This window comes from Camellia sinensis, chromosome 5 (genome assembly GCF_055761805.1).
Source record: "Camellia sinensis isolate YWXY chromosome 5, ASM5576180v1, whole genome shotgun sequence".
Classification (NCBI taxonomy): Eukaryota; Viridiplantae; Streptophyta; class Magnoliopsida; order Ericales; family Theaceae; genus Camellia; species Camellia sinensis.
The window spans coordinates 41,729,876-41,801,964 of NC_138965.1; the positions used below are offsets into that span (position 1 = coordinate 41,729,876).

General features: G+C 36.2%; 2 protein-coding genes and 1 long non-coding RNA gene across 17 annotated transcripts; all 3 read left to right on the plus strand.

The window, feature by feature from the left end:
* The first annotated feature begins 5,206 nt into the window (after nt 1–5,206).
* On the plus strand, nt 5,207–6,600 carry LOC114257984 (uncharacterized). Its single transcript, XM_028197817.2, has 3 exons — nt 5,207–5,242; nt 5,337–5,645; nt 6,373–6,600. Exons 1-3 carry the CDS (start codon nt 5,207–5,209, stop codon nt 6,598–6,600), a joined length of 573 nt encoding a protein of 190 aa, XP_028053618.2.
* Nucleotides 6,601–6,932: 332 nt separating this feature from the next.
* On the plus strand, nt 6,933–8,830 carry LOC114257983 (uncharacterized). The gene is made up of 3 exons (XR_014329422.1): nt 6,933–7,025; nt 7,693–8,051; nt 8,134–8,830. It is a non-coding gene; the product is annotated as an uncharacterized LOC114257983 (long non-coding RNA).
* Nucleotides 8,831–20,521: 11,691 nt separating this feature from the next.
* On the plus strand, nt 20,522–41,629 carry LOC114257958 (ATP-dependent Clp protease). 15 transcript variants are annotated; one of them, XR_014329431.1, is made up of 16 exons: nt 20,522–21,324; nt 21,864–21,925; nt 24,734–24,831; nt 25,001–25,080; nt 31,359–31,409; nt 32,817–32,891; nt 32,979–33,056; nt 33,293–33,349; nt 37,933–38,003; nt 38,111–38,210; nt 38,671–38,775; nt 39,478–39,540; nt 39,657–39,779; nt 40,113–40,271; nt 40,822–40,940; nt 41,037–41,629. XR_014329431.1 is itself a non-coding variant. In XM_028197785.2 (15 exons), the coding sequence occupies exons 1-15, from the start codon at nt 20,611–20,613 to the stop codon at nt 41,422–41,424; spliced, it is 1,908 nt and encodes a 635-aa protein (XP_028053586.2). In that variant the 5' UTR covers nt 20,522–20,610; the 3' UTR covers nt 41,425–41,629. The 15 variants fall into 15 exon arrangements, 2 of the variants coding, with proteins under 2 accessions (XP_028053586.2, XP_082724831.1); XR_014329430.1 differs by having other exon boundaries at nt 41,353–41,629; XR_014329432.1 differs by lacking the exon at nt 40,822–40,940 and adding an exon at nt 40,403–40,487 and having other exon boundaries at nt 41,353–41,534.
* The last annotated feature ends 30,460 nt before the right edge of the window (nt 41,630–72,089 follow it).

Here is a 72,089-nt window from a genome sequence, read left to right on the forward strand (position 1 = left end):
GGTTGTGTTATTGACTTTAAGGAGTCATAGGAGAGGCACTTGCCCTTAATGGAGTTTGCCTATAATAATAGCTTCCAGTTGAATATTAGCATGGCACCGTTTAAGGCTTTGTATGGCTGACCGTGTAGATGTCCTGTGTGCTAGGCCGAGAAGGGTAATGCACCTTTGATAGGTCCGGAGTTGGTTCGAAAAGTGACTGAGAAAGTTGCACTTATTCGTAAAAGGTTGGCTACTACTCAGAGCTGCCAGAAGAGTTATGCCGACTGTAGGAGGCGGCCGTTGTCTTTTGAGATAAGAGATCATGTCTTCTTAAAGATATCACCTAAATGATATTTGATGAGGTTTGGAAAGAGTGAGAAGTTATCTCCTAGATTTTTCGGGACTTTTGAGATTCTAGAGCGGATTGGAGAGGTAGCTTATAGTTTGGCCTTACCGCCACAACTTTCCAGGGTATATGACGTGTTTCATATTTGTATACTTCGGAAGTATAAGTCGGATCCATCGCACGTGTTGGATTGGACTGACTTAGAGGTAGATGAGGATGCCTTATATGAGGAGAGACCGGTAAGAGTCTTAGATACTCGAGACCAAGTCTTGCGAAAAAGGACAATTCCTTCGGTTAAAGTATTGTGGCGACATCACGGAGTTGAAAAAGTAACTTGGGAAAAGGAGTTGGAAGTCCGTGAGAAGTATCCGGACCTATTTGTTAATGTTTGAGCATGTATTGAAACTTTTGTTATGTTGATTTACTATAAACATTGTATATGTTTTGGGAATGTGAATCGTATATTCAGTATTGAGAACTTGTTTATCATGTTGATGAAAATAAATGACCGGCAAATGGGTTATGGTAATGAAATTGGTTAATTTTCATTGTTGTAATTGGTTTAAACATGGTTTTAAAGTTTGATTTATAATTTCGGGGATGAGATTTCTTAAGGGGGGAGGATATAGCGATTCTGGTTTTGACCAGACCAGTTGATGTTTTGAATTCGGGTTCCATTGCCTTATATAGTTGTTCACGTTTTGTTTCCCCTTATTTTTCATTGAATTTGGTTATTGGTATATCTTAATTGCGTTTGGGACAAGTTGGTAGCTTGTGTTTCAAAACGGTTGTTGCCCAGATTTTAGCCCCTACGCTCTAGTAGGGCTTTTTGCGCCTGAGCGTCCCTTATGAGCTCTCAGTATTTTTATAAGCCTACAAAAATACTGGGAGTGTGCATTTTTCGCTCAAGTGGTTTGGGCTCGAGCATCACTTCTTATGCTCGAGCATTGGTGTCCTATCTATAAAACTTCTGAGAGTTTGTATTCTACGCTCGAGCAGAAACTTCATGCGCTCGAGTGGTAATTTTTTTTTGTGTCTAGACGCTCGAGCGTCATTTCTTGCGCTTGAGCTGTCTGTGCGTATATCAGTTCATAAAAGTCACTTTTTACATCACTTTTCATCTCTCTCTCTCTAAACATTTCAAAACCCTAGATCTAAACTCTCTCTCTCTCTCTAAAGCTTACATTTTTTCTACAAATATACCCAGATCTATTGATTTATCCACCTTGCTCCCTTTGTTAAAAAATTATAGCTCACCTAGAGCTTCGTTTTCATCTAAATAGAGTTGGATTTTGGCTTCATCCAAGTTTTATCCGTGTTTATCTCGCCTTCTAGCTTTGAAGTAGGGGTGCTCTACCATCTTTTATGATTTTTAACTTAGATATTTGTTTTTATAAAACAATCTTGTGGTTTTGGAGGATTTTGAACAAACCTAGGATTTTGGTTTAAAATCAAAAGAGGGGTCTTCAAATGGATGTATTGAAAATGGTTGTGGGAGTGGAAATGAGGTTGAGTTGTGATAAAATTATTGATTTTGATACTTGGAATGAATTTTGGAAGAAAAAAAAGGTTTTGTCCTAAATGTCTCAAATGTTTATTTTGTATAAATAAATGAAATTGATATTGGAAATGTGAAATTAGATGGGTATTAATACGAATGGTGGAGTTGAATATGTATTATCACTTACATCTTGAAATTTGGAAAGTTTATCTATAATGAATATTTTATATTTGTTTAGAAATATATGTTTTAGGCTATCGGTGGAGGATAGCTATGATGGTTGTAGAAATTGCATGAGGATTAAGTGAATTGAAACTAATTTATCATTCATTTGCATTGAGTATTATCACATCTTGGTACATTGTACATGTATATGATTTTGAGAAAAATTGGTGAACATAGGAAAGAGATGTGTATCACTAAATCAAGTTGGCCTATGTGTCCTGAGTAAAAGTCTCAAAAAACGCGCGTATACATGGGTGCCAGTTCCTGCGAACGAAATATCCGTAAAATGGCAAGTGTAGTGCTCGTATAGACTACGTTTGCATGAGTGTCGTTTGATGGTTTCTCGTGAACGATATATCCGTGAAAGGTTGTATTGGTTTGAGATTTCCCCATGTTTTCTAATTTAAAGGAAATGAATGATGAATTGTGATATAAACTAGACTTTGCATGATTTTGGAAAGAGAAATGAGACGTTTTGGTCATGAGCATTACATATCCATTTCACCCTTATATCTTTGTTAAGATTCGTATATTGTGTTGGATTATTTCTACTAGGTTTTGGCTCACCCTATATGGAAAAAACCATTTTTAGGTGTTGGTTAGATGCTTCCGCCAAGGCAGTAGCTTGGGAAAATTTAAGCAAATGCTTCATTTTGTTTACTAGTCGTAATTATTTTGTACAAGCTTAGGGCTTTACTTGTAGTGGATTTAAATCCATTTTGATGTAACCAAATACAGTCTTGAAAAATTATAGCCTTTAGGGCATTTCAATTATTTGTTTAAGTTTTATTTCATATCTTTGTTGTTGACGCATGCTATAAATTCAGGGTTAGGACTTATGAATGTATAATTGCATGTGTCACCCTTTTGTACAACTGAGTCTTATGTAATTGAAGGATATTATGCTCTAATTTGTATTGATATTTACTTATCGTCATGGATGATTTATTGTATTTAGTTCGGGGCATTACAATGTAAGTTTTATGTGTAAATATTCAGCTTGTCTGGATTGTTGCATTTAATTGAGGTCACAAACTATTCTAACTTTTATAGAATTTTTGTAAGAAATTTCTTGTGTTTTAATTTATTATTTATTTGCATTAAATTGATTTTTCAAAAATATTTTTCTACAAATAATGAATGGTTATGTCCAATCTTGTATGCATATCTGTCCACAATTGTTAATTGCTCGTCTCTTAAAGTAGCTAGAAATAATGAAAGTTGTATATTATTTGTACAATGGTGGTGTTTGTTCAAGCTTTTTTTACCCAACTTCTAGCTTTTAGCTTAAAAAAAGCAGATTCAAATTGTTTGGCAGACTTCAATCAGCTTCAGCTTTAACTTCTACAACTTATACGGAAGGTAAAAAAAGCAGAATTTCAAAAGCTGGTTGAAGCTGCTTCAGATTCTCACGGGTATTATACGGAGGGTAAAGATACTTAAATGCCCTTAGTGTTTTGAAATATTTACTCTTATACTACCTACATATATTCTTTTTTTTGTCCTAATATTTCTCTTTGGCAAGAGATACAACAGCAACGTAACAGCATACTTGTGACTCTGGTTCGCTTCCAACGTTGGTTCACTTCCGAAGACGTGAAGCTCTGGTTTGTTTCCTGCTTTGGTTCGCTTCCGGCGACATGCTGCTCTGGTTCGTTTCTGGCTCTAGGTCTCTTTCTCTCTTGCTCTCTTTCTGGTCGTTTGCTGCTTTGGTTTGTTTCCTTCATCTTTGACTTTTCCTTTTCCCTCTTGCTCGGCATGCATGTATATATATATATGTATTGTTTTGGTTATTTGTGATTTTGTCTATTTCAAATTTGTTCAAATTGGGGAAAATAAGAATAGTTAGGGTTTAGGAAAAATTTGGAGAAATTTTATTCATGCTTTGATGTTAAAAACTTATGTAGGAGTTGACTGCCATTGCATTGATTTTTGGTTTATTAATGCTCTGTTTGTGTTTTTTTAGAGTTTCATTTTCTCTCTTCTTGATTTTTTTTTTGTTTGTGTTTTTGTTGTTAAAAATCATATTCAGAGCTCTATAAGCTGCTAATGCTGGTTATTACTTTGACATTTAGTATCATTGAATTTTTTAGAATATGTTTAGAAATGCCTTGTGCATGACCTTGCCCGGTTTTACCTTGATAAGTAAAGCAAATTGTATTAAATAGGCATCAAAAGTGTATGCCTGCCATATATCAAAAATTAACCCATACTTAACCTATGCAAAAACAAAAAAAGAAAAAAAAAAAAAGAAAGGGAAATAAGGCACACATTTATTTTCTATTGTTGATAATAGAGCACTAAATAACCATAGGTTTTACAAAATAAGAAGTTGTTGTGTACACAAATATCTATTATAAGTAACTATTCACAATATTTTCAAACGCGTGTAAAGATGTTCTTACATTCAGTGCTTGCATTGCTGACTGTTGATCCATAAATACAACAAAAACAAATGGCTGTGAACACCCAAGAGCGTGTTAGATATAAGCAACTCATGAGAAAGAAATGAGATATACAAATTCTGATAGATATAGGAATTAGTTTTACTCACAAACATGTAGAAAACATGTACCAATTCTAATACAAATTATTGTCTCACACACACCAATTTGTACATTGCTGGACATAGCTCATTTGTTGTATTATGTCGAACTAGTATCTCCTTCATGCTTTGAATGAGTGGTTAACACACCAATCTGTTTTTTTTTTTTTTTTTTGATATGGTTTTTAATAATACGAGTAAGGGTTTGTTCAAACCATTGTTACAATTCAAGTGTTTTTATTATTATGGTTTGTTTAATAGAAAATTCCCAACCACCATCACAATTTCCAACAACTATAAAGAGCAAGGGAAAAGCTTCCCAAAACTCCCAACCCTCACAAGGTTTAAAGGGACATTGGGATACAAAATCCACTGAAATTTTTGTCAAACTTTGTATGGAGCAAGTAAAAGCAGATCACAGACCTAGTACGCACATAGATAAGGTTGGTTGGGAAGCAATTATTAACAAGTTCATAATTGCAACTGGAAAGTCATATGTTCGCATTCAGCTTAAAAATCGTTGGGATACCTTAAAAAAAGAGTGGGATCTTTGGAAAAATCTATTAAGAGGTAAGACTGGGCTGGGTTAGATCTCTTGACTAGAGCTATCATGATATCTGATGGTTGGTGGAATTTAAAGCTACAGGTTAGTGAATTATGTTAATTTTTTTTTCTTGCACACTTATACTTGAGCTTTATGATTTATATATTTGTAAGTATTTGTCCATATTTTGTTATAGAAGTATCCTGATGCGGCCAAATTTTGTGAAAAGCCATTGACATTGCTCGATGACATGGACATACTATTCTCTGATGTTTCTGCAACTAGTGAGTGGGCATACACCCCAAGCTCTGGAGTGTTTCTTGACACTGAGAGATCTCACACCCTACTTGGTGATGATACTGATACAGAAATCCATTCGTCTGAATTAAGCAACCAATGTTGTCACCAAAAAGAGGGTCCATCAAAGAAGCAAAAGGGGAACAAAAAACAATCGGCTACCTGTGAGTTGAGTAAGACACTTAATCGCATTGTCGATGCTAGAGATGTAAGAAAAATCGAAAAAATCGACCAAACTGATTGAATCGGACCAAACCGGCTATATTTGGTCTATTTTTTAACAAGAATCGGTCTGTGCAATTTTTTAATTTGATTTTTTTTGGTTTTTGGTTCGGTATCGGTTTAAGCACCTTGTGCACCGATCTAAACCTAAACCGAAACCGACCGCTTTAACATAAATTGTATTTATAATATATATATATGTATAATCTAATAATATAATGATATTAATAAGTATAATAAATTATTAACATTAATTAATTAACCTTATCATCTTTATAACCTAAGTTTGTAAACTCTTATTATATATAATCTTAACTCTAACTCTTTATTTTTGAAACCTTAGTATTTTTAAACTTATTTTTATTTTTATTTTTGTTAATTTAGGAATTGAAAAGTAGGTATTAAATGGATGGATTGGATATGTTTGAAACGGTAGACAAATAACTAATTTAATATTTTTATATATATTAATGATTATATTTAAAAGTAGTTCAAGTTTGAAAAATCCTAAACGATTAAACCGCACCAAACCGAACCGTTTCAATCTGTTCGATTCAGTGCGGTTTGATGGGAGAAGCAGTTTATATTAGTGTTCAAAATAATAAAACCGACATTATCTATTCAGTGTAATTTTTTACCTAAATACCGATCATACCGAACCGATTACATCCCTAGTCGATGTTGTGGAGGTATCATCTTCAACTGGTGCACAGAATGCTGATATACAAAATTCGCACACAATAACTAAGTGTTTGGCTAAGATTAGCATAATCTCTGGCGTTAGTGAATACGATGACCTTTTAGTTTGGGCTGCAAGGTTGTTCATGAAACCCTCACTTCGTGAGTCTTTCATGGCTTTGCCTAATGATGTGTTGCGTTTAAAGTTTATTAACCTTGAAATTGCTTTGGAAAAGGCTCGCATTCTTGGTTTTCGTGATTAGTTCATTGTGTGAATAATTTTTTTTTTAATTTTTGAAAAAAAAAGAAGACATTATTAGGACTATTTTCAATTAATTTGGCTTGATGTTGTATTTATGTTTGCCTCAGTGAATTATGTTTAATTTGTGCTCTCACAGATGGAATAGAAAGTATTATTGCAAGTTGTGCCATCGCGGATGGAATAAGAAGTATTATTGCAAGTTGTATTTGTCCACTTGTGTGCCATGTGATTTTGCAAGTTGTGATTTTGTCCATTTGCCTGCAAGTTGTACTTTGTCCATTTGCCTGCAAGATTGGAAAGAAGTTTTAAAAAAATATTATTTTAAATGATGGACATTGCAATGACATTGTCTATATATACTCTCATGGTGAACTTGTTTGCCATTCCGAATTGTTAAACAACCAAAAGGCATTCCAATCTTTGCAGGTATTCTGCTAATATTTGTCTAATTTTATTTTGTGTCTATATCCTTTAATTTTATGTGTTAAATTAATTTCTTATTGTTAAATTAATTTATTTTATCTATATCCTCTAATTTTATATTTATTTTATATGTTCAATTAATTTCTTATTGAATAAATGTGGTACATGACCCCAATTTCTATATAATATAAAAAAATGGACAATTTCAATGATGATGGTGATTATGATAACGATAACAATGTCGTTGAATCTTCACAACAACTAAATCACCCGCATGGGAATCCCTACCTAATGGCAACAGTAGTTGTAGGAACAATTTATGCAGAAAATTACCTAAATAAACAACCATGTAGGACATCTGCCCTCACAGGACATCAATGGATGTTAGAATTGCAACATGGTAATGCTACAAGAATATATGAAAATTTTAGAATGGACAGAGATGTTTTTTTTATCAATTGTGCAATTTATTAGAAACTAACTATGAACTACTAAGTGGGAAAAAAGTTGGGGTTCAACAACAAGTTACTAGTTTTTTTTATATATTGTTGGTCAACATGCAAACAATATAAATGCTTAAGAAAGATTTCAATTATCGGGTGAAACTATTTCAAAATACTTACATTCTGTTTTAAACGCGTGTGTGAAAATGTCTGTGGATTGGGTGAAGCCTTGGCAGAGAAATGAGGTCCATCAGTATATAAAGAATAGACGAAAATATTACCCTTATTTTAAGGTAACTAGAAATACTCTCTCTCTCTCTCTCTCCCTCTCTTAAAAAAAATATTTTATGATATTTTTTGTATGTAGAATTGCATTAAGGCAATTGATGGAATCATGTGGAAGTAGAATACTTACCCTATTTCATAGGTAGAAAGGGATACGCTACACAAAACATATTGGCAGTATGTGACTTTGATATGTGTTTCACTTTTTACTTACCTGGTTGGGAGGGAAGTGTACATGACACGTGAATTTTTTGAAATACAGTTAGGAAACCAAGCAATAATTTTCCATATCCAGAAAGAGGTATGTATGCAACACAAATTAAGATTTATTCATTTATTCTATATTAGTTATATTTGTAATGAGTTCATGTTTTACTTTGTAGATGAGTATTATTTGGTTGATTCTGGCTATCCAAACACAAAGGGTTATCTTGCGCCGTACAAAGAGGAGAGATATCATTTAGCTCAATTTGACCATCAGCATCCTCAAATTGCACATGAAAAATTCAAAAAAACACATTCATCACTCAGGAGCGTAATAGAAAGATCATTTGGTGTTTGGAAAGCAATATGGCCTTTTATGAAAGATATTCCATGCAATTACAATTTTGTTTGTCAACGGCAACTTGTTTGTGCTACTATGGCGATCCACAATTTCATTAGACGCACTAATTTAAGGGATATTGCATTTGACTCTTATAATAAACATATTGAGTATGTCCTTGTTGACGAGGAAGCAGTGGTAGGGGAAGACCGACATGGGCATCCGATTCGTAATGATGATTATGAGATGGATTCAAGAAGATATGAGATTTTAATGTCAATTTCTCAAGGAAATAATTATTAAACTATAATAAATTAATTTTTGTGTAATATTTATTTCATTACTCTTATTATCTAAAAATAATAGGGTTATGTTAATTTGGTGTTGGAATGATCTCTTAATATGTAATTAATAGCAAAAAGTCTAGATAAATTTAATTTACGACTAACAAGGGTAAAAAAGACATATACACAGCAAAAAGCTACTTCACAGCTTATTTAACAAACATTACTCAGCAACTTAAATCCATAATTCAACAGTTACACCAAACAGATTAACAGCTTCTAATTAAAGTCATAGTCTATAATCTGTTTTAATAGCTATACCAAACAGCCACAATGTGATTGGATTTATGGATTTGAAATGAAAAATTTTCCACTAATGATCAATGGAGAATAATTCGAATTTGGAACATTTGTCAAAGATCAATGAATTAATTATTGTCATTAAAATTTGAGGGAACATAGTGAAAGTTCAAGGGTGACAAAAAGTAAAATTACATACCCGATTTACAGTCCTTCCTAATTCTGTATATACATGTTCATCACCATATCAAGAACAATAATCTTCTTCATAAGCTTCTGCAGTAGAAATCTCATAATCCAATTCGTTTATCAGCTGATCGCTTACATGTTTAGCCCACATATATCATTTCAAGAATCACACTCGAATCTATAGAAACCAAGACAACAGAGCTCATTTGGGATTCCTCTTGTGATGTTGGATCTTCAATATATATAACGTCTACTCACCTACAAAAAAATGAAGCAGAAAATATTGATGTAACAAAATTAAATTATGAAGAAAAACAATTGTTAAAGTAACAACACAATAGCCGTTAGCTAACATCTATTTTTACTGTCGATAAAACGAAATGAAGCGAAAGAAACAAAAATTTACCAAAGGAATATGATGCCCAAACAAACAAATGGCCTTAACAACTAACATCTTAAAATCAAACAAAAACATAAAACATAGATAGAGAAAATGTAGAAAACTTTATTAAGAGTTACAAGGTGAATTGATTATATGTGCTATAGAAGAAGTAAGAAGTGTTAGGGATGGCAAGACTTCTGATTTCAACCCATCCAGTCAAAGCAAGACCTTAAGGCTTGACCTCACATGGTTGTAAATGAACCAAGTATATCTGAATTTCAAGCTTTGGTAACGTATCAATCAAGCGAGTGAGCAAGCTTTACTTAAGCCAATCTTAATCCAAGCTCCAATATATTGATTTTACATGTTGTTTTCAGATACTCAATAGTAAATTTTTTATTTTATTTTTGATCGGTGAAAGTCAATTGTTAATAGCTAGATTAGCGCTTGGTGAGAGTTGAACTCCCAACATCTCCCTTGCGAAGTGTTTCCTCCATGATACTAGACCATGTGTGGATGCTCATTAGCTTACTATATTGAAAACAATATAATTAATGGTTTTTATGCACATAAATAAATGAGGGAAAAAATAAGTGTTTGGTTATAAGTCACCACATAAACATGAAATCTAATTATTGAATTTATAGATTTATTATCATGTAATCTATTATATAAATTGTAATTGTTGGATCAACTATGTAATGTATTCCATCCTTGTTAAACAAAGAGAACATGTGTATGAAGTCTGTTTGTGTGAGCTTAGAGGAACTCTTCTCTTCAAAAGCTCTGTGACAACCCTCACCTCTGATTACTGCTAAACTGTGACTGAACATGATATGTAACTGGTTAGATTGAAATTCTGAACTGATTGTGTGTGTATGTTGTTTTAGTGTGTTTCTATCTGTTTGCAATTGATTTATTTGTTCATGTTTTAAGTTTCGAACTGTAAATTGAAGGCCTTATCGGCGGCCGAATTAGAAATTGATTGGTATTTCATGCTAATTAGAATTTATGTGATTTTATGGTAGGTTAATTTAAATTTGATTTGGAACGATTAAGTTAGATTAAATAATGTTAAATTACAATAGTTCAAGTTTATTACCAAAATGCCATTAGTGGGCCACTTTCATAAATCATCTTGAGACTTGATTATATGTTAATTTGCATCATCTTCATTTCCTCTAGAGACCAAAAACGTGAGAGAGAGCTAGAGAGTTGGAAGAAATTGAGTTCACCAAGAATTGCTTGGAGAATTAGAAGAATTGAAAAGTAGATTGCATAATTGAGCTTCTAGACTTGAAATTGAGGACCTAAGGTAGGATATTTATCCTTTAGTTTATGAATTCAAGTTGGTTCTTGCATGGTTCATGAGTCATTAGTGATTTAAGTCAAGAATTGGTTTAAAGAGTTGATTTGAGTAGCTAAATCATGCATGCATGTACACATTGTTGAGTTTTGAGGTTGATTTCATGGAAATCCTCACATACATGTCTATATTCTAGCTATGTTCCATGCATTCATCATGTTTTTGAATGAATTGACTCATTTGATCAAGTATTTGAAGCTTTGATTTCAATTGAACACTTGTATGTTACATATACATTATGTTCATGAAGTTTTGTTTGGATTTGTGTTTAATTGAACTACCCTTGGGCTTTGATTTTGCAAATTGATCTTTGAAACATGTCATATTATAAGTTTTAAAGTGTTTTCCAAAAAATTGGCCCAAAAGAATCAAATTTGATGCTTTAAATGTTGAATTTGAGCTCGGAGGTTCAATTTGAAAATTCCAGACTTTAGACCCACGCTCGAGTGTAAGACTTCACGCTCGAGCGTACACTCTGAGTACATGCATCCCACTCAAGCGGGGAAAGTAATGCTCGAGCGTGAAATACGTGTATCCAGTACTTTTCATATGTTTACAGTCCGCTCCAGCAAGGAAATGAACGTTCGAGCGAGGACCCCTGTTTTCTGAAAATTTTGAAAAGTGCTTTAAAGTACATCCTTGCATCCTCTTTCCATCCTAGGCATTCCTAGGCCATGTTTAAGGCATCTTAATGAGGATATTGATGTAGAACCACACCGAGTCAAGATAGGGACTAAGTCATTGATTCCCAAGTGTGTAACTTAGTGTATGTTCATTTTGTAACTGTGTAGGGTTGGCATCCGAGGACGCTCATTAGCCGCTTATAGCCCAGTGCTTAGTAAGTAACAATGTTGTAAAGATATGTTCAATTATGAATATTTTCTGAATGATCAACTATTCTGTTTACTGAAACATTACTGTTTAATGAACGAATGTTTGTCCTATTTGTAAACTGTATTCGTGGCATCCTTAGTAACTTACTGTTATTGCTACTGTCACAGAGATCTCTATCGGTTCCCTTGTTTGGAACCACTAATGTTTACTGTTATGATGGCCATCAACTGACTGCTCGGTCTGCTAAGACCTACTGTACTGTTTGCTATTGGATGTACCACACATACCTGCTATGGTTTCTAAATGACTGATATCACTGCTTAATGACTGAAAGGACATTCATTCTTAACCCCTTTACGCATTTGTTATTCACTGAGCTTTAACTCACTGTTTATATATATATATATATATATATGTAGGTGTTCAGGCACCGGATTGATGCTAGGAGCGTCGGGTTAACTCCCTCTTTGTCAAGCCAACCATTGTGCCTCACCTCGAGGTTCCAAGTCTAACCGAGCTAAGGCTGCTTTAGGGTGTCTCAGTTCCATCCTTCCGTCTCTGTTTTGTAATACTGTTTATGACTTGTACCATACTCTGAACGTTTGTACATATGGTGTATATATGTTTTGCTTATGAATGTGAATATGTTCGGAAAAGTCTTTTTGCATACAGACTGTCATAGCTCATTGGATATCTTTTATTACTGTTTTGGCTTCCGCCAGGCCCTGTATTCTGTATTACTATCTTTACTATCAAGCAGGCCTTCGATAATCACGGATTACTGGCCGGTTACGGTGCTAAACCCATAGGGACAGGTTTGGGTCGTGACAAACTCCTTGCTTTAATACATCCATGATCTTATCCTTAAATTCAGAGCCTTTCGTGTCCCCATCCTCAACTTCCATCTCCTCATCATCTCTTTCATCATCGATCTCTACACTTAGGTCCTTACCAGTGTTCCCTAAAATGGATACATCCATTGCTATCATTGTATCTTCTGATGCTCCATTCTGTGACATTAATAATGTCACTTGCTATCATCCATTGCTATCATTGCTATCATTCGTTATCATTGCTATCATTTGCTATCATCACATCCATTGCTATCATTCGTTAGGGTATTAACATTTTCTGGTAACATAGGTCCCCTATCACTCATGATTTTCGTCGTCATTTCAATCATCGTTAATCATTACACATATATCTCTTTCTTCCAATGCTATTGCTGATCCCCGTCATCATCGACTTTGACATTAATAATGTCACTTTACATTATAGAATACCAATAGAAATTTACTTTATCTAGACCCATCAAAAACATTGTGAGAAGAAAATGTAACTAAGCATATGAAGAATTATAGGTAAATCTAAAAGGGAGTTGTTTATGGTATGCATTTTTAAAAAATGTGAATATCGTATGCTCATTTCATGATCTCAGATTTGAAACCTCTTAGGTGGAAACAACGATTTCATAAGATCAGTCTATATGAGACTTTTACCCTAGCGTTAAATGGCACCCCACCCCTCGGGCGGCTAGTAGACAGTGAAATTAGTCCCCAAAATTAATTAATCCAATGAGCCGAATACCGAGTTATCCAAACAAATATATATTCTATTATATCATAATATACATAACGTAATTATGACATTTTGTTACAAACATCACCCCAAGTCATAACTCTACTCACTAAAATTATTCGTAATATTTTTAAACTTGTAACATTATTTTAATTTAAAGGTACACATCTTATATTCGTATGTCACAAACTAAGCTAACACATATCACAAACACTCAACTTTCATCAAAATAAATAAAATAAAATTATCATGAAATGTATCAAACATGAAGACATATAAGAAAATTGTGTCAAAGAACAAATTCATCATTAATTCTTTTCATTTAGATTCAGTGATGTCAATTATTTATGTCGATAATCTCCATCATCATTTTCATTTTCATTATCATTATCATTATCGATTGTTATTGTTAGTCGATCGCCTTCATCATATGCAATGTTTCATATTTTGGTAACAAAGTGAAATATTAAACTAATATGTATTAACATATGAGATGGTAATCATAATGTCGCGACCCAAACCCGTCTAGGTTTAGCGTCGTAACCGGCCAGTAATCCTTGAATTACCAAAGACCTCTTAACAGAAAGACATATAATAGGGGGCTGCAGAAGCAAATATAAAAAATATACGTTGTCCATAGAGCTGTGTTAACGTATATGAGACAGAACACTTCAAACAACTTATATATATATATGTGTGACGTCATAATTACATTAGTCTTAGGTTACCCAATTACACAGACAATGCCAAAAGGGAACTTAGCCCGATATATAAATAAACAAAACAAAGCAAAAACATCTATAGCTAGGTTACAAACTAAACATTTCAAAGGGAATCTCCCCATGAGGCACAGTGGCTGGCTGACCCAAAACTCCAAGCAACAGCTTAGGCCTGGCCACGTGTCTGCTCACTTACATACACAATATAAATGTGAACGGAAGCCTAGTGAATAATAACAGAGTAAAATGTTTAAATGAATGATGTCCATTGGTACAAAAATCAGAGTTCATATTAGAAACAGATTATGTTCATGTTCTTGTTTAATCTATAAACAAAAATCAGAGTTCATGCTTTGTTCTACATGGTACATCCATTAGCGTTAACTTGCTTGTTAGTTCCATAGGGAACCTTCGGTACCAAGAACTTATAACATACTTGGGCCACGGTATTGTTACCCCCGAGCAAGGGCCATGAGACCACGGTATTATTACCCCCGGGCAAGGGCCTTGCGCTAAGGATGCCACGAATATTTGTCAGAAATTGAACAATCATTCATTAGGCAAAATATAACATTTCATAAAACATAACATTTCTTGTCATATCATATCGTATAAGAAATTACTTAGACGTAAACATAGCTTTATAAAGTTATTACTCACAGATGGGTCCACTTGCAGAACAGACAAATCAAATAACTTATGGCGCGTGACCTACACACACATAGCAGAAATATATAACGAAACACACACTCAGTTGGTACTTAACTTTTTTCATTTTATTTTTCGTGTGTTTCTAAGTCTTAACCTCTTATTGAGTTTTAATCATGGCCTATGAATGCCTAGGATGCAATGTAGATGCTAAAATGCACTTTGGAACCCTTAACAAAACTTGCTGAAAACAGGGGTCCCGCTTGAACTCAACTTCCTTCACTCGAGCGGACATGCAAACATGTGAGGGGACGTTTGAGCGCAACTTCCCTTGCTTGAGCGGTCTGTAAACTCTGAAAAAATGCTAGTTGTATGAATTTTTCGCTTGATGGCCGCTCGATGGTCGCTCGAGCGTGAGACTCAAGTCTTCGCTCAAGCGCAACTCTTGCCACTTGAGCAGTCTGCAAAAACATGAAACTTCTGGGAGCTCGTATTTCTTGCTCGAGCAGACTTCAGGTCGCTCGAGCGAAAGTGTAAGATTATAGAGTGGTCGCTTGAGCGCAGCTTCTGTCGCTAGAGCGGAAGTGTAGAATCTGGAATTTCCATATTGCACTCCCAAGCTCCAAACTCGAATTACGCACTTCAAAACTCATCTTTTTGGGCCAAAACTCCAGAAAACACTTCAAAACTTGTAAAATACCATGGTTTGAGGATCATTTCATTAAATCAAGGCCCAAAAGTATGCCAATTGATCAAAACTCCAACTTGAAATTGTGAAAACATATCATTACATATCATGCCTGTAAAAGCGCAAGTTCAAAGCTTTCAAAACATGATCAAATGAAGTGTCTAACTCAAAAACATTTTGAATTCTTTGATTAAGGCCAAAATGAGAACAAGGGAAAATTATTTGAAAACAACTTCAAATTGTGATGAAATGAGCATGCATGCATTATATGGTTCAATTCTATTCAATTCTAACTCGATTCTTGTATCAACCTACTTAATTCTTTAGAGCTGATGTCCTACACAATACAATTGTACAATCTAAGGATTGAATTCTTACCTACGCTTGTCAATGACGCTCTAAATGATCAAATGATGGAGGTTTTAAGCCAAATTCTCAAGTTCTCTAGCAATCCTCACAATTTGAGCTCAAACTTCACCTCTCTCTCTCTCTCTCTCTCTCTCATGTTTTGGTGCTCAAGCTAGAGAAAATGGGAGTACAAAAGTGTATAAGAGGTATTGAGGTGGTCTTATATAGGCTTGATTAAGAAATTCATTAATTTGGGCTTAATTGAGCATTAATTATTCTAATTTAATCGTTCTGAACCGAATTTTAATTAAACCTACCATAAAATTCTAAAAATTCCAACTAACACAAGAACCAAGTCAAATTTATGAACGAATGCCGATAAGGCCTTCAATTTACGGAATAGAACAAAATCAGAGACATATATTTCTACACAGAACAGATAGAAACTCATATAACACGTAACACACGTAATGAATGCAAAATTTCACTTTAATTACTCATTAAGCATTTTTAATCATGAATTTCATGTTAATCAAAGGTCGGGATTGTTACACATAATATGATCTTTTTTAAAACAATGGTACAATGATCACATTTACATATCATGTTTTGTTTATTGTTTCATGTGTTAAAATTTCTTTGGTTTAATGAGTCACGTATATGAGTTAGACAAAACATGATAAATAAAATATTTTTAAATAATAGTATAATGACTATAATTATAGATAATGTTTTATTTACCCTATCATATTACAAAATTTCATTAGTTCAATGAGTTACCTAACCATATTTATTATAATCTTTTATTTACCTTCTCATGTTATAAAATTTTATTAGTTGAATGAGTTACATGGCTCATATAAGTTATCAACTATTATTATAAATACATAAAATAGTATAATATGTCCTTCCATTACATGAGAGTCAATAGTACAAGAGGGATAACACATGCGATTATACATTCACAAGCTCTACTCTGAATTTATAGCATGTGGGACCAATAAGAACATGGAATAAGAGATAAACAAGAATAGATGCCCTATAGGCTTACATCTTTTCAAGATCATGCTTAGGTACAACAAAAGTAGATTTAAGTCCAATACATGTAAAGTCTTTGGCTTGAATCAAAATAATAAAACAATACACAAATGAAAAGCCTTCAGCTCCAATTTCTTCCAAGCTATTGCCTTGTCGGAGGCATATCATCAACACCTAAAAATGTTTTTCCCACATAGGGTAAGACAAAACCCAATAAAGATAATCCAACACAATTTATGAATCTTAACAAGCATATAAGGTTTAATGCATATGCAATGCTCGTGACAAAACCTTTTTATCATTATTTTCCAAACCATGCAATGCCAAGCATTATATCTCATTTCAGAAACCATTTCCATTTCATTTAGAAAACCAAACTGTGAATACAACCATATCTAGGTACGTGTCTATAAGTAGGCTATACAAGTTCTACCAATTTGTCATTTTTACTGGTATTAACCAAAAGACTCGACACCTATTCACACGGTTTTCTGGTCTTTTACCAAGAACACTTCGGCCAACTTAACATTGTGACCATACCCCTACCCAGATTCACCAAGTATTCACCTCATTTCTCAACATAATTAACATTTTGCAATGTGTTCAAAATGCAATAAATGCCATGGACGAGAAAATAGTTTCAATTTACCTAATTCTCATGCAAGTTCTACAACAATCATTGCTATCCTCCACCGATAACTCAAAATAGATATCTCTAAACAGATAATTAAATTTCATAAAGATATATCTTTCAAATTCTAAGATATGAGTGGTAATGCATACCCAATTCTACCACCATCATCATCAACAATCCAATTCCATGTTTCCAATGTCAATTCCAATTATCATTTCCAAATTTCATTTCAAAATCAACATTTGACATTCTAGGGCAAAATCCCCATTTTATCCAAATCAAGTTCAAATATCAAAATCATCATTTTATCATATCCAAAGTTCTTTTCCATCTCCACAACCCTTTTAAAGAATCTATTTGGAAGACCCATCTTTTAGATTTCAAAACCAAAACCCATTTTTGTTCAAAACCTCCAAATCTCAATGTCGTTGAGGATAAGAGCAAACACACAAGTAAAAAACCATAAGAAGGTATAGAAAATCCCTACCTCAAGTTTAGAAGACCAAATGAGAAGTAGAGAAACTTCAAATATGACAAAACTCAACTCTATGCGGATCAAATAAGAGCTCTTGAAGTGCTCTATCTTTTTATCAAAGAGAGTAGGGTAGAGAGGTCCTTAGATTTAGGTGTATTTGTAGAGAGAAGTTAGGTTTCAGAGAGAGAGGGAGCTGATATAGGGTTTTGAGAGGAAAAAATATGAAAAAGTTAGGTAAAAAGATGTTTCTACGAACTGAAATATGTGCAGCTCGCTCAAGCGAGGAAAGTCTCGTTCGAGCGTAGAATGTACCATTCTAGTATTTCGTAGGCTTGCAAAATACTGAGAGTTGACAAAACTTGCTCAAGCAAATGAAGTCTCGTTCGAGCGAAGAGGCAAAATTATGGGTAACAATAGTATGGACTAACAAGCTACCAACCTGTGCCAAACGCAACAAATACATCCCAAAAGTCAAACTCAAAGAGGAATAAAGAAAAACAAGACACGACCAATTAAGTGAGGCAATGAAACCTGGATCCAAGATATCAATAGGTTGGCTCTAAACCATAATCGCTATATTAATAATTTGATATTTACACTTTTAAATCTAATTTTAATTTGATCATTCTTTTTAAATTTTTGTTAATATTTTTTACATGTATAATTTAGAAAATTGACAACTGTTTCAAATTTATTAATTTTAACCTTTAATTTAGACAAAAAACCAAATTAAAACCTTAAAAAATTGACAAGTAGCTTAAAATTGTTAATTTTAACTTTCAATGTATACAAAATGATCAGAATGAAAAGTGTATGGATTAAATTATTCAAATTAAAACTATAGTAACTAAAGAAAAATTTGAGTCAAACGATAGGAATGAAAAGTGTAATTAATCCAATTCCCAAATGAGCCCTAAAATAATGGAGAGTTTTTTTTTCATGAAATGAGAGACTATTGTTATTTCTTATTATGTATGGATTTCAAAATGAAAACATGCACAAAAAATTTAAAAGGGTGATTTGGTCATATCCAAAACAGAACCTAATGGAATATTTTTAAAAAATATGGGTTAAATGAACATTTAAAAATAGGACTTTTTGAAAAACGACTTAGCTTTTTTAAAATAAATGTGATCCAAACATGTGGTTATTAATGTTTAATCTTCTTTTGTAGCACTATGTATTTCCTACTGTAATAGAATTATATTTGACTATTTGATTATCTTGATTATGAGTAAAAAATATTGGTAATTCTTATATTATGAAAAGGCATACGAAAAAAGAGAAGGTGATATGATATAAATAAACTAATAAACTCATAAGCTGCTTATTTAGGTGGGTACCCAAACCCTTAATCATCTGAGTGATGGCATTATCAATTGTACTAATTTGAACAATAAATAAATAAATAATACGAAACAAAATATTAATCTAAATTGATACAAAAATTAAAATTATAAATCAAAACATCTAATTAAAATTATAAGCCTCAAGTTATACAAGGTGCAAAATATAAGAATTACCGATATAATTTACTTATAAATTTTTCAGTTTGACATTATCGAAACAAAACATATTATACTGATTTTATAAAAATTGAGTTTTTATTTTTATTTTTCATATATATTTTTTATTTTTAGTGAATTTTGTTAATATTTTAATATTTTTTACTTTTTAAATACACCAAATCTATATAAACTTTTAAAAAAATATTTTTAAAAAATTAGTAAATATCAAAAATACAAAAACGCATTTTTAAGCAATTATTATTTTTTAATATATTTGTTCACAAATATTTTAGGCATCTAAGTTAGATACATTTAAAAAGACAAAAATTTTACTTAAAATATTAAAAAAATTATTAAAAATATAAAAAATAAAACACCCATAAAATCAATCAAAACCAAACAAGATTCAGTGTGTTTGGTTTGAGTTTTTTGGATTAATTTTTTTGAAAATTGAGTTTTTTGGTTTTTGTGTTTTTTGGTTTTTAGTGAATATTTTTAAAATTTTAAACATTTTTTTTACTTTTTTAGATGCACCTTATTTAGATATATTTAAAAAGTAAAAAATTTGTGAAAAAATATTTTAAAAAATTAATAAATACATAAAATTATAAAAAATATACTGAATTCTTGTATTTTTTTTGTATTTTTGGTATTTAGTAAATTTTTAAAAGGTTTTTTTCACAAATTTCTTACTTTTTAGGTATATTTATGTTAGGTATGTCTAAAAAGTAAAAAAAATTGTTTACAATATTAAAAAAATTCAGTAAAAACAAAAAAACACAAAAAATAAGAAAGTAGAATTTTCAAAAAAGAGTTTTTTGAAAAACTCATTGTTATTAGTATTTTATTTTATTTTATTTATTTATTTGTTCAAATAATACAAGTTATTTGTTTGGAATGATCTAAGTAATTATAGTTTTTTGACTTTTTATAAAAATTTTTTTAGAAAATATAGAAGTTATGTAATTTTAAAAAATTAAAAAGATAAAAAGTTTGGTACCCTAGAATATGGCAAACAAGCTAATGACTATAACAGACATAAGATTAGGTTAAAATAATTCACTAAAAAATAAAATAAATTAAAATAATTAATAAGATAAAATATCATATATAATTTATAATTACTTCTAATTTTTTCTCTTATCGCAATCATCAAATCAATTATAAAAAAAATCAATCAATTTTTTAAATACAACTATTTTTATATTAACCAAATTAAAATAACTAAAAAATAATCTAACCTTGCAAACAATGCCAGTCTCCGATTTCACCTACCAACACTTCTACTCTCTCTACTATGCTCTGAAGAAGAAGGAAGAGCTGCAATGTCTGCAATATTCCGATGGAGAACAAAGCTGAGGCACATAACTCCTACAATCACTTGTCTCTCTTCATCATCACCAACCTCATCTTCATCCTCTCACTATCACTCCTCTCTCAACCCACCACCACTCCTCACTCTCCATCGCCACCGCCAACGCCAACCTCCTCTAGGGTTAGGGTTAGGGTTTCAGGAGCGACACAAATGGGACGGAAGTTCCGACGATTTCGACCAAATTCGCGCTCAAGTCAACTGCCCTCGCTGTTCCAAGCTCATGGCCATCCTTTTCTCGACCCGTCCCTTGTCGATCACCGGAGGCGAGACCGGTGTGTTTCAAGCCCTCAATCTCTGCCCTAATTGCAGGACTGCGTTCTATTTCAGGCCCTTCAAGTTGGTTCCATTGCAGGGAAGTTTCATTGAGATTGGGAGAGTTAAAGGGAGGGATGAGGAGGGGAGTGTTGGAAAAGATGATGACGAAAATGGGAGAGCTGGGGCTAGGATTTGGGAAAGGTTGAGATCCTATGGCGGAGACGGGGCGGAGAGTATGAGCGGGGTCGAGGTGAAAATGCCGGTGGGGCAAACGGTTGAGGTAAAAACAGGGGGTAGTGGGGAGGGGGATGGGTGCGGCGGGGCGAATTTGGGAAAGGAGTTGCCGACACCGAAGGAGATATGTAGGCGGCTTGATGAGTTTGTTATTGGGCAAGAAAAAGCCAAAAAGGTCCCAAAAAAATGAACTTTTTTGTTTTTATTTTTGTTTTTATGATTATTGGTTGAGTTTGCATTCATGAATGGAATAGATGTTCATGAGAAAGGAATTAAGAATGGCTCACTTCTTTAATTTCATAATGAATATTGAATACTTCGATTCTTCAATATGTAAGTTCCTTATGGAATTTTTGTTCATAGAATTGGATCGGAAATAATAGCTGTAGATGAAATTTGTGATTTTATCAATAGGGACAATGCATACTGACTTACTTTGAGTGGTTATGGTATTTACCAATGAAACATTAGGAATTATGAGAATGGAATTAAGAATAGTTCATTTTTTAAATTTCACAATGAATCCCGAACACTTTGATTCATCAATTTGCAAGTTCCTTGCTAATGCCATTTTTGTTGACATAGAATGTTGTCGGAAATAGTAGTTGTAGATGGAAATTGTGAAGTTTTCAATAGAGGCAATACAAAGTTATTTACTTGAAGAATTGCATGGTATTGTGGCTTGGGATTGAAAGGATTTGTTCCATGTGACAGGTGCTCTCTGTGGCTGTCTACAATCACTACAAAAGGATATACCATGCTTCCTCATGTAAAGAGTGAGTTATAGTGACATTCTCATTTTGGAGCATACTTTGTTTTTATAATACAGATGTACGATATGACATTTTGCATGATAGAATGATTCATATGGCAGATGTGCTTCAAATCCTCACTAGGCATTTGGAGGAAAATCAAATATAAACCTTGTTGCTTGGGGATTCAGTAAATATTGTCTTGAAGGTTCTTTAGGATGAAAAGGAACTGTAGGATTATTATCTTAAAGGTGCTATAGGATTGAACAAATAACAATGACATCACTTGGAGTACCATATGGTCATTGACCTGTCTAAAAAATGTCTCTTAATTACAGCTAAACTCCCTATCTGTTTGCCTGTCAAGAAATCAACCCTACTAGTTTAGAAATGTTAAAAGTTCGTGTTGGTTTTGTTCTTCCTCCTTTTCGTGTGAAGTACTAAATAAATAAAAGAGTAGACATCCAGTTGGTCAATGGCAGTTTTTGACTAACTATATTTTCTCTCTGCTATATCTTTAGAGATAATTAGAGTATATTTAATATCTAGTTGCAACTTAATGATCTAACTCTAAATTGAAATCTCATAAACCTTGGCATGTTAAGCTGGAATTTGGACCTAAAAGATATTTTTGTAGCCATGGAAAACTAGCATGTAGCCTGCATCAACGTTGCTTTTCCCTTTTTAAGTGAAATATGGAAAAGTTTAAAAGTATATGAGACTTAATAAAGAACGTTATTCTAAATGAGATTATTTTCCCTCTCTACTTTATCTTCCCTGTTTGCTGACTTCTTAGCCAACATGGAAGCCAACTAACAAGAGCACTTGGTTGTTGCTGAAGACCCTTCGGAACAAGATCAAGGGGCTGCTGATTGCAGACATGATAGGCACCTCTTGTGCCATGGCTTAAGGCCCTCTTTTTGTCATTTCCTTAGTTTTTGCTTTTGTTTTCACCTGTACCGAGAGAGAGAGAGAGAGAGAGAGAGAGAGAGAGAGAACCAATGTTCTAAATATCCTCGTTAAACTAAACCCATTCATCAATATTTGTTGTAAAGTATTGGATACTTTGTGCTTGATCTTTCATCCAGCACTTTGAAATTTTTGAAAAGTCTCTTTAGTTATAATTTATTCAACTATGTTCAATGGTGCATGATGTTATAAGCTCTGTTATCAAAATTTTACGATTCGCGATTCGATGAACAATTTTTGCAAAATCGATATAAATCTATGGATGAATCTATTTTGGAAGTGAATCTCTAGTGACTCGCACAATTCATAATCGATTCATGATTCGATTCACTCTTTACGATTCATGCAATTCTTAAATTCATTGTGTCCGACATATTTTTGACTTGTTTTTTCTTCATCTTTTTAGTGAAAATGACATAATACAACTTCTAATAGTGTTTAATTTTTTTTTTTGATAAATAACTTCTAATAGTGTTTAATACCAAAATAATCAATATATATACATGATTTGTTGTTATTTTAGTGATCATGGAGGTTTTAATAGGATCCAATTATCAGACCCGATATGTTGTTAACCTTTCTTGTCATTTTTTTTCCTTAAAAACATCATAATATATCTTCTAAAGATGTTTAAGATTAAAGTAACTTACACCATGAATTATCTATTGCTCTTTTATTAAATTAAATATAGTTGAATATTACATGGGTGAGGTAAATTATATTTTTTATAATGTTTTAGGCTTTAAAATAAATATCTTAAATAATTATTTCTTATTGTTTGGTCATTGTGCTTGGAAAAGTTTGTATTCATATTGTCCAAATATCAATCACTGTGTTTTGGTTTGAGTTTTCTGGATTAAGTTTTTTGAAAACTGAGTTTTTTGATTTTCGTATTTTTTTGTTTTTAGTGAATATTTTTAAAATTTTAAACATTTTTTTTTACTTTTTTAGATGCACCTTACTTAAATGTGTCTAAAAAGTAAAAAAATTGTGAAAAAATATTTTAAAAAATTAAGAAATACATAAAAATACAAAAAATGTACTAAATTCTTGTATTTTTTTTTATGTTTTTGGCATTTAGTAAATTTTTAAAAGATTTTTTTATAATTTTTTTACTTTTTAGGTGTATGTATGTTAGTGTCTAAAAAGTAAAAAATTTGCATAAAATATTAAAAAAATTCAGTAAAAACAAAAAAACACGGAAAATAAGAGTGTAGAATTTTCTGAAAACTGTTTTTAAAAAATGGGAACCAAGCAAAGTGAATATTGTTGTTAAATTATTATTACTTTGGAAATTGAGTGTTTGTCTTTGTTTACTGTCTTTATTAAGAATGGTAGAAAAGAAATATCTAAAAAGGTGAAGGTAAGATGGTGATTTTACATAGGAACCTTTGTTAACTTCTTACCTATTAAACTACGTGATCATCATTCAAAATAATATTTTCATCGATTTAAGTCTAAATATTTTATATTCATAAGATATATTTAACATCTAAGTGTGTAGTTATATGTTCTAAGTAATTTAGAAAGAGTGACTGAACGTTTTCGATTCACGATTCAATTCGATTCATGATTCGATTCACGATTCGAATCCAGATTTGACAACTATGATTATAAGACACAAAATTGAAAATGCAGAGTAAATATACTTGATACTATTTTCGAATTGAGAACAACTGATATATATTAAAAAAATAAAAATAAAAAAAAAAGAAAAGAAAAGAAAAGAAAAGGAAAGAGTAATTTCACAAATGTGTCCCTGCATGTTTGTTTTGTGGTTCATTCATACTGATAGAGTTCATTTCTATTCCCTCGCTAATGTTAAAGAATTCACAAGTGATTAACATATTTGTTCAATGCCAGGTCAGGTGTAGTGTCAGATAAAGGTGAAGTTGAAGATGATAGCAATTCTGTTGAACTAGAGAAGAGCAATGTGTTACTCATGGGTCCAACTGGCTCAGGTATGATCATTATTTTTTAATTCATACTACTTTTGTTGTTTGTAGTGCAAATTTAATATATTCTTTGCAAAGTAGATTCTAATTTCTCATTACTTATGATATTATGGTGAGACCCAGATTTAGGGAAGACAGCCTGACTCATATAGTTTAACCTTGACTGTGAGGACAGGGAAGACATTACTTGCGAAAACATTAGCTCGCGTTGTGAATGTGCCTTTTGTCATTGCAGATGCAACAACGTTAACTCAGGCAGGTTTGGAATAGTTTACATTATTTACGATACTGACTAGCAAGAAAAATATTGGTCATGATGCAAAGTTTACTTGATTGGCCATCTTTTCACATTTTTTTATCTTTTGAAGAGATCCTTTCAATGCTGCATTCCTTTCTTTAATATATATATATCTACATGTGCTTAACTGTTGTACTGGCTTGATATAGTAAAATTCCCCCCCTTTTTTGGATGGATGGGTGGGGGTTGTGTCACAATGCTTTTTCCCACCTCTTTCGGCTTGAAAGGTGGTGATGAAACAACAAAGGACTAAAATTGGTTCAATATTTTTTATTATATGTAGCAAGAAAGAAATAGGCGTATTTTTACAACAAATTTGGGAGTCCTAAAACTTAAAATATCTTTATTCCATGGTTTTCAGTTTTGGTTTGAAGATCTTTTTGACTTTTTGTGAATCTTCTTTTGCTCTTATAAGGGTCATAGGAAAGATCAGTTTTTGTGTTGAGCTTTTTTGATAAAAATTATTTTTGTAAAATGGCACACCCTTTTGGCATTTTTTAAATACAAATTTAGTTATAAAAAATACCCTAAATCCAAAAAAAAAAAAAAGAGTATTTTTTATTTATTTATTTTGTGGATTTGATAACATGAAAGAGAGTGATCATTAAAATTGAAAATATGTTAAAAGGGGGTTTGAATTTTAAGTTGGACAAATTTGATTTGTCACCAAAAGGTGATTTAAAATTTTAATTTCAACAAAGTTTTCATTAACCAATGTTATTATAAATGAGGCACAAGGGGTTGCAACTTGTATTCAAAAAGGTAATGCACTAAACTTATATCATTTATCCAACCACCCTTACTCCAAAGACATACAAAATCCAAAAAAGTGGTTCAAAGATGTATCAACAATATCCAAGAACCAATTATACAGAAAGGATCAAAGTTTTAAGGAAACTAAGGCTCATCTTGAGGCGAGGCTAAAGCAAACGACCTCAAGGCTTTGATTTTTAGGCTTTACTCCTCAAAGGTTTGCACACACAGTCTGAGACATGCGCCTTAGATGCGTCTTGTATGCCTTCTATGCATAAGCATGTGAGGAGTACGTATATGAAGAGTTTGTCTTAGGCTCTTGTTAAACTTAGTCTAGGTGGTTTAAACATAAAAAAGTAAAAAATTAAAAAGAATCCCTTTTGCAACTATATTCATATTTTATAGGAAAAATTAAGTAAATGACCAATCAAGAAAAAACACAAAATTAATGCTCAGTGAGAAGCTCAATCACTAAAGCCAATAATATCGATTTCACTTTCAACAAGGCAAAGCCTCACGTTATGCATTCGCTTTTAAAAACTTTGAAAAGGACAATAATTTATTTTTTCAACTTGAAAATAGGTTACTCCTCATCGAAAGTCATCCTATTATGTTCTCTCCAAGTAATCCACAACAAAGCTAAATGTACCAAAAATCAAGCTGCCTTCCTTTTGCTTTGCATTCTAGCTCCCCTTGTAAAACAACGAAGATCCTTCACCGTACAATGAAATAATCACGCTAAGCCAAACATGCATGGAATCGAGGACCACAACTCTCTCATTACATTACAAAATGGATCAAGAAGTGATTGATTGATTTTGCTTGTTCATGCAACACCAGTTGACATAAATTTGCCATATTCGAAATAATTATCAAATATCAATAGTAAGGATCTTTCCATGCAATGTTGTCCATACAAAACGCACTACATTTGAACTAGCCTTGGATCCCTACACCTTTTGCCTTGGAAAAGACACGGAATCTGATCCACCAAAGCATGCTAAAAATGCTTCACCTTAGATTTTCTTGATTTTGATCTCATCCATCGCATTGTGTCCGTTCCTCACCAGTGTTGGGAATAGCATAAAGATGTTCGGGAAGCTCTGTTAGCTCCCGTACCTCCAAGTCATTTAACTCTTTGCAAAGAGAAATGTTTCCAAAAACTTGACACTTATCAATCTTCATGTAGTCATTTATGGCTGATCCCTTATTTATTGCAATGTTAGCAGAGTGAAATATGTCACTTCTAGCTTCTCCTTTCCGATCCACAATCGAATCTAGAATTGCATAACACCATAGTTGTCAAATTGAGAATCTATGAACCATCGACACTTCAAAATAAGTGTCATAGCCATGTCGGACACGGGGACACGTATGGGACACACCACATGGAGTGTTTCTTTATTTAATTAATTTTTTTTAAGGGACATGATAGGGACACTTTAGGGATATGCCAATTAGGTCTCCCCCCATTTAGTGCTTTTGATAGATGTTAGATGTTTATTCCTTAGATTTAAATACTTAATATATCATCCATAAAAAAAATATAAATGATCATTGTTAATTTAATAGTGATTTTTTTTTTTTCAAATATCGAATAGTTTTTACTAATTTTGATTATTTGTAGATGTAATATTAATCTACATAACAAATAAGACTTTATGAAAAAATATTTTATTGTTGTGTCCTCGCCATGTTTGTGTCCCCATATTTTGAAATCACTATGTGTCCTGTCCTATGTCCACATCTGTGTCTGGTTCCACCTGTGCTTCTTAGTTGAAAATTGTATAGTAAATCAAAGTCTTTTGTGAATCATGAATTGAATAAAATATCATTAAGAGTCAGTACAAACTATAAAAATTGATGTTAAACCATCATATATATTAAAAGAATGAAATAAATTGGTTTTGACACATGTTGTACAATAGTTCTAGTATAAAAACATGATTACACTATCTAATTTGGAAGGCATTGCCTTCATACTTAGAGATGTGGGTCCAACTCTCACCAACAATAAAATTATTAAAAAATCATGATATAATCCCTTTTGTCATGCAAAAATGGATTTAGGAATCCAGTAGAGTATGGTAAGAAGAAAGAAAAAGTGGAACCTTTTATTTTAAAACCTAAAACACATTAAAAGGTTTTACATGCCATGGGATCATGTGCCATTAGATGAAGAATGGTGTGGCAGCATGTTTAGAGGTTTTAAGTTATATTAAACAACATGGTATCACACTTGAACAATATTACCTGCCATATACGGGTATCACGGGTCTATATTGTTGGATTTGTTGGATAGTTTGATATACATTGTTGGGCTCATTTCCTAAAAACTTAAGCTTTTAGGACAATTTGGTGATTTAACATGATATAAAAGCTCAAGTCAAGAGAGGCCTTAGGTTCAAGTAACATGATATAAAAGCTCAAGTCGAGAGAGGCCTTAGGTTCAAGTATCTCTGATGGCATTTGGCATTTTATCCTATTTGGTTTGTTCTTCTTTGTTTGGTGATTCTCTTTCTGTTTGGTTATTTGTTTGCATCTCCACGTACAAGACGAGGTTGAACTTGAGGAAGGGCTATGAAGCACCGGCACTTTAAAACAAATGCCGTATCCGTGTCGGACACATGGACACTTTGGGGACATGCGGACACGGTGGGGACATATATAGGACACACCACATGGCGTGTCCCCTTATTTAATTAATTTATTTTCAGGAGACACCTAGGGTACACACTAGGGACATGCTAAATTATCTTTTTTCCCATTTTGTTTAGTGCTTGTGATGAATGTTGTTTATTATTTTTTTCATAGATTTAAATATTTAATGGATCTTCCATAAAAATAAGAGTTAATTTAAAGTACTTTTTTAAATAAATAAATAAATATAGAATTAGAGTTAGTTTTTGTTAATATTGATTGTTTGTGGATGTAATATTAATTTAAATAGCAAATAAAAATATATTAAAGCATGTTGTATTGTTGTGTTCCTGACGTGTCCGTGTCCCTATTTTTTTGAAATTGCCGTGTCCTGCGTCCGCATCCGTATCCATGTCCATGCTTCTTAGGTGTTAGATAGCTTGATTTACATTATTAGGCTCATTTCCTAAAAGATTAAAAATAGTTTGCAAAAGGCAAAACTAGAACTCTCAAGTAAACGATTTACCTAAAATTAGAATATTCAAATTGCTTTAAATTAATGACCTTTTTAGGGCAAATTACACTTTGCACCTTTCAACTTTTATTTAGATATCACTATAGTCCTTTATTTTTAACTTCAACACATTAAACCTCAAACTTTCAACTCGATTTCAATCTGGCTGTTCTGTCATCAAAGGTTAATAATTTAGACAGAATGCATCATGTGAATGGCACATGGCCTATAGAAGAAGGGCCTTGGAGGAAAATTGTTTCATAAGGGAAGAGAGAGAAACTGGAACAGAGACTTCAATTGCTTCAACTGGATTTCAAGCTAGAAGAAATGTTAAGGTTGTTTTGGTGACCCAATTTTGGAACCACTAGATGGTGATTGAAAAATCTTCTCTTCGTGTTTCGAGTAACTCCCTTATCCCAACCCCTCGACCTAATGAGATAACTACTTCCAAAAACAAGAAAATTACATAGAATTGTGATAATAAATGGCTTCTTCTTTACAAATTTTAATCATATTCAGTGGGGTGGGCTATGGGTTAAGCAGGTGGCTTGGTCCTTCTCATGTAAAAGAGTAGATAAGGTGGTTTGCAGTTCTCTTGAAAGCTTTATTAGAGGTTTGGGACTTCTAGTTAACACCAGTATAGTCAGCTGTAGAGTGAGACACTAGTTTAAGGTGCTCGGTTGCCTCTTATGACATCTAAGAATGCAGAAATTTGGTCAGCTGATTGAAGGTTCTAGTTTATAGATAGACATTTTCTTATTGTTGCTTCTGTAATGCTGTTGGCATCAGTGATATTTTTGGAATTGGAATCAGAAGAACTCGCCATCCTCATAGTCAAGCTTGTGCTAAAAATTCAGCACAAAGCACTGTCTCTTACTGAATCCTTAATTTACTCCCTTTCCCTCTATATGCATAGCTCTGTGTCATCACTGATATGAAACAACAAAAATTCAAAAGCAATAAATAAGGAAAATGATTCTGTCAGTTGCCGTGTAGAGTGACTATAGTCTACAACGTAGACTATGATCCTTAATGGTGTAAAGATATTTGGAGGCAGCTTTTCTTTGCTTTTTTACTTTTTTATTGTCATTTCTGTCAAGTCACCAGTGCATTCTATGAGTTCTCACTCCTTTGTGATTGGCTGGAACATCCTAGAAAATTAACCAGAACAAAGTTAAATACTCATCGCATTCTTGTCGAAACGGAATGTACAGGGATTTACCCGATGGTATGAAACGGCATTAACAATCATGCTTCATGATGTAGAAATTAAAGAAGGCATGGGAGGCAGTTCCACTGCATCTTATATGGTGTTTGTGGAGTGTGAGGAACAAAAGGTCATTTGAAAATTTTGAGAGTGACTGTTGGGGGTGGGGGTGGGGGTTATCCTTGTAGATAATTAGGGTTACTTTTTGTTTTTGTATATGAACCTGTGTACAAGGTGCTTCTCGTTGAGGCACTTTCTTTGTTTAATAAAATTCATTACTTACAAAAAAAAAAAAAAAAACAAAAAAAAAAACAAACAAACAAACAAGCAAAAGGAAAAAAAGAGGATTTTTTTAGATTCATTTCTAAAGAATTGCAACAACCCTTGAAATTGCTAAAATCTGTAATTGAATGTTTGACTTGTATTAGTGGTTATGATTTGTCAAAGTCAGATATTTATCTTCCTAAATGCTACATTTACCTTACATAAAGTCCATTTCTAAAATCTGCCCATTTTTTGGACATCTCTTCCTGGCTTCCTCTTTTTTTTTTTTTTTGGTCTCTCGCTCTCTTGTCCTTGATTGATGTGTGTGCTCATGCAAGCTAAAAGCTGGGAACCCTCTTTATTAAACGAGTTTCAGCCTCTCTCTATCTCTCTCTCTCGCACGCATGCACATGCATGCAAAAATTTTCTTTTTGTTCCTTTTAGAAAATATAAGCTTAAATAATTAATACAATGGATTTTCCCAGAAACACTTTCTATGGATCATATCTTCGCTACTCTTCCTGCTACGAGGTTGCCTATTTCAACGAGCTTGTAGTTTTCTTTTCTGAACCTCTGGTTTTATTTTCATCTTATTTCAAAGGTGCTTAGAAAGTGACAAATTCAATGAGAATGGACCTCTAACATGTCTTTTCATTTTTATGCATTCAAATCATATTTTAAATTTTTATTTATTTCCATTACTATGATTCTGTCTTCTTGGATTTTGCTACATTGCTGAATGTTTATCGCAGATAGTTGTCCTAAATATGTCTGTCAATATAGACCAGTATGAACTTTTCCTTTGCTTGATTGAATGGCACTGACACTCTCAAGTCTCTTTGTTTCTCTTTTTTCAGGCTGGTTACGTTGGAGAAGATGTAGAATCAATATTGTACAAATTACTTGTGGTATGGTCATTTTGTTTCATTATTTTTATGTGTGGATCAATATGCTTGTCTATTTTTAGTCTTCAGGAACTTTAAATTGTTTGAATTTCTCTGAACTGAAGCTGCCTCTCCGAATATTTCACATGAACAAGATTTACATTTACTGACCAAAAAACAAATGTGGCTTGAATAGAGAACTGTAATGGCCTAAAATATTGTTTCAAATGTCTTTGATCCTGAAGGGTGATTATTTTGTAGTGCTGGATTATGGATGCACTAAGCATTTGTGTTCTGAATAGTAATTTTATACAAACATAGAAATTTGTGTTCCACCTCCCCTCACTCTAGCTGCTCATAGTATGATATGACCTAAATATAATTGTCATCATTATCATAAAATTTTCATATAGCTAAATTAAGTTATAAAAAACAATTGTTTAGTACGTTGTAGGGGAAGAGATACCGGTGAGAAGACGATTGAGGACAATCTTTCTTCCATGGGGATTACTGTGAGGCAGTTGTTACAGGTTATTAAATTTAATTTCTCAATCGAGGTGGGAGAAAATAAAGATATGATCCATTAAACAAACCCCTTCATTTTAAGAGTTTATCCTATTAGGGAAAGCAAATAAAAGAGACATTCTAGTCTCAAAATAAGGTATGTAGGCTAGTTTCTGTAAGGTATATCCAATGAGAAATGAAAATCAAATTGGAGTTGTATTTCATTGGTTGTCATAATTGCTTGCAACTTATATTCCTAAACAGTAGGAGCTATTGTTGCTATGCTGTGTAGTAAATATATGATTGTTAGAGAAATTTATCTTGGTAAAGACATTATGCTAAAATCTTGGGGTGGTAGGTATTATAATTTGAAGGAGTAATTACTTATCCAAAAAATAAAAATGAAAAGGATTTCGTACATAGATAAGAATGATTAATGAATGCTTGCTAAATTTTGAGGAGGGATGACTTGTTTTTTAATTAACCCTTTCAAAAAACATAATCAAAAGTAAGATGTGATGAATGTTGAAAGAAGTTGTGTTCATGGAAGATAGTGTGTGATGGATTCTTAACTGATTTTAATATGTGGACTTTGTATTTGCAATTGCATGCCTGTATGGAATTTTAGGAACTTGTTTGCTAGTTCAGTTCTTCCTGATCATAAATAATGTATTAATGTAAACCGATTTTACTGATTGCGTGGCTTACTGGTCACGCATAATGCCATTGTGTTACTCTTCCAACAAAAACTATTTGACATTTTGGTAGTCAGAGGTCTATCTTGCACACACAATTATTTGTCTTTTCATCACTTGCTGAAAATATAATTTTTATTGTATAATTAATTGTTTAGAGCTTTATTCTGCATCTTTTGTATGTGTGCTCAGTGTATGTAAATATTTCATGATTCTTCTCATTGGCCTTTAGGTTGCTGAGTTCAATGTGGAAGCAGCTCAACAAGGGATTGTGTACATTGATGAAGTTGATAAGATAACTAAGAAGGTCCTGCAACTATTTCAGTTTATGGATTTAGTACTCAAATTTGTCAAGATCCAATTTACAATTATGCTAGTTCAAAATTTTGCACAGGCTGAGAGCTTAAACATAGGCAGAGATGTATCTGGAGAGGGTGTTCAACAGGCATTGCTGAAAATGCTGGAAGGAACTGTGAGTGCATTGTGGATGTCTTTGTAATCTTCTGATAAAGTTTTTGAGGAGTCATGCTGTTTGCTTTACTTTGAGTTTATATTTTCTTGATTATATACTTATTTTAATAAATAAAAAGATTATACTACGATGACCTGATTACATGCCTATTTCTACATAGATCAAACATTGCCTTTTAAAGCTTTAGTCATCACCCTTACAATAGTTATCTTAGACTAAATGTTCTTCTTGATCAGATTGTGAATGTTCCTGACAACAGAGCTCGAAAACATCCTCGTGGTGATAGCATTCAGGTAAACTAAACCTATAACTTGCCTCTCCTTTTCTTTTGTTTGTCTCTAACTTTGCAAGCTTCTTTATCTTGTGTGGACAAATATTTGAATTTGTGTTGTTTTATATTATATTCTCACTGATAATCTATTGCCTGCGGTTTCCTCTGTTATTAAATTCAAATCATTTCCTCAAGTTTATGCGTTAGTTGCATTATTATAGTTTTTATCATTTTTAGAGGACTTTTTGTTTGTTATTTATTTTATATTTTAAAAAAGAAATAAAGCTTTCATTAAAGAATCAAGGGAATGCAACCCATGTAGAACACAAATAAAAAAAAAAAAAAAAGGAAAATTAAAAAAGGCTATACAAGCCCCCTAGATGTTGTACAAATGCAAAAAGATATATCCATCTATACAAAGGACTTGTAAAAAGTTTTTTCCAAACAAAAAGAGGTCTCTTCAATCTTTCCAAAGATCTCCTATTCTTTTCCCTCCAAATGGTCCACATCAAACACAATGACGTAGATTTTCAAGATTTCCCTCTATTTCTATTAACTTTGACTCCATTCGAACAATGCATAAGGTCCGCGCACCCCTTGTGAAAAATCATTGGACACCAAAGCACATTGAAAAAAAGAGCCCACATGATGTTTTGTTTGGCGAGAAAAAATAAATGCTTTGTAAAACCTCAATTTAATAGAATAGTGGTTTTGGTGGGTATTGAACCACAGGAACTAAACAGGCTTGTTCTAAATCCAAATTTTTTTTCTTAAATTAACTTAGAAAAATAGTTTTATTTTTTAATTGAAATTAACTAAAAATAAATACAAAGAAAAAGGAAAACTAATTTGGAGTTCAAGTAGAGAAAAACTTAGGTAGCGTTTGGTAGAGTTTTAGAATTATGATTTGAGAATAGAGTTGTATTTTGAGTTCGTGAGTTTTGGAATTATGACTTGAAAAGAGACAATTTATTTGGTGATGAGTTTTAAAAATAGTTTTGAATTTTTGATATGACATATGAAATGAGAAAAGTTGTTTGGTTATAAGTTTTGAAAAGAGTTTTCAAAATTTAATTAAAAAACGTAATACTCTTTTTAAGTTTGGTTATGAGTTTTGAAAAGAATTTTTGGTATGACCAAACACACAATTCAAAACTTTATTGAAAATTTTATTCAAAATTCATATCAAACTCTTTTTAAAATTCAATTAAAAAAATAATGTCATTTTGGTCTAAAAAAATAATTTATGTATTTAAAAAATATCAAAACAAATATTTTTTTTTTCTCCAAATAACGGGTGGCGATTGGCAATTGCACCAAAAAAAAAAAAAAAAAAAGAAAAAAAAAAAAAGAAAGAAAAAAAAAAAAGAGTACTGTTCCGGTCAATTGATCAGACATCCGGGTAGATGTCGGGGGGGATGACCCAAAGGTGAGAGGGTATGTACGAAAATGTGAGAGCTTTGGCTTGGAAGCAGCTCTGCCTAACATGAAAGAGAAGTGTGTTTTGAAATGTGTGGTGGAATTAATTTTTGAACACGCTATCCAAACAGAGGGTTCATGCGAAGGAGTGAAATTATGATTAGAGCGTTGCACCAAACACAAACTTAGGGATTCGAGTCCACCACTAATCGCGTAACGAGTAATTAATGTATTGAATTTTGGTAAATCATTGATTGGCTACAAGGATTGATATCATCATCGAGAGGATGTGTATATTCCAACCGCAGACACGAATCATCTTCGGTCAATATGAATCATCCACACTAAACTAGGGTTGCATCACGATTCGTCTTCCCTAGACACCACTTGTCTCATAGTTTGGATATACATACAAAGAAAACGATTATATAACAATATATTCTCAATCATAGAAACGGTACACGTTTATTGGATAAAAATTCTACTTGAATAAATAATCTTTAAAAATGATAATCCAAACCAAATCAAAACTAAAATCACAATACATCAATATGAGCTACTTGATTAGGGCTTCATCTTAATTGTAAGAAGGGAAGAAGATTAGTTGCCCATGGTTGATGGAAATCCACCATTGTTGATGAGAACTCCATGCATCCGCCTTGGAAAACTCTTTTCCTTGCCTCTCTAGTTGTTCTCTAAGGTCGAAGACCTCTTATTTCGGAGTTTGGAAGCTTTATTTACAACTTTTAGATCAATTCTAGCCAAATTATGTTTAAAAAATGCACATTTCAATTTGATGCCATATGTGCAGCCCAATTCCACCACATATGCATATTTAGTCAGTTGCCAAGAGAGAATTCTAGGTGATGGCCCTTGCGGATTTTGACAGAAGCAGATTCTTGTGTGCCAATTTTGACCTAGTAAATGTCTGAATGAAAATTTGTATTTCACACAAAGTTGTAGCCTTTTAAGTATTTTTTCCATTGTTGCTTGAATCATCTCAATTTGATATCGGATGAGAGAGACATACCCAAATTACTGAAGACTGCATAGAGTGGCTTCTATAGCTGGATTGCATCAAATCCAATTATTTCTTCTCCAAACTTCATGGATTGTGCTTTCTTTATTCTATTCACTTCAAGTGAGCTTGAATCGAAGTCCTCCAAGTAATCTATTCGAACTTGCAAAAGCTTCCCAATTATGCTATTTCAGTGTAATGACACAATCTTCCTGTGAACACAAGAAACAATAAAAAAACATAAGTAAAACCTTGAGTTATGGACTATGAAGTGTATTTAGAGGACCTAAATGTGTAACATTTTGCCTCCTATCACCACTTATCAAAGGTCACCTAACAATGTATTTGGAGATGATCAACTGACTTTGCATCTTCCTTACACTTAGACAACAATTTGCTTTTTAAGGATCAAATTATCCAAGTGAGAATTTTTCCAAATGCTACAATCCATGCAAAAAAGTGACCACAGAATGAGCTTTGGACCTTCGATTTCCTTTCCAAGGAAAAGAGCCATTTGTACACCCTTTCAAGGCATGATAGTTTGATGTCACCTCCAACTTCCTAGATTTGGACCTTTCCCATCTCAGAGTCGTCCCCCCTTCTTTTCCACACAAAAGTGCCTCCGCCTCCTCAAACTACCAATTCTGAAGAGCACGTTTGAAGGACACATTCCAAAACACTCAGTCCCCTTCCATGCTCATGCAATCTGCTACTCACACCCATGTCTTTGTTCATGGAAATCCCAAAAACAGAAGGGAACATTACCTCCAAAGACTTATCTCGACATCATATCTCCAAAACCTCACCCTCTCACCTTCGCCCACAATTAAACTACTAAACTATCTAGAATCATCCCAACCATTATGAATGCCCTTTCAAAGGTCCCCCTCATGTGACAATGGAATTTCCATAGAAGTCCAATCCTCCCCCCCCCCCCAAAAGGCAGTGAAGTCACACTAGTTTCCAAGACTTGTCCTTATTACATGCAAATTTCCCTGACCACTTTCCGAGAAGGACTTGATTAAAATAACCAATTTCCTTATTCACAATCATTCTCTAATCGGCTTACAAACCAAATCCCAAGCTACTAAATCAAATGATATTTCATGTCTTTATATAAGAACTATTGTATAACATGTGCTAAAATCAATTTATTTCTATTATATATATATGATTGTTTAACATTGTATTTATAGTTTGTACTAATGATTCTCAATTATATTCATGATACATTTCTTAATTTGACAACTATGCCTCCAAGTGTTTGAATCGTGTCGAAATATTAAAAAAATTAAGAGAAAAAAAAATAGAGCATATGTTGTGTCCAACACATTTTGGAAGTCTTCGATGAATCATCACCTGTTTAGAAGTGTCCGTGCTTCTTAGGAAAGCTCACTTTTCTAATGCAGGAGGTAACATTGCCCTGGGAACGACGCTTGAAATCATGAATATGCTTTTTGCTATACTGGTGAATGGTAATATAATATACAATTTGGATAATTAGTTGGAGATAGAGGAGCAGCTAATTTCCTAGAACATGAGGGGGGGTTTTTTAAAGAGAGAAAATAGAAAAGTAAGCATAAAGGATACATTCTTATGGGGGGACAGTAGAGATTGCATTTAAGAAAGCTAAAAGCTTTAAAATTGGTACCTCAGAACCTTTTCATGACCAATTTGTTAACCTTATTAGCAACACAGAATTGAATTTCTTTTAGGGGTTGTTTGGAATGAAAATAAGTGCACTTTTTGTCTTTTTACGAAAAGATGTGCAGAAAAATAGAGAGGTGATGTGATGGAAAAAAGATAAAAAGATGGATTATTTTTGGGTTGCCAAACTTGGCCTTACAGAAAAATGAAAAATGTGTAGGAGATTTATCTTTCCCCAAACTAGACTGAGCTTGTGAGGAGTACCCTCTTAAGGGTTGAAAAAAGAATACAGTGCGTAATTTTTTTATGTTTGAACCTTCCTTTGTCTAATGTTTCTCTCTGAGGCACACCTTGCAGTCTACTTCTTGAGTTTTTCTAAGAACACTGATATTTGTTACTTTTTAGTGGTTCCACTGGGAAATGAAATTGTGTGATAACCATATCTTAGTTATTGTAAACTTTATTGCTTTTTTTGAACAGGATGCTACCTTCCTTACTCACTTTCTTATTTTGATTTACAGATGGATACCAAGGACATACTTTTTATTTGTGGTGGAGCCTTTGTTGATTTGGAAAAGACCATTTCAGAAAGGTAATACCTTTTGTCAATGTTGCTTGTTCACAGAAATCATTCAATGAGATTAACTCTTATTGAAATGAAAGTTGGGATTTTAAACTCTTCATTACTTTTTGGTCCAGACGACAAGATTCTTCCATTGGTTTTGGAGCACCAGTTCGGGCAAATATGAGACTCAGTGGACTAACTAATTCTGTAGTTACATCATCATTATTAGAATCCGTAAGAACCGAAGGCTGTCATGTTCAGTAGCACCATTTTTTTTGGGTAATTCTATTCGCACACTACAGAAAATATCAGTACACTTCATTTATGTCTTTTGGATATAAACTTCTGAATGAAAGTCAGATGTTAGGACATAAACTTAGCAAAAAGCAGTTGTTCGGCCATAAACAGTTGAACTGAATGTATATTTGAATAATTCATTTTTGTTCCTAAGTTTATGTCTGATCATTTGACTTTTGTTCGGAAGTTTATACCCGAACAACACAAATGGTGTGTACTAAGATTTCCTGTGGTGTGCTAAAAGAATTTCCCGTCTTTTTTTTTTCTTCCATTTGTATATTTACGTTTGTTTGATTTCTCAAGACTTTATTCTCTTTGAATCTTTTCAATTATAAATTGTAATTTCTAAACCAAATTCCTCTGAGAAGTTAGCCTCAGTTGTTTTCGGGACTTCCAGGTGGAAAGTGGTGATCTTATTGCATACGGCCTTATACCAGAATTTATTGGACGCTTTCCTATTTTAGTGAGTTTATCTGCTCTAAATGAAGATCAACTTGTTCAGGTATATTTGTTGTTTCTCGCTTCATTCTTCTTCTTGTTGTGTTGACCTTTGGTTGGGATTTCAACTTGTCTGCTAAGCTATGAAGCATGGGTATTTAAGCAAACATGTCGTATCCATACTGGATACTGGTACTTTACATGATACTTCTGCATACGTACCGGTGGCTATACGAAACACATACCCAAAAAATTTCTTGTTTGCCATACCCTAGACGTACCTAGCATATACCCTTGACGTACCTCAGCTGTAATAGTATTTTCTTCTATATAGAGGTGAAGTTAGTTTCATTGGACTTATTTTTTTTATGATTAGTATGATTTTAAAATTAAGCTTTGATTTGTAAGTTTTTTAATTTTATTTAATTTTGGTTTATACCTTACTTTTTGAAATTAAATATGAATTGTAGGTTGTATCTTATGAAAATAAAATACTTTTTGCATTACTTCATATTAAAAAGAATTTTTTTAAATTTTATTTTATGTGCGTACCCTGTACTTCACTTTTTTTAGATTTTATCGTATCGACGTACCGGTATACATGCTTCATAGCTGCCGAGTGATGGATTGGGTTCTTAGAAATAGACACTGGACAACTGGCAGCAGAACTTGTAATTGGAAAGAGGAAAAGTTTTTAAAACTCTTGAGATCGCTTTTTATTCAGTCACAAAGAGCTGACAAATTTTTTGGTGTTATTTACACATAGGTCCTCTCAGAGCCCAAAAATGCTCTTGGGAAACAGTACAAGAAAATGTTCAGCATGAACAATGTAAGCTTTTGATCCTCTGCATCTTGCTAAGAATGTACTCTCTTGCTCCATTTTCATCTATAGCATTCATTGCAAATGACGATAGCCTCCTTTTGGTTTGTTGCTGAACGTTGCAGGTCAATTTACATTTTACGGATAATGCTCTTAGGTTGATCGCAAAGAAAGCAATGGCAAAGAATACTGGTGCCCGGGGCTTGAGAGCAATATTAGAAAATATTCTTACAGAAGCCATGTTTGAGGTATATTATGGAGTCCAATATCTGACTTGAGTCCGTGTGATAAGAATGCAGGTGAAGTTGCCATGTTTGAGCTCTTGAGCAGTTATTGCATTTACCTTGATGTTGCCAATTACGTTGGAGCCACATCTATGAAGGGGTATCACTGTTTTGCTTAAAACAACAAACAATTGATCTACCCTAATCCCGCACATTTTTCTAATACCAGCTAGTTATCTCAATACTTCACTTGTGAATCCTGATAGCTGTGATGCAACATAACTTCTCAGCACATGATCTATTTTGTGATGACATATCAGTCTCTTATAGAGCCGCTTATTTGCACTTCATGCGCAGGTTCCAGATGCCAAGTCAGGAAATGACAGTATAGATGCAGTTGTGGTTGATGAAGAGGCTGTAGGATCAGTAGACACTCCGGGATGCGGAGCAAAAATTCTCCGCAGAGATGGTTCAGTGGAGCCATTTCTTCATCAAACAAAATCAACTAATCCCATGGTATGTTTTCTTATTCCTCATATAGGTGGGACTTCCTAACCTTTACCCGTCAGGCTAACTATTTTATTTTGGATATGTTCTAGTTAATTTTTCCATTTCTAGGTCCTGACTGAGTTGAAGTGATATTTCAGGATTATACATATCCATGAAATGTGAAGAAATTAAACTTTGTGGGGGAAGAAAATGGAATGAAAAATGTTGAACTATGAAACTAAGGTGGTTTTAAATTGGAATGCCTAAGCCGATGAAATTTCATCTTAAGTCTATTCTTGCTTACCAACAGCATGTGCAAGGGTTTTGATATTGTGTGGACAAAAAAATGTTGACATTTCTGATAGATTTTTTTATTTGGAGATTGATTGAGTCATGCATCTCCATACATTCTTGAAGTCAAGATTCTTCCCAAGGACTGTATTTACCATATTACTAGTTATAAGTTTACTGCAGGAGCTTGATGAAGTGGTCACTTTTTCTGTACCTGTACAAAAGGATATCAACAACCATGGAACCCTAAATAGTTTTTTATTTTTTGGTCCCTTTCCATTCTCAGGTATATTTGTGTCTGTGAAGTGAACTACCTGGACTTGGACCTACGTGGAATTATATTCACAGCAGTTCTATTTCCTTTTTTCTTTTCCCTCTACTCTCCTCTTCTTATTCTTTGGGGCTGTAAGTTCCTAGCCTATATGTTTTCATATTGATGATATCGGCATTGTTGTTAGTGACGATATTGATGTTAGTGATAGTTGAATGGTCTGCTAACAGGTCGAGGGATATCAAATAGTCAAAGCCTGTACCATTCGAATGTTGTAGGCTTCGTTCAAGGAGCCGTAGATGCTATCGTGATGGACCGTCAAGGCTTCTTTTCTTTTTTTTATTGTTGCCCTTGATGGTTAATTTGTATGAAGTCATGCTTTGGCTTGCCAAGTTGTGATGTCTCATTTCCTTCATTTTCATTCACCCTTGGATGTAATGATGCCATTTTATCTTATGATATATATATGCATTTAATTTATCTTGAGAGATCTTTTTATTGGAAAATGACTGCTGAATGTTTAATTGAATTCACTCTTGCTTTCAGAAAAGGAGTGAGGATGCTGAAGGAGCACTGGAGAGAGAATTAGAGGTCTCATCAACAGCCATGAGCTTATGACTTAATGTTTTATCATATATGTGTAATAATCCCCATTTGTGTTTACTACAAGCGTGACATGTGATCATTGGGGATCCTTTTCTCCTTTTATTTTTATTTTTTTGGCTTTATCCTCTCTTCTTTTTTCTTTTTTCATTTCAAAAAAAATTATCATTGTATATAATTGTAATTTTCAATTTTCAATTATATTAAGCTGATTTTGTCATGTGAGAAGTTATCTAGTGTTCTGTGAACATTATATGTCATATGTGCGCTCATCAATTAATATCGGGCATATGATTATTTTTTCAAAAAAACAAAAAGATACGAAGTGATCACATGATCTTGCGCTATTGAGTGGGTCCACTTTATCACTCTTGAATTCTTGATCCGTATAATAATTTTTGTTTAAGTACTTGCATCTCAAATAGACTATTTTTTGAAAAATGACTGGTAGTTTGCAAATCTTTTGGCGCGAATGGCCCAATTGTCCAAAACGTCGTCATTTTGGGCAATGTTTTTTTTTTTCCCTATTAGATCTCTGTGAGAGAGAGGAAAAGAGAAGAGAGAGAGCTCAACCAGTTTCTTCTTTTTCTTCTTCTGTTTTTAGGTTTTAAAATTGATCGATTTTATCGAAATCGATGGATATGGATTATCGAAATCGATGGATATGGATTTCACAAAATCGATGGATGTTGATGATGATGATGATGATGTTGATGAAGATGTTGTGATGATGATATTGATGATGATGATGTGTTTGATGATGATGTTGATGAAGTTGTTGATGATGATGATGTGTTGATGAAGATGTTGTTGATGAAGATGAAGACTTTTGTTGCTGTTGATGAAGATGTTGTTGGACAAAAGTCTTCCAAGTGTTGTTGATGAAGACTTTACATGTTCTTTTCCAGCTTCCTCTTCTCTTTGTGTTCTTCATCTTCAAAGAGAGAAAAGAAGGAAAAAAATAAATAAATAAATTTCAAAACGGCATCGTTTTGGACTCGGACCATTCGAGCCGCCTTGGCTTCAAGCTACCAAACAAGACTGTTATTTTTTATGTTGTGTTTTGGGTCTCAGATTTATAAATGAAAAAAAAAAGGGAGGTATATATTACACCTAAACCCCTGAGGTTTATCTTTAATTTAGATTTTCTCTTTAATACATATTCCGTCTTGAAGTTTTGGGAATTACATTGACCTCCTTGTCAGAGTTTGTCTATTGCAAACTCTACTAACACTTCTAACAAACACAAATAAAATGACTATAATACCCTTAACTAAGGGTATGAATTTACGATATTACCATTACTCCTTCCTTTCTCTTGTCCAGCTCAATGAATTCATCACAACCATTACCATCATGACCCACTACCTTTCACCCCTCCCCTTTCACTCATTACAACCATTACCATCATGATCCACTACCTTTTACTTACTCTAACCTAGCACCAACACCTTAACCCACCCCATTAAACAACAACTCCATTAGTGCACCACCATGCCCCATTATCTCCACCAAGCTATGGAGAGAAATGTTCGCAAAGAGTAAAAGGACAAAATCCAATATTGTCACCAAAAAAACCACCATGGCATAGTTTTGGTACTTTGTACAAGTACAATTCACTCCATCTCGAATCAATTTTAGCTAGACAAGAAAAAAAAGAAAAGCATTTAAGAATGTTGTATTGGTCTTGTCTTATATTTTTCTTCAATCTCTTGAAAATGTTTTTCTCTCGCAGGAGCCATACCTTTTGAGTCATTGGGATTCCACTTACATCTAAAGAACAACTCAAAAAGAAGAATTGAACTGTAAATTTTAGAGAAGCAAAGTGGTTTACTTTTTTAGTTCTTGGTTTTGGAAGAGGATGGCGTAGAAGCAACTTTCTTTTTTTGAGCAGCATTTGGAGAGATATTGGCCAAAATCTCCTCAACATGAGTGTCAAAGTTGTTAGCCACATACATACTCCACTAAACATGGAATTCAGTTGAAGCATCCGAAACTTCTTCAAGGGAAGGAGTTTGAAGGCTTGTTTCAACTCTGAGAAGGTTTTGTTGACTTTCTCGATCTCTTGCATGTCTAGGACTGGCCTACCAATGAAGGATTCGTTTTGAGACTCATAAGAAAGAAGAGAAAGCAATTGGGTTAGCCTAAACCATAGTTCTAAATATCGGCCGGTATGGTACGTACGTACCGGCCGATTCGTACCGAAAAATCATAGCATCGATTCGGATATGCACCGATATACCGATGATAATGAAATTCACAGTCGTAGCGTCTGAGTCCTGGTACGTAGCGGCGTGAATTCGATACATGGGCCGATATCTGTTTCTGTTGTTGTTGTGCCACGGCGTGAATATAGTCTTTGTTTTTCTTCTTGTGCTCTGTTTTTGGTTTTTTTTTTTTTCGGTCGATCTAAAGCTGAATTTGTCTAGGTTTGGAGGGATTTTGCAACTTTCGGTCAACATTTTGAGAGAGAGAGAGAGAGAGAGAGAGAGGTGGTTGTATTATGGTCTGGGAGTCTGTGATTGAAGTGGATATACATGGAGGTGCATTTGGGAATCTGAGATTGAAATGGGTAAGAAAAGAGAGATACTTAGGTACATGGAGGTGCATGGGTTTATGGTGGATTTGTAGATTGCAAATGTTTAAGTTTTTTTTTTATTTTTAATTTGTTTATACACCTAATCCTCTATTTATATTAATATATATATATATATATTTTCTCAGTACAAGAAAAAATAAATATTCAAATCAATTTTTTTTATTAAAAGTTTAACATATGCCAAAAATAAATGCATATCATTTAGTTGAAAATGAGTAAAAAATGCTCCTACAAAACAAAATTTTGATTAAAATGTAACAAATTAAGGTTAAAAGAGTCCAAAAAATGCATAAAATTCATTTTTAGAGGGATTGCTAATGATTTTTAAAATTTCACGGTTGCGGCACTCGATTCCCGATACGTACCAGCCGATACTATCGATACCGATACTCCGTGACCGATATCGTTATATTAGCCGATACTGCAATTTAGAACTATGGCCTAAACTGATTGGCAAATTGAGTAACATTGAAGAAGTCCACGCCGTACTTATTATTCTGGGTGAATGACATCTCATAAGGAAGGCCCCTCGAGACTAGAAAACTTGCCCAAACTTTCTTTTGGTCAGAGTTAGTAGAAATAATTTGAGTAGGGAAAACTTGCAACCATAAAGGTGCAATAGATTGTTGAAAAAGCAACTAAGGCTTTCTATCACGAGTAACCAACTCCTGATAGGAAAAAGTAAAACACTTGTCAAAAGAGAACCCCTATTAGGGTTGCACATGGATCCGATTAACCGGATAAATCTGACCAAATCGACGAAACCATAGGCCACATGGGTGGTTTTGAAAATGATTTGGATGAGCCACGGTTTTCAAAACTCAACTTTCAAAAAAGTTTGGTTTGGGTAGCGGACAGTCTAATTTTGAAACCGATATATCCAACCCGACTGAATTGCATTTATAAACGAATCTCAGCTTGCCACCTGACACAATGTTGGTGTTTGTGAATTACTTTTAACCCTTACCCACTGAACAGTCTTTGTCTCTTTTATTCATTCAATGCTCATCCAATGCTAGAGACTTTTCATCTCTCTCTTTTGGCTTTTTTTTTTTCTTCCTTATCTTTGTCTTTTACTTTTCTTTTTTTATCCATCTTTCTCATTCATTAAATGCTTGAGACTTTTCAACTCTCTTTTTTTCTTCTTCTTTTTTCTTTTTTTTTTCATATTTCTGCTTTTTACTCTTTTTTTTTTCTCCCCACTCTCAAATTTCTCTTTCCTTTACTAATCTTTGACAATGGTAACGTCTCTCCTTGATCTCTCATGGTGTCACCATAGGTGACTCTTCTTGTCACTCTCATATTTCTCTCTCCCTTATTAGTTTCTCACAATGGCAACATCTTTTATAGATCTCTCATGGTGTCAACGTAGGTGACTCTTCTTGATTTTAAATTCTTGGTTTAAATCTGCATTTGTGTATGTATTTTTCTTAAATCTTCATTCACTTCTGCTGAGGTGTTCTTTCATTACAATCGACCAACATCGACCATCAAATCGAATGTTTTTCTCGGTCAATTTCGAATTGGTGATCAATTGAGAACAAGTGAGAAAACTTCCAACCTTAATGGTTTGGTTTGGTTGAAAGGTGTAGCTCGACTTTTTCATGCCCCCTTTCGGAAGCTCGGAATAAGCCCTACAGTTCGGACTCCACTTGTGGTTCTAAGTCTAATCTCACAAGTGTAATGTGAAGTTGATAAACACCAAAGAGTCCAAATCTGGCAAATCGTTTGAAAAATTGATTTTGAATCAAAAAAATGTCAAAATTAGACTGCTTTGCCAGACACAGAGTTGCCACCTAAATATTTTATTTTGGAGAAATTTAGGAAACCCATGACTCGTGCCAAAGGCCACGTGTTTGTCATCACCAAGATTGTCTCGGCTCGGAAACTTATTATGTTGTGATTATGTGATTAATTTGAATTTGGGTGTTAATTTCATGATTATATGTGGATTTGGCCTTATATCTGTTCATTGTAAGAAAAAAAATTTCAACTTACTGTTGTGAACTGAAAATTGAAGGCCTTATCGGCCATAGAAACCGAAATTGACTATGCCATTATGATTAGCGTAATTTTTAGAGCCTATGGTGAAATTTAATTGAAAACTAATTCGGAACAAATTAATTAGTTTAAACTGATTGAATTAAGCACCATTACTTAGCCCTAATCAAATTTGATTAGGCAAGCTTATATGAAGGCCTAATTACACTTATATTCATCTTCCTTGGAGCTCAAAAATCTAAAATAAACACTCTAGAGAGAGAGTGAGCCGATTGTAGAGAGAGAAGGAACACAAATTGGGGATTTGAACTAAGAACTTGAAATTGAGGAGGCTAATTCAAAGAGCTAGCTAGAATTTGGAAGATTTGAACTCCTAGGTGAGTAGATGAACTTAATTTCACGAGTTTAAGTTCATCCTTGCATGAATTATAGCTGGTTATGTGACCAAGAACAAGAATTAAGTTGAATTTGATGCATTTGAAATCAATGTACAAATGCATGTAAGAAATTGCTATGAATTTGCATATTTGAGCATGAAACATGTAATTCATGTTAATTTGAGAGTCCTTTACTACATGCATGTGAGAATTATCATGATATGAAATTCAATTCTAAGGATTTATGTTGTAATTAGAAGTTGATTATTGAAACATGAAGAATATGACACCAAATCATACATGCATGCATAATTTTAATGAACTCTATAATTTTGAGCATCATTTGTGCTATTTGAAGAGGGATTGGAGTCAATAATTGACATGCATAAATGATTCATGAAGATATGAAGTTTGTATGTGGTTTGAATGCATGAATTTTAACCATACCAAGAAAAATGTTAAATGATTTGAGAATTAGATCATGGTTTTGGCCAATGGGTCTCAAATAACCCATATTCTCATGCCATGCCATGCATTGACCTTCCATGTTTTTGTACCAAAAACACGAGCTTTGGGCTTTTGAATACTAAGTTTGAGCTTCAAATGCAATTCTAGAAATTTCAGAATTCGGCATGTCCGCTTGAGCGAGAAAGAGCCGCTCAAGCGTGAAATGTTAACTCCCAGAAGTTTTGCAGACATTGATGTCCGCTCGAGCGCCCAGTCACATGTTTGACTCTTAGCTCGAGCGTCCAAAGTCATGCTCGAGTACAAAAATGAGGCAACCGGTACTTTTGCAGACCAAAGGGGTCTGTTCGAGTGGCGAAAGCTGCACTCGAGCGAAGAACCTTGTTTCAGAAATTTTTAAAAGTGTGTTTTATGATTTGTTTTCCGTTCTCTTTCACTTCTAAGCACTCTTAGGCATGCATTGAGCATTATAAATACGTTAAAAAGATAAGGAAGAAGCCTAAGAAGGATATATGAATTAAGAACGGATTGAGTCGCTTATGACCCATTATGTTTATGAAATGTGTAGGGTCAAGCACAAGGGCAAATCATCCGGCAGATCACTGTTGAGTAATATCTTAATAAAGATATGTTCAAGTACGCTATTTTCCACAACGTTTCTTTTATGTGAGTCTTATGGGTCTGTAATTTGAATTATGGATGAATAGTCTGAATGACAGTCTTTTACACAAGACTAATTGAATACGAATGTGATTATAATCATGAGTATGACACACACATGGATAAGAATATGTAAAAGAATAATTGGGCCTAAGGCCGTTTGATATGAATGATTGGGCCTAAGGCCATTTGTTATGAATGATTGGGCCAAAGGCCGTTTGAAATGAATGAATGTGTCAGAGGCCGTTTGATATGAATGAATGGGCCAAAGGCTGTTTGATATGAATAATTGGGCCAAAAGCCGGTTGATATGAATGAATGGGCCAGAGGCTGTTTGACATGAATGATTGGGCCAGAGGCCGTCTGATATGAAAGAATGGGCCAAAGGCTATTTGACACGAACAAATTGGGCAGAGGCCGTTTGATGAGAATGAATTGGGCCCGAGACTGTTTGATATGTTTGGACCTGAGGCCGTTTGATGTATTAGTTAGAATCATGAATAGGTCTAAGGTCGTGTGATATGACTGCTACAATTTCATTCATGTACTCTTTTATTTTGATATTATTCACTGGGCTATCGCTCACTCTTATTTATGCGTGTATAGGTGAGCAAAGAGATGTCCAAGTCAGCCCGAACGTCTCACGCATGAGACTTGTTTTGTTTCTTTTGTTTTCTCTTTGTTACCTTGGTAAATATGTTGGATCATTATATATATAAGCTTTTTGCTTGGTTGACTACATGTTTGAAAGTCATTGACATATAAGATGTTGTTTGCGTCTACATGTGTGAGTTATTATGGATCGTTAATGGAGTGTTTTGCTTTACCATGTAAGCATAGCTCATTGGACAAAATTTTTAAGTCTGCTTCCATTTTGGCCCCTTATTCTATTGAAAATATGTTTGGTCAGGTTTGAGGCCGTAGGTAATCTCTTGATTACTGGCTGGTTATGACCTTAATCCATAGAGGCGGGTTCGGGTCATAACAGTAACACTTAAAAAGTGATATCATATGAAAATTTACTCAAATTATTTCAATTCAAGTAACAAGCCTTCATCCGCAAGCATTCAAGCAGTTTATCAATTAAGTATTTAGCCTCATGGCAAGCATGCTAGACATGGCAACATTCACACGCATGCAATTATGCTAAAACAAATAAAAGCTTACCTAATACTCCAAGTCAAAAAAAGAAACAAAGTTAGAAATATGCATGATCCTAACTATGCAATATGACTAATGCAACACATGCGATATGCAATTACTAGGCTCGACTACTTAATATAGCATATGAAACAATTTGATAACAAGCAGTCTATGCACGTATTCAAAGAAGTATTCAAAACGACAATGCAGTTAGAGTGATGAACCGAGCCTCGGTGCATGCAATATAGATGGATGCAAACATGAGGTATGCTCATTGAAAAATGATGTCCCTAAACTAACCATCATAAGCTAGTAAATAAAAGGGAGAAAGACGTGGGGTTGGAAGACATACGCATTATTACAAATTTGTGCTCTCACGAAGGAGAGTCCGAATGAATAAACTAGCTAATTCACTAACTAATTAAAGCTAAGTTAATTAAGCTAATTATTACAAAACCGAATAAATAACTAGCAAAGCTACTTAACTAATTATTACAACACTTGAATTAACTAACTAGTTAACTAATTAATTAAATAATTACAACGCAAGTGCAATTTAAAGTAAGCAATTAAACTAAACAATTAACCATTACACCTCGGAAAACGAGGGAGGTTCATGCACATGCTCGGTTTCCACCTTAAAAGACCACCGTTTTGCTTCTGAATGCCTCTGTTGCACAATAGAACACCAACACAGTTGCTCACTCTACTTTGCCTTACAAAATCATTGCTAAAATTTGCATCAGTGGTCGGCCGGCCAGTGATGAGAATTGCTGGCCACCAGCCGACCATGGATGGTGGCCTACCTGTCACTAATGCCCAGTTCACCTTGCTGCAACAGAGGACAAACAGAGCATATATAGGGTATTTTTAAGGGTTGTCTGCACAACTCACCTCTTTTTTTCATGAACAAATCCAATGAGTGGTGAACTTAAGCCACAAACCACCAATTTAAGCAATTTCATTGCATAGTGGCTTGTGAACCCAAGTGTGCAAGTTCAATAAATGCAAAGCAAGAAACAAACCTCCTCCCTTTCATGAATGATCAAGGGAAGTGGTTGATCTTGGAGACTTAGATCATTTCATCACTAGTGAGTATGAAATAGCCCAAGTTTCCATGTGTTCAATTAACGTCCGATTGAACATAACCAATTATTATCTTGCACCATTTTTAGTTCCAAGTTTTAGTTACTCATTTTAGTTTACCAACCATTCTTCAATCAATTAAGTCCAAGGAGTGAGTTTAAGTCCTCTAAATAGAAAGAAGGTTCAAACTAAAAGTTGTTTTAGGCATGAAAGAGACATCATGTCGTTGGTAATGAACCCCCTAATGGATTAAACCATTAAGCATGACATCTCAATCTCATATTTTAAACAAACAAATTGTTTGAACCACTTTCAAAGCAAAATAAAAGCCAAGAAAGGAGGGAGATTGCAAAGATGATTAAGTGCTGAAAATGAGTGAGAAAAGCACAAATAAATGCTATCAACTCAAACAAGATGGTGTCTAAGGCCTACAACACCAAACTTATGAGTACTATTACACTACAAGCATGCAAAGCAAAGCTCAAATGCATCTAATAGCCCAAAACAATCCTAAAACAATCTAAAACAAGTCTTAAAGCATGCTCGAATTGAGCTAAAAAAGTCTAGATTAACATGCTAAAATATGGCACAAACTAGGCTAGTAAGCAAGACACAAGGATGGGAGGCTAACCCCTCCAATTTTGGACTTTAAAACATGATTTTGGCCACTAAAAAAGCTCTGAGAATCAGTGTTTAAAGGCTTAAAAAAAGATAGTAAAAGGGTGGAAAACACAAGGGCAAAGGCCCCCAAAACACGGTACAAAGAAGGTCTATCAACCCCTCAACCTTTAATGGCCTTAAACCGAAGCTTTAGCCCAAAAAAACACAGAGTTTTGACAGCCCAAAACAATGGAAAAACAGTAGGAAAAAGAAGTAGAGAAAGCAAGCAAAGAGGCAAAGCCCTATACCTGTTGAAGAGAATGAGCAATTCAAGCAATAAAACCAAGCAAATAACACCCTTAAGAGCTCAAACCAAGCTCAAGAACACCTCAGCTCAAAGATGAAAAGATTTGGTTAAGGGTGTATAAGCAAAGGTTGAGGATTTGGAGGCTAAAATGTAGAAATTTGCTAAAGAGAGGAAAATTTTTGATCTCAAAATTTTCTAACCTTTCTACAAGAGAGAGGGGTCTCCTATATATAGAAAACATGAAATTCCCTAAAAAAGATCTAACCCTACACGTGGGGATAGATGCATGCATCTGTGCAAATAGCTAGCACAGTTGGCATAAAATATCTGCAAAATATACTGGTGGCCAACAAGCCACATCAGTGGCTGGCAACAGGCCGGCAACCAAAAAGTGATGGCCGGTAGCCCAAAAATGGGGAATGGCAGGCCATTAGAAGTTGCAGACTGGAAAAGCTAGGCTTGGTACAAAACTAGGACAACAAAGGTACAGGGTGTGAAAGGCTCAAAGTTATGGCATTTTATTGAGGACTTCGAGCACTTGGCAAGCAAATACGTTTATCATCGGGTGTGCATGCGAGGACATCCAAGTCGTAAGGGCCATCAAAAATGGGGTGTCTACAGTTGCCCCTCTTTGACAGAGCTCGAAGTCGTGAAATGACGTGAGTGAATGTCAAAGCCCGAAGACAACGCATTTTGACAAGGCTGTAAGACTTGGACAAACAATCAAGACAGAAAGAAATGGTTGCGCCCGCAAGCTGCCTACGTATCCCTTTGCAAGGAATCAAACCAGCGTAGTTCTGGGGCAAAATGCAAAATGATATGCACAATGCAACTTTGAAAACTAGACTCACATGCTCCGCGAAGCCGGCTATTTTGAAAACTCATGATCATGCAAGATGATACAATAAGCAAGAACAAAATATGATAAGCAAGAAAATGAGATAATAACACATGAAAAAGAAGCTTTAAGCTTAAAATCAACACAGGTTTCCATGCAAAAAGACAAAACCATAATCTAACCACGCCAAAACAAGAGACGAGGAAAGAAAACACTGTTCAGAGATGCATTTCACGCATCTTGAGAAACTAAGAACAAAACCACTCGGGGTCATGTTTCACACGTCCCAAAAAACTAGAGAAACCGCTCGGACTACATTTCACGGGTCCCAAGAAACAAGAAAAACTGCTCGGGCTCGTGCTTCACACGTCCGAGATACAAGAAAAACCTGCTTGGGGTTGTGTTTCATGTGTCCCGAGATAAAAGAAAACCGCTCGGGCTCTTGCTTTGCACGTCCCAAAATACAAGAGAAAACCAACTCGGGGGTCGCGTTTCATGCGTCCCGAGATACAACACGCCCAAGGCTGCACGTCACGCACCCTGAGATAGGAGCAAAACCGCTTGAGCTCGCGTTTCATGCGTCCTGAGATAAAACTCGCCCAAGGCCGCACTTCACGCGTCCTGAGTTAACAAAATCGCTGGGGGTTGCGTTTCACGTGTCCCGAGATAAAACCAGCCCAGGGCCGCGCTTCGCGTGTCCTGAGATAACAAAACCAGTGTGCGATAAATGCACAAAGTGAACAAGTGTGATAGATACACAAATAAAGGAGTAGGATCTCCTACCGAGACACAAATGATCTTATCCGAAACTCCTCTGAATAAACCGTACATACAATATCGTTTGTCCGTGTTGGCAAAGGAAGGAAGAAAAAAAAGAACTAAACAAGTGCGATACAATAACCATGCATGTTCTATGCAAGATAAACAACCAAGTTATGAAGTTCATTGAAGGCATGTTCTATGCATGAGACGAGAGCATTTTCTATGCATAAAACCAAAACAAAAGCAAATTCTATGCGTGAATCATAATCGATGCAAGACACGCACATAGTGTATTTGTAAAATGCATATTCTATGCAACAATATGAAATGCACATTCTATACAACGACGTGAAATGCATATTCTATATAGGGACGTGAGATGCATATTCTATGCAAGGAACAAAAGCGTAATCTGATAAAGACAAATTCAGTGGCAACTTCCAATTTACCTCTCGAAAGAGTTCCAATGTGCTTAAAAAGGATACACCTCTTTTATACTGACAAGTGATGAACATCGTGCATCGAAAACACAGTTTTGAGCTTCCATAGAGACAATCTGAACCTAACAGTGAACTTTCCTTCCAAATCTTGGGAAAAGAAGACAAGATACAAAACAACATCAAATCACAAAAGATGGCCATCGGCCATTGGCCGGCCACAGATGGAGGCTGCTGGCCACTGCACAGCCTTACCGGCCACCAATATGCCTTGTCGACCCTCTACCGGCCACCAACGGCAATTCGGGGCAAATTCATCTTTGCACACACGGGTCTTTAAGTATAAGCCACTAGAGCTCATTTCCTTACACCCATATGTCTGAAAATACTCTCTCTCTCTCTCTAGGTGCTCATTCTCTCTAGATTTGCATTTTCTATGCGTTTTCCAATGCCCCATGTAAACTTTATTTGCCAAACCCTCTTGATCCTCTTCACTTTGAACTAATTGGAATTTGATTTCGACACACTTTTCCTCATTTTCACCCTTCTAGGCTTGTTCCCCTCGAATTTCTCTTGAGTTTTGTGCACTTTTCCCGACATTGACTTTTTCTTCCATTTTCTCTCTCCTAGGGTTGACTTTTCTAAGTTTACCCTATTTTCTTCATTTTCCTTCACGTTTACCTGCTTTGCACCTATTCTTCAGATGACAGATGGTTCACCACACGACCGGGCCCCTCCAGAGGTTCCCCCCGTATTTTTTCCTATTTCCGAGGCGGATGAGCCAGTCGTTGCCGGGGTGACTGGAGGTATTGAGGCTGACCTCGAGGTAGAGTTTGAGCTTAAGCCTGTTCTAGAGCCACTACTAGTGAGAGTATGGCCATTCGATCCGAAGAGGTACCATCCTCGCACACACATCTTGCCAGCTAGTGGCATTAGGCGCTTCAACGACTTCATTCTCGACGTGCCGGAGGGTCTCCTACTGAGGGAGCCAACTTCTCACATTTTGTCCATCGTAGTTGAGGTATGAGCTCTGTTTTCATGCATTCTTGTTTGTCTTTACTTGCATTTCTTGCACTGTATTTTATAACTATACTTTCATCACTGCCATATTTGATTCATCTATTCTTTGCCAGGGTGAGTCTCGTGCTTTTAGAGGGTACGGAGCTACTACAGCGCCAGATTGGTACAACGAGCTCCTCGCAAGAGTTCGCGACATCATAGACGAGACAGGCTTCGACCTATTCTGCTTTGGACTGTAGCGGGTTATCGCGAGTCGTCCTCTTTTGGGCGCACTTGTGGAGAGGTGGTAGGACACCACCAACTCCTTCCTCTTTTCTACTGCAGGGGAGATGACGATGACTTTCTATGACTTCGCCATGATCACCGGTTTAGACGTAGAGAGTGATCTAATCCCTTTCGATTCAAACATGGGAGATTGAGAGGCGGCCTGGGTTGAGCTGCTGAGAGCACATCCGCCTATATATCGGACAGACATGGTCAGATATACCTAGTTTGCCGAGCAATTCAGAGGGAGCGACCCTGAGACAGTAGAGGAGATAGAGTAGTATGCCAAAGGCTTTCTGATGTTCATCTTTAGTACCACCTTGTTTTTGAACAGGTGGAACACCGTAGGTTTGTATATGCTGAGCGCACTAGTGACCCTTCCTCAGGTGCGCTTCTATGATTGGGGTAGAGCCGGCCTTGCTACCTTATATGGATGCATAAGCTCGACCTCCCGTCTGAGAGGAGACTTGATTGGGGGCTACTGGCGAGCCTGGGAGGTATGTATCTCAGTTTCCTCTTTCCACTTTACATTTTCTGCTTTACATCTGTTCAACACCTGTGCTTTTTGCTTTGACACCTGTGCTTTCTACTTTGGACTTTCTGTATCTGCTCACACCTTATGCTTTTTGCTTTGTACTTTCTGTATCTGTTCATACATTGTGCTTTCTGCTTTGCACTTTCTGTATCTGCTCATACTATAAGCTTTCTGCTTTGCATTTTCCATATCTATTCATACTGTAAGCTTTCTGCTTTGCATTTTCTGCATCTGTTCACACCTTATTGATCACATACCACTGCATTTTCTTCGCAACTATGGGTCTATGCATATTTTTTTACTTTGGCCTCAAAGTCCATAGAGGAGCTCCTACTGACAGTCCCTTACTCACGGAGGTATGACGACCGGCTCCAGCGTAGAAGCTGCGAGACCTTCACATTCTTTCGGCATTACTTCGACGCTGTGGCTGCTCATAAGGTAACCCAAAACACGATCATTTTTGTTTTACAACTGTTCTGATTCACATTTAGCAACTGACAACAACTAATAATCTGTACAACCTCTATTTGCAGATTATGTAGTAGCCATGGGCCATGATGTCGGTCGGGATTCGGGACCAGTATGCCAAGGCTTGGGCCTGGGCCACTTCTTGCTTCCACATTCTACTCGAGGGCCCAGTCTACCGGGCCTGGTTCTTGAGCGAGCGATTCGTACGCCAGGCTGTGGGCCTGGGGTCATTCAATTTATGGTGGGCTTGGATGTTGACTACTTCCGAACAAAGGGTGACTATGCGACCTTCATCCAGACACATCTCATGCCACCTTTGACCGGTGCGCGTGGAGGTGAGGAGGCAAGAGCTCCTGTTGCGAGAGAGGCGCCTAGAGTGACCAGGGCGACTAGGGCCCATACTTCTTGAGCGAGGTAGAGGATCGGTTGGCTAGAGCTTCTTACCACGCTGACATGCTGGCGGCATACCGGGGATGCTTATCAGGTCCCGATTGAGCCTACAGTAGCTAGGCACGAGTTTGTCAGGGTTCGAGGCCCGACTCAGGTATAGACCACACTTTACGTTTTGCACCCCACATTTTATTTCAGATATGTTTATTGTAGACAATGATCATTCAAATGCATTTACAGGCATCCATTAAGTACACAGGGAGCGCTCTCGAGCTTATAGCCTTACTGATGGACATGGTACAGAGGAGGGAGACGTTACTCGGCCTTTACGGTATCCCGATAAGCTCTTTCAGTTTGCAGTTCATGCTATCATCTTTCTACTTATACACTATCATTTCAACCGTAGACTGTTCCAAGCTGCACTAATACAATACATTGGCACACTGCATTCACACACTGTACTTAAGCACTATATCTGACCTCTACATACACTCATTCTGCACACCACACTTGCATCTGATACACACACTAAATACTATGCTTACATCTGATACACACACTGAAACTGATATGTGACAACTGTCATTTTCAGATCCTAGCTATACTGACTGCTCTAGTGGCGGTAGCATCAGCAGCGGCAGTACCTCCTCCAGCAGCAGGGAGGAGAGGTAGAGATAGGGGCACTCGAGACCGGAGCAGTCCTCCCAAGCCCATCTTAAGAGACGATAATGCTGAGACCAGAGGCTTAAAGGAGGTAGTGAGTCAGCACTCTGGGTCATCTGAGAGCGGAGATGATAACGCTGGCTTGGGTTCCGAGAGCAAAGGCAACGACGCTAAGGAGGGTTCTGGGGCAAAGAGTAGAGATGATGCAGGCTCTGGTTCCAGCTCAAAGACAAATTTCGACAGCAGAGCAGATGGAGATAGTGCCCTAGAGTCCTCTCCTCCGAGGAAGAGGACGAAGAGGGCTTCTCGAGCCTGAGGTGACATGCGCTGATGTTTTGTATTTTTTCTTAATTTCTTTTTGCTAATAGCATTAGCACATTGTATAACTTTAGGAAGGTTTTATTGCTTTAAAACTTGTACTCCTTTTTTTGTAAAAACCATGATCGGAATAAAACTTTATAGTTTTTATGAAAAGTGTTGTTATTTTTGCATCATGAGCACCATATATGCATGAAATGGACATGGAATTGAAATGGTCAAAAGCACTTGATTGAAACAGAATTCTTAATCGGGTAATGAACCGACCAATAACCAAAATACAAAAAGCAACATATAACTCGATAAACAAAACAACAATAACTCGACAAATAAAACAAAACAACTCAAATACAACTCAACTCACTTGCTAAAACCAAAAGGACTTGAACAAGACCTGAAAACACACAAGGAGCAGAACAAAACACATGTTTTTAGCATTGTTCAGTACAAAGGTAGACAACAAGCCTGAAAAGAAGGTTGCCGGCCATAAAAGGAACTTGCCGGCAACCTGCCGGCCACAAGAGATAATGTGCAGAACCTCCAGATCGTTGACAGCTGGCTTCCACTCACTGCCCTATCTTCTACAAAAGGTTGAACTTTGGGAATTCTTCATTTCAACTACAAATTCTTTACAAATAGAGCCATTTTTCGCCGAAAGACTCTCAGATTGGATAACGACTTTGGACGGCTCAGAAAAGGTAAATTTATGGGGTTTCGGCATAAATGCACTTTTTTCGTTGAGTCGAACTCCACTTGATTTTCCATTCCTTTATGCCGCGGCTGGGTGTTGGGACCCGATTACAGACGTCTTTAGTTTCAAGGGACAAGAAATGTGCTTGACAATTGAAGAATTTCAGGCGTTAATAGAATCCCGGTGCAATAAGGAAATCATACCTCAGCCTTGTTTTGGCCACGCTCAACCTTTGGGACAGATGTGTGGGCTTGCTCTGCACAAGGCTCGATCTCTAACCCATAACGGAGAACTGGACATTCCCAGTTTGATCCATCGATTTTCCGACGTTGGTGACCACAGCAACCTTCTTTGGCGGGGTTTTCGGCAACAAGCCCTTTGCTTGTGTATGCTGGCTCATTTTTTTCTTGCCCCTAGTTTGGGCAGATCTAGCATTTGCTTGATCGAAGTGGCGCAAGGCCTGAAAGAAGGTAAGAGTTGTATTGGTTTGGCACTGGCCGAGACTTTGATGGGCTTAGACACCTTTCATCGGCGGGAGACTACCAGATTCGTAGGAAGTCCACTACTTCTTCAAGTAATGTTTCCCTCCCTTTCTCATATGTGTTTCTCACATCTCTCAGCACTCATGCTCTATTTTTCTCTCAACATACATCTCTCTATTCTTTAATCTCTCTTTTTCTTTCATCCCTTCCCAAACTTAGCTTATAGATAAGCTGAAGGTAGTGGACTCTTGTCCTGAATACTCAGCTCGAGGATACTTTTTCCACCATCGACTAGTGAATTTCCTGAATGAGAGATGGTGGTGCCATTGGATGTGCAACAGATCTGCTGCTGACATAGCTTGGCGCTTCCCCTAGCTTAACCTAACCGAGATAAGCTACAACATGGCTCGACAACCTGGGATACAGCTGATCGGCCTCACAAACTGTGTGCTCTACTTTCCTTTTCGGTTCAGACGTCAGTTTGGGCATGATCAGATCAGCCTGGAGGAGGGGGTAGAGTAACTAGTTTCATTTCCCATCCGAGGTTCACACTTGGCTAGGTACCTTACTACTTGGAGGACGAGAGAGCTTCTGCCCCCTACCCCTAGTTTCAGTTGCCCCCTTTCTAGCGAATGTTTGGCTCGGCTCGAGGATAAGGCACAAACCGGGCCCACTTTAGCATCAGAAGCTTCCACAAGCACGAGCGAGGGACGTAGGAGCACTTGATGTGTCCATGTCCCTAGTTTATTGCTTTGACCTTTCTTTTCAAGTTTTTTGATGTAATAAAAGCAACTTTGATTTGTATCAAAAAATTGGAGAACTTTGTATTGAAATCAATGAAATTAAAGTTGTGAGTACTGAAAATTTTCCTTTTGGTCCAAAAATGGTCTAAATTGTAAAAGGTAAAATTTGAACAAAATCAACTTTTATTAAAACTTTCCAAAACCATTTTCGAAAAGGATCACCACTTGACACACATGGAATCAATCCTCAAGATGTACAACCCCTGAATCTAGACGATCACAAATTGCCCCTTGATTGAATAGCAATGCTTTGCACTGTAACCAACTCTTCTCTCAGAGTAAAGATCACAACCGAACCCTAAGGTAAAGAACAGACAAAGATGACCTGATCAGACACATGAACAGGACAGTTGAGTTGGAGGTGCTTATGACCGAACTTCATAATGAAGTTACTGCCTACGTATCCCAAAGATGGGAATCAGGCCTCACGTAGTTCGGTTCAGGTTCACTCGAGTATTAACTCTCTCCTCTTGCGCTTTAACTTTTGCCAAGATCGCCTTTTAGGGTTTTCAACCTTCAGTTTTTCTTTATTTCTAATTTTTCATGTTCTAACTCTTACCTAGGTCGCCCTTCCTGGTTTTTGGCCTAGCGAGCCTCTCAGGGATAGTATTTTTCAACTTGTCCAAATTGATCAGTTAGGAAAATTCTAGGCCATCCAGGTCCATGAGAATAACAGCTCCACCCGACCTGATAATTTTGATGATGTAAGGACCAGTCCAATTGGGTTTGAACTTGTCCCTAGGGTCATGAGTGGGAGCTCGGTTGTCTTTCAGCACCAAATCCCCCTCTTTGAGATTCCAGGGCTTAACCTTCTTGTTAAAAGCCCTAACAATTCTGCGTTGATAGCCCTAAACATGGTATAATACTTTCAGCCTTCTCTCATCAAACTGCAGCAATTCTTCAAACCTGCTCTGCTGCCACTCTGCCTCTACTATTTGACACCCAGCCATAACCCGCAACGACGAGACTTCTATTTCGATTGGCAGAACAGCTTACATCCATAGATAAGAGAATAAGGAATGGCTTCTGTAGAATAGATAAGAGAATAAGGAATGGCTTCTGTAGACATCTAAATTGAAGTTCTATAACACCAGAGTGAGAATGGCAATTTATCTGGTCAGTCTCTGTAGGTCTCAATCATCTTCTGTAGAATATGCTTGATGTTCTTGTTGGCTGCCTCAATAGCTCTGTTGGTTTGCGGCCGGTATGTAGATGACTTATGGAAAGCCATGTTGCATTTCTCCAACAAGTCTATCACATCTTTCTTGAAGTGGGAGCCATTATCTAATATAATCTCATTCGGGACTCCATATCGGCAAATGATATTATTTCGGATGAACTTAGCCATATACGTTACTTTCAACACTATATAGGACTGAGCTTCCACCCACTTTGTGAAGTAATCAATTGCTACCAATATGTATTCATGCCCATTCGACCCTTTTAGTGTGACTGCCCCAATGACATCAATTCCCTAGACTGAGAAAGGCCATGGCGAAGTCATGCTGTACAGCTTCGACGGCGGGATATTTATGCGATTAGCATGAATTTGGCATTTGTGGCATCGTCAAACAAAACCAATACAATCCTCCTCCATAATGGACTAGTAGTAACCTTGCATGAGAATTTTTCGAGCTAACATTGCTCTGTTCATGTGCGCTCCGCACTCTTCTCTATGGATAGCCTCCATCAAGCGCTTTGATTCCTCTTCTTCAACACACAACTTGTGCATTTCTAGATGACCTCTCTTGTATAGTTTTCCTCCACAGATATTAAATTAAACTGCCATCTGCCATACTGCCTTTTTGTCCTTGGCATTTGTCCCTGGTGGATAAACCTTTTTTTTCAAGAAGTTCCAGGTCTTGCGTTTCATCTATTGCGGTGATAGCTCGTAGGCCGGCGTGTATCTCTGCTCAATGATGATCGGACGCATCCGGACTCTAGGCGAGATGTTTATCATAGAAGATAGAGTTGATAAGGTGTCAGCGAACCTGTTGTTCTCTCTCAATAGATGCGTGAAAGTCAGCTTTTCAAACCTAGGAATCAGAATGTCCAGGGTCTGGTGATAAATCTTCATCTTTTCTTCTTTGACCTTTCAGTCTCTATTTGCTTGAAAAACAACTAGGTTCGAGTCCCCGATAATGTCCAACCTTTTTGCCCCTAGTTCCAGGGCGGCTTCCAAACCAACAATACACGCCTCATATTCTGCTTCGTTATTGGATACCTTGAACCGGAGTTTGAAGGCTAAAGGTATATGGGAATTGTTCGGTGCTATCAGTAACATATCTATCCCATAACCATATTGATTAGATGCTCCATCAAAGTACATTGTCCAAGTCTCCTCCTCGACTTGCAGAATGGCTTCATTTGGGAAAAGGTATTCTATCGCTTCATTTCCTTCCACTGGGTGATCTTCCAGGAACTCCGCTACTGCTTTCCCCTTAATCAACTTGCGAGAAACATACTTAAGATCGAATTCGAAGAGAAGAAACAACAACCGGGTTAGCTTATCCATAAGCACTAGTTTCTCAAAGAGATATTTGATGGGATCTAATCTCGAAACCAAAATTATAGAATGAGCTAACAAGTAGTGCCTCAACTTCCTAGTAGCCCATACCAAGGCTAGGCAAGCTTTCTTCAGCGGAGTGTAGCGGGTCTCATAATCCAGCATTTTCTTACTCAAATATTAGATTGCTTTCTCCACCCTATCCTTAGATTCCTGAGCAAGCATGAATCCCATTGTTGTGTCTATTACTTACAGATACAGAATCAAAGGCTTCCCCGGTTCTAGCGACAACAACACAGGTGGATTCTGAAGGTACTACTTAATCTGCTCAAAAGCGTATTGACACCAATCATCCCATCGGAACTTCTTTCCATTCTTTAGAAGACCAAAAAATGGTTCACAAGTCAAGGTTAATTTGAAAATAAACCACCTTATTGTAACGATCCGGAATTTTTATTTCCGCTTGAGCGGGGAAGTTGATGCTCGAGCGGACTTGAGAGGTTCACAGCATTTTCGCAGACAGTCCGGAATTTTGAGAGTTGTGAATTCCCGCTCAAGCGTAGGAGTGGTCGCTCAAGCGGACAACTTTGTTGGTCTGTGCGCTCGAATGTGGAAAACGACGCTCGAGCATGGAAAGTGAGATTGCCCTTGACATTTTTGTTAGTGTATTTGGAACCTTCTTATTTTATTTTGGGGTATTGATCAAAGTGGTAGCATAATGGTAAAGTAAGAGTGAACCAAGAATTTAATTCGAATAATTTTTCTTACGAGTAGCCGTCACTCTTTTGCCTTTTTCCTTTTCCACACTTTGAATTTGAATATGAGGCTAGAGCCATTGGAAAGCTTATTTCTGGGGCTTCGATTTGGACACAAGAACGACCTAAAACGAAGTCCGGATGAGGGAGTTATACCTGTTTGAAGTTTTGGAATCTGTGCTAAAAGCAGGTACGCTCGAGCGGGAAAATAGACGCTCGAACGGACCGCGTGAATTCAACAAGTTTAAAGGGACATTTTTAGATCATTCTTCACACTTTTCATCTCCTCTCTTCATCTCTCTCACCTAGGTCTGAAAACCCTAGGTCTTTGACCTTAAATGCCTTCCATTTCCCTTTGGATTGATCAAGATCTTCCACTAAAAAATGAAGAAGGCTTGAAGAACTCACTTTTCAACCGATTGGATTTCGGATTGGTGAAGGATTCTTCTTAGAGCTTCATTCTTTTTCTTGATTCTTGAAGTAAGGACCCTAGTTCCCTTTCAATACTTACATTAATGGATGGATTTGTGGTATTTTGACTATATAAATACAAAATCTATATTTTTGAGCATATAGTGTCCAACATGAGATTTGGGGGTTTAGAGTTTGAGATGTCGGGGGTGCAATTATTGGGTTAAGATGATGAATTATGAACCTTAGGTGTGTAATCAATGGAAAAATTGGAATAAAAAGTAATGGTTTGGGAAGTTCAGATTTTTCTTAAAATCCTTGATTTTCTTGAAATCCTTGATTTTCTTGAAAACCCTAGGTTGCCTCATGATGATAATCAAAGATTTTGCCCAAATTGAAAGCAGAATCATGAAATTGAGAGGTTGAATTATATATACACAAGTTTAATTGAATTTTGAAAATGTTTGAAAATTATGTTAAAAATTAGCAATTGAACCTTGTTATGGGCATTGTAAATCATGCTATAATATGAAATTTTTTGGAGGAAAAGATGTGTTAATGATATGGACAACATAAACTAGGTTATGGAATGTTGAAATGGGATTCAAGAATTTATCTTGAACTATGTTGAATTGTAAATAGTATTGTTGAATTAAGTTGTGTTGACTTATGTTGAATTAAGTTGAGTTGACTAATGTTGAGTTGAATTTTGTTGAGATATGTGTTGAGAAGTGTGTTGAGTTGAGGATGTTATTTGCGACTTGTGATGAATTTGCGAAATTGCAAATTGATGTGTAATTTGGTATAAAGAGAATTAAACAAGTTAAGAATGAAATAAATTATATTGTGACCCAATTTCTATGTGTATTATGAATTGTGTAGGGTCAGCTACAAGGGCGAACCAGGCATCTGAATACTGTGAGTAGTAACTTTGTAAAGCTATGTTCAGTTTTAAGTATTTTCTAAATGATATAAGATGACCTATTTCTGAAATATTAGTTTCTGTATAAATGAATGGTTGTCCAATATTTCTGAAATGTATGCGTGGCATTCTTAACTTCAAATGACATCTGTTATCTATTCTGTTACATCCCAATTATGGGCCAACTGTACGTCTCATGAGCCAACTGTTATGGATCCTTATGTATACGTTCCATTTATGGGCCAACTGAATGTCTCATGAGTCAACTGTATCGTCTCTGTGCACGTGAGTCAACTGTATGCCTTTATGGCCGTCTCTTTATGGGTCAACTGTATGCCTTTATGGCTGTCCCTTTATGGGTCAACTGTTTCTGCTAGTGCTAATGAATGTACCACGTATGATTAACTGCAAATTCTGATTATGAATATGATTCTGAATCTGTATCTGTTATGAACTATGACTTCTGAACATGATTATAAATCCATTTCTGATAGCTACTGAATTATGTTTTCTGTAACTGTTATGGACAACATTCATTAAAACCCTTTTACTTTGTTATTATTCACTGGGCTCCAGCTCACTATATTATTTATGTATGTAGATGATCAGGCATGTGACTAGTCCTAGAGCTGCTGCCTGGATTCTTTGTTTGTCAGCCAACCTATGTGCCTCCCGTGGAGGTTCCGGATATGTCTAGTGGCTATGGCTAAGTGCATAAAGTTTAAGTTTTGTTTTCTTGTTTGGTTAAACAAGTTTTCGTTTATTTTGTAAATAAGGCTAAGTCCATTTTTGTCTAGTCTGTATATATATGATGACGTAAGGATGATGTGTAGATATGTATATAAAAGTTTTAAATTTTTTTTTCTGTCTCATATAAGTCTGGACAGCTCAATGGATGTTATATATTTGTTATTTGCTTCTGCCAGCCCCTATTATTATATTAATCTGTCTCAGAGGCCCTCGGTAATCTTAGGATTACTGGCCGGTTACGATGCTAAACCCATAGGGGCGGGTTTGGGTCGTGAAACTTATAAATTGCACTTTACCTAGAAAGCCTCGCACCACCTTTTCAGTCCTTGGTGGTGACATTCCTAGGATGGCCTTGATTTTGGAAGGATCTACTTCGATGCCCCTCTGTGTGATCAAGAAGCCTAGTATTTTTCCCGCCGTCACACCGAAAGTACACTTCTGCGGATTCAACCTCAGTCTGTATTCTCTGATCCATTGAAAGAAATTCTTCAAGGCGGTGTAGTGGCCTTCTCTTTATTTCGACTTGACAATCAAGTTGTCTACGTACACCTCGACCTCTTTGTGGATCATATCATGCAAAATACTAGTCGTAGCTCTTTGATAGGTAGTCCTGGCATTCTTCAGCCCAAACAGTATAACCCGATAGCAGTAGGTACCCCACGGCGTAGTAAATGTATTTTTCTCTCTATCCTCAGGTGCCATCAGAATCTGGTTATACCAAAAAAATCCATCCATGAAGGAGAGCAATGTATGGCCTGCGGTGAAGTCTACCAACTCATCAATATGTGGCAAGGGAAAATCATCCTTCGGAATAGCCTTATTCAGATCCCTAAAATCGATACAAACTTTGATTCTGCCATCCTTCTTTGGGACTGGAACAATATTGGCCAACCATGTTGGATACTCAGACACAAGCAAGAACCCTACCTCAATCTGTTTGGTCGCTTCTTCCTTAATCTTCAATGCCTAATCCGGATGAATTCTGCGCAACTTCTGCTTGACGGGTAGGGCCTCAGGGTTAAGAGGGATTCGATGCTGTACAATCGAGGGATCGATTCTAGGCATGTCTTCGTAGAACCACACGAAAACATCTTTGAAATCTTTTAATAAAGCGACTAAGCACTCGTGCTCCTCCGAAGACAACGTGGACTTGATCTGGACCAGACGCGGATCCTTCTCAGTATCCACATTAAAAGCAATGATTTCATCTGGAAAGGGTTTTGCAAACCTCTCATCCTTTCGATTAATCAAGTTTTTTAAAACCAGAGGAATTCATTCCTCTTCATTTTCATCAAAATTTTGAAAATCTTGGTCAATGCAATAAACAAGCGGCATAGGGAAATACTCAGAATCAACAACGTTTTCATTCATAAGATCTAACTCATCTAGCTCTTCGGTTACAACCGACTCAAAAGCAAAAGAAAAAGAGGACATGGACAAGACCTTGGCATTCGGATTATCACCCTCAGGAATACTGGACTCAGATTCAGAAGAACCAGAATCTGATTCTAACTCCACAGACTTTGTGGAATCAGATTCAGGCTCATTACCTGACTCATAACTAGACAGGTAGCCCTCTTCCAACTGCTAGACAAGAGGTGATGCTTCAGATGCTTCCAAAATGCTGTTGGATGAGTTCACATCCAGTTGATTCCCGATCATAGAGATGGTAAGGTTATCCCCCAAGCTCTCTAAGTCGGCTTGAGGATCTAAAAGGAGACATGCCAGTGTTGTCCCTACTCCGATCTCGTTGTTGTCTGAGTCACTTTCCATGTTCTTTTTAGCTTCAGTAATTGGTTCAGCCTTTTTCTCAGCATCACTGTCGTGCAAATGCAGGTCAAAGAAGATTTTGAAATTGGGGACACGCTGCTTTGCAGAATTCATCCAGGGCTCGAGAAAGCCGCAAAACGGAAAGTATTCTCCCTCCCGAACAAAATGACCATTCAACGTTCCCTGGATCGGCTTGTGAACAAGCTCGTAATGTTTCCCAGTCTGCTTGGCTCTAGCTCTGCCTGCCATCTCTTCCCATTTCCTGACCCAATCCTCTTTGGTGGGCATATAGCCAAGACCAAAGGCATGAGGATTATGCGACACGTGGGCCAATGCTGTGACGCCTTTCCGGCTATCTTCCCAGTCTCATTCCTGACATGTACTAGAGTTTGTTCATGAAATAGATTGATTGGGCGCTAACATACTATGGACACCCCATTTTTGATCGTCCTCAAGACTTGGACGTCATCGCTTGTGCACTCGATGATTATGACTGCATGTGCTCGTTTTAGTACTCGAATCCTTGGTGGAATGCCTTGTCTTTGAGCCTTTAAACCCTATCCATTCTATGCCTTGTTTTAGAACAAAACCCTAGTGCTTCAAACCTCAAGGCCCTGGGACCTGCAGGCCTCCTTTGGTGGGCTGCCGACCACCCTTGTTCCTTGCTGGCCAATGATGTGGCCTACCGGCCATGAGTGTCATTTTTTCAGATATTTTGTTGATAGTTGTGCCAGTTGTTGGCACAATTGGCTGCATCTCCCTACACGTGTATAGGGGGATATATCTCAGCCAAGTGCATGTTTTTCTATATATAGGGGGTCTCCTCCCCCATTTTTGAGGGTTAGAGTTTTGGAGCAAAAATTATCTTTCTGTCTCTACATTTCTCTCTCTCTCTCCCTCTTGTAAGTTTGTGCATAATAGCTTAGATACACCACACTTTTGCCTACACCTCCTTAACCAAAGTCGCTCATCTTTGAGCTGAGGTTCCTTGAGGCCTTCTTGGAGCTCTAGAAAGCGGTTTTGGCTTGAATTGTTGCCTAGAGTTGGTCTTCCCTTCAAGAGGTATAACACGTGCCTTTTTAACTTGTTTTGCATACTTGTTTTTCTTATCTTTTCCCATTGATTTGGGCTGTTTTGGGGCTGGAAAAAACTCTATTTTATGGGTTGAAATTGGTGATTTTAGGCCATTTAAAGTTAGAGGGTGGTCCACCATTCTTTCTTCCTTATTTGTAAGGCCTTTCCACCTTTCTTTCCCACTTTCAAACCATCTTTTTTTGGGCATTTAAATACTGAATTTTAGAGTATTTTCAGTGGTGAAAATCATCTTTTGAAGTCTAAATTTGGAGGGGTTAGCCTTCCCTCATTGTGTTTTCTTTGCTTGCCTAGATAAATCTATGTGTTAGTATATTTTTCTAGCCTTTTGTAGCTTAATTCCAGCATGTTTTAGGCTATATTTTAGACTTTTTTTGTCTCTATTTTGATCTATTTAAGTCATTTGAGTTTTGTTTTTCATGCTTCTTGTGTAAGCGTCCTCACAAGCTTGGTGTTTTAGACCTTTAAACACCACTTGTTTGAGTTGATTGCATGTTTTAGTGCTTTTCTCACTTAATTTCAGCAAGCTTAATCTCTCCAACCTCCCTCATCTCTTGGTTTTTTTATTTGCTTTGAGAGTTGTGTCAACCTTAGGATTGTTTAAGCTCGAGATTGAGGTCCATGCTTAATGGTTTAATCTTCTTTTGGGGGTTCATTAGCAACGGCATGACACATCTCTCTTGCCTTAAACTACCCCGTGTTTGACACTTCCTTCTCTTTTGGAGGACTTAACTCACTAATGGACTTAATTGGTTAAGGAATGGAAGGGTAATTAAAATGAGTAACTAAAAGTTAAAACTAAAATTGTGCAAAGATAAGAATTTAATTGTGTTTCGATGTGTTCAATCAGACGTTAATTGAACACAAGAAAAATTGGGGCATTTCATACTCAAAGTGATGAAATGTGCTAAATTTCTCAGGTCTCCTTTACCCTTGATCATGCATGATAGGGTGAAGGTTGTGGGTCTTGTTTGCGTATTTATTAACTTGTACACCATGGTTCTTTAGCCATCATGCAATGAAATTGCTTGATTGATGGTTTTTGAACCAAGTGTATCACTCATTTGAGCTTGTTTTGATGATAATGAGGGATACACAGTACAAACAACCTGTGAGAATACCCTCTCTTTGCTCTGTTTGCTCTCTATTGCGGCAAGAAATGGTGCATCATCATTGGCCGGCCAGCCATTATTCCTGGCCTGTAGGCCATCAGTGTTGGACGGCAACCCTCTATTGGTGGCCGACCGGCCACCAATGAAAATTGAGCATAGTATTTGTGAAGTGAAGTAGAGTTGGTCTGGAAGAGGAAAACCAGTGCAAAGGTTGTGTAACAGAGGCTTTCAGAAACAAACAATGGAAGTTCTTCAGGTGGAAACCGAGCATGCATTAGGCCTCCCTCGTTCCTGGGACTAGTTACTTAGTTTACTTATTAATTAGTTAGTCATAGTTGTGTTGTATCTAATTAAAGCGTTGTAATTATTTAGTTAGATTAGTTATTTAGTTAATTAATTCATGTTGTAATTAATTAGTTAACTAGTTTAACTAGTTGCTTTGTAATCAATTAGTTAATATAGTTAGCTAATTAGCTTCGTATTGTACTTATTTAATTAGCTTAAAGTAGTTAATTACATTAGTTCATTATTGTAATTATTTAATTAAATTAACTTAGATAGCTAGCTTATTTATTCAATTTTTGTAATAATTAGTTAAGTAGTTTAGTTTAGCTACATCTTTCAACCCCACGTCTTTCTCCTTTTTATTTATCCGCTTTTGATGGTTAGATTAGCGATATCACTTTTCAATTAGCATATTGCATGTTTGCATCCATTCATTTGCCTTACATACACCGAGGCTCGGTTTATCATTCAAACTTGCATTGTCGTTTATGACCTCGTTGAATACATGTTTAAACGCATGTTATCAAATTGTTGCAAATAGCATGTTAAGTAGCCGAGCCTATTTTAATTTCATTTTTGCATTAGCCATCTTGTATAGTTAGGTATCATGCATTTTTTTTTTTCTAACTCTTTTGTTTTATCTTAGCTTGGAGTACTAGGTGAGTTTTTTTTTAGTGCTTTAGCATACTTGCATGAGTGTCGATGTTGCCATATTTAGCATGCTTGCCATGAGGCTAATTGCTTAGGTGCTAAACTGTTTGAATGCCTGTGGATGAAGGCTTGCTGCTTGAATTGGAATGATTCGATGAAAGTACATTTAAGCCCACTTTGTCAAGTGGCAAATTCAAATCCTTTTTCAAAAAACAAGCATGAAATCGAATTGTTCCAATTTGAGCAAACTAGTCTATACCTTGTGTGTACACATCACGTAGTAATGCTAGCCTAATTAAACCAGAATAAGAGAATATAATATTGATAAAAATCATATCATGATTAGTAGAGAACGATCTTTGATCGGATGAGCGAGGGTGCTCAAATGTATTCACGACCTTCCCCTCTCGTACCCAAGTTCCCAAACCGAGGCAATCTTGGTGATGATGGTCATGTGGCCTTTGGCACGAGTCATGGGTTTCCTAAATTTTTCCAAAACAAAATATTTAGGTGGTGACTCTGTATCTGGAAAAGTAGTCCAATTTTGGGAATTTGATTCCAAATCGATTTTCCAAAAGATTTGCCGGATTTGGACTCTTTGGTGTTTATCAATTTCACATTGCACTTGTGAGATTAGATTCAGAACCGCGAGAGTCCAAACTGTAGGGCTTATTTCGATCTCTTGAAAGAGGGGGCGTAGAAAAGTTGAGCTACACATACATGCCCTCATCAGCAGCCAAGATGTTCGGCACCACTCGGGCCTCGGCTAGAGTAAACCCTGAAACGAATACATCCTCCTCACCATGAACGATCTCCAACACCGGTGTAGTTACCTCTGGCGGGGGATGGATAGATGAATTTCCAAACACAATAGCCACTCCCTTTCCGTGAGGGTATTTCAGCATTTGGAGGAGAGTAAAAGAGACTGTTTTCACAAGGTGTAGCCAGGGCCTCCCTAGCAGTAAGTTGAAAGTGGCCGGCACATCTAGGACATGGAAATCGACATCTTGTTGAGCTAGGCCGACCTGAACTTGAATGTGTACTATACCCATCACCTCTCTGCTAGTATTATTATATGCCCGAATCATTTGGGTTATGGGCATGAAGTCTACTGGTTTCAGGCTGATGGCATAAGCTGTGCGAAAAGGACAGACATTGATAGCTGACCCGGTGTCGACCAACACCACTGGCACCCATTTTTCTCTGCACTCAACAGATATATTCAGGGGTTTGTTGTGAGATGAGCTTTTCGGTGGCAGTTCTTTCTCGGAAAAGGTTAGGGTTGGGCTGGCACCACCTGGGAAAACTAATCCCATAAGCTGTTCAAGGGTGGTATCAATAGACAATTTAGCTTTGTCCATTGCTGATAGTACAGCCTGTCGATGCACTTGAGAAGCCATGAGTAGCCCCTAGATTGAAATGTCGGCTTGAATTTTTTTCAGTTGCTTCAAAACTGCTTCTTCCTTCAACTGCTTCTCTTTCGGTTTTTTAACCTCCTTTTCTTTCCCAGCGGCCTCAGCTTGGTCTAAGTGCGGTGGTTTGAAATATCGCCCACTTCTCATCATGTGGTCAATCTTTTCAGCGAACCACGTATTATCTGGGAGGGACTCATCCCAATTTTCATCAATGTGGGTCAGATGTAGATCGTCATCCTCCTACCATACACCTCCGGCAACCGACAAACAATTGTCTAGCTCCGTTCTGATCATTCTCACACCACAAGCGTCCCCTACAGGGTGTTGAACCATTACAACTTTTTGGTTATCTTCCATCCTCTCTTGTTTAAACTGCTTCAACGCAGTTTCCTATTCTGTGTCCGCAGTACTCGCAGTACCGAATTCCTAAGCTAAATTCTCGACATTGGTGCTCTTTGACAACTTCCCATTTTCATCGGCCATTCCGGCCACTGCAGCGATTCTTGCTCCCTTTTCCTCTGATTTTGTTTCAGTTTCTTCCTCCCTGTCAAGTTCATTACTCAACCAGCTTTTGTTGTCCGCCGACCCATTCAAATCGAACCAATCAATCTGCACATCCCCTTAATCTTGTTCATTGAAGAACTATAGGTTGTCTAAGTCCTCTTCAAGCTCCGCTAGATCATCCAAACCTTGGCTCGAGCCATCCTCCCTAACCATATTAACCTCCACTGTTGTTAGCAATACCACTTCTGGCTTGATTTGATCAATTGGCATGATGTAGCAGCTTGGATTATATTTCCCATTAGACAAGTCCTCAGAGCACTCAAGCAGCAGACTCATGCTCTCATCGAAGGCCAATCTCTCTTCTACTGCAACTATCACCACCATAGGTTTAGGTTGAAGTATGGATGCATTCATCATGTACAAATCTGTGCTTTCAGGGATGAACACCGTCGGTCTGGGTATGTGGGAAGGGGTGATATATACGTTGGGGTTGTAGGGGAAGGCCAGTGTATATATTAGGTTTAGATTATGAGGTGGGAGAGCTTGATTATGGGCCGGGAGAGGGTTAGTAGTTACATTTGGCTTTTGGGGTGGTGCGATCACCTTGTTGTCGATGAGGTCTTGAATCTCATGACGCAGCCCGAAGCATTGGTCGGTCTAGTGACCGTGCTGCTGGTGAAACGTACAGTACTTGGCTAGGTTGTGTTTAGGTGGGAGAGGATCTGGCAGTGGATGTGGCTCTAATGGCTTGAGGTGTCCTTTTTTAATCAACACCCTCAGGACTTGGGATAAAGGCATATAGAGTGAGGTGAAGGTCTTTTGGGATCAGGCCGGGTTGTTTGAAGTTTGTGGAGCTGTGCTAACAAAGGGATTAGTGGTTTTGATTGTAGTGGTGACAACACTCACATCAGACGGCCGCGCAGTTGTGCTTCCACTAGTGGTTGCATTGGAACTGCGCACAAAGGGCCTCTTGGCCTCCTCTTTCTCATCAGTAATCAACCCTTGTTTCATAGCGTCTTCAATCTGAACCCCTATCTCATGAAGCTCAGTAAATGTGAACAAAGATAAGACGATCATTTTCTGTAACAACTTCCCGTGCAGATACAGACTATCATCCTTATCTGATCTTTCACGGAAGGTTGTGTAGTCATCATTGATGCCTTGGCCCTCTACCTTGTTACAAATTCTAAAAAGCCCTCTTTTGGCTCTTGGCGCGTTGCCTCAAGATCACGGGTTGTGACCTCAATTTGCGTGTTGTATGAGTATTGTGAGATGAAGGCCTTGGTCATTTCCTCCCAGTTCTGTTTCACAGAATCCTTCAACTTGGCATACCATATAGCCGTTGTTCCTGACATAGTCTGACCAAAGAGCGAGAGTTTCTAAAATCTAGTCAAGCCCATCGACCGCAGAATGTCTGAAAATAGCCAAAGATGAACTATGGGGTCTCTAGAGCCATTGAACCAGTTAATGTGTGGCATTTTGAACCGGTCTGGCAACGTCACTGCATAGTTGGTATATCCATCTTCTATGTCGGGAATAGAGTTCACACCCTGCACTTTCTTGAATAACTTCTCCAACTTGTTGACTTTAAGCACGGT

Excerpts from the sequence above, each read along its gene's own strand:
- LOC114257984 (XM_028197817.2), top strand. The coding sequence starts at position 5,207 with ATGATATCTGATGGTTGGTGGAATTTAAAGCTACAG. Across the intron at positions 5,243-5,336 it reads GGTGGAATTTAAAGCTACAG|AAGTATCCTGATGCGGCCAA; the intron begins GTTAGTGAATTA and ends ATTTTGTTATAG. Across the intron at positions 5,646-6,372 it reads GCATTGTCGATGCTAGAGAT|AATGCTGATATACAAAATTC; the intron begins GTAAGAAAAATC and ends ACTGGTGCACAG.
- LOC114257958 (XM_082868705.1), top strand. The coding sequence starts at position 20,611 with ATGTCTGCAATATTCCGATGGAGAACAAAGCTGAGGCACATAACTCCT. Across the intron at positions 24,832-25,000 it reads CATGGGTCCAACTGGCTCAG|GGAAGACATTACTTGCGAAA; the intron begins GTATGATCATTA and ends CTGTGAGGACAG. Across the intron at positions 40,272-41,352 it reads CAAAATCAACTAATCCCATG|AAAAGGAGTGAGGATGCTGA; the intron begins GTATGTTTTCTT and ends TCTTGCTTTCAG.